This window comes from Chenopodium album, chromosome 27, assembly GCF_948465745.1.
Source record: "Chenopodium album chromosome 27, dcCheAlbu1.1, whole genome shotgun sequence".
NCBI lineage: Eukaryota > Viridiplantae > Streptophyta > Magnoliopsida > Caryophyllales > Amaranthaceae > Chenopodium > Chenopodium album.
The window spans coordinates 6,809,989-6,882,077 of NC_137860.1; the positions used below are offsets into that span (position 1 = coordinate 6,809,989).

General features: G+C 36.1%; 5 protein-coding genes and 1 non-coding gene across 8 annotated transcripts in view; 2 read left to right on the plus strand and 4 right to left on the minus strand.

The window, feature by feature from the left end:
• The first annotated feature begins 13,126 nt into the window (after positions 1-13,126).
• On the plus strand, positions 13,127-18,546 carry LOC145620535 (interactor of constitutive active ROPs 3-like). Of its 3 annotated transcripts, XM_081675223.1 has the most exons (5): positions 13,127-13,336; positions 14,510-14,639; positions 15,988-16,159; positions 16,392-18,057; positions 18,162-18,546. In XM_081675223.1, the coding sequence occupies exons 2-4, from the start codon at positions 14,620-14,622 to the stop codon at positions 18,042-18,044; spliced, it is 1,845 nt and encodes a 614-aa protein (XP_081531349.1). In that variant the 5' UTR covers positions 13,127-13,336; positions 14,510-14,619; the 3' UTR covers positions 18,045-18,057; positions 18,162-18,546. The 3 variants fall into 3 exon arrangements, with proteins under 3 accessions (XP_081531349.1, XP_081531348.1, XP_081531350.1); XM_081675222.1 differs by having other exon boundaries at positions 16,392-18,546; XM_081675224.1 differs by lacking the exon at positions 13,127-13,336 and adding an exon at positions 14,243-14,375 and having other exon boundaries at positions 16,392-18,546.
• A 653-nt stretch (positions 18,547-19,199) lies between these two features.
• Positions 19,200-26,506, minus strand: LOC145619402 (long chain base biosynthesis protein 1-like). The gene is made up of 12 exons (XM_081674087.1): positions 26,368-26,506; positions 25,201-25,347; positions 25,035-25,129; positions 24,501-24,592; positions 23,980-24,052; positions 23,737-23,869; positions 23,162-23,333; positions 22,215-22,355; positions 22,035-22,130; positions 21,412-21,553; positions 20,006-20,133; positions 19,200-19,918 (listed from the first exon to the last, which is right to left on the minus strand). The coding sequence occupies exons 6-12, from the start codon at positions 23,784-23,786 to the stop codon at positions 19,724-19,726; spliced, it is 924 nt and encodes a 307-aa protein (XP_081530213.1). The 5' UTR covers positions 23,787-23,869; positions 23,980-24,052; positions 24,501-24,592; positions 25,035-25,129; positions 25,201-25,347; positions 26,368-26,506; the 3' UTR covers positions 19,200-19,723.
• LOC145619610 (long chain base biosynthesis protein 1-like) lies at positions 23,969-25,436 on the minus strand. Its single transcript, XM_081674322.1, has 5 exons — positions 25,358-25,436; positions 25,035-25,129; positions 24,501-24,592; positions 24,183-24,222; positions 23,969-24,052 (listed from the first exon to the last, which is right to left on the minus strand). Exons 1-5 carry the CDS (start codon positions 25,434-25,436, stop codon positions 23,969-23,971), a joined length of 390 nt encoding a protein of 129 aa, XP_081530448.1.
• Positions 26,507-46,802: 20,296 nt separating the features above from the next.
• On the minus strand, positions 46,803-48,797 carry LOC145621409 (uncharacterized). Its single transcript, XM_081676144.1, has 6 exons — positions 48,732-48,797; positions 48,583-48,660; positions 47,618-48,307; positions 47,385-47,522; positions 47,211-47,291; positions 46,803-47,099 (listed from the first exon to the last, which is right to left on the minus strand). Exons 3-6 carry the CDS (start codon positions 48,221-48,223, stop codon positions 46,962-46,964), a joined length of 963 nt encoding a protein of 320 aa, XP_081532270.1. The 5' UTR covers positions 48,224-48,307; positions 48,583-48,660; positions 48,732-48,797; the 3' UTR covers positions 46,803-46,961.
• Positions 48,798-65,391: 16,594 nt separating this feature from the next.
• Positions 65,392-72,089, minus strand: part of LOC145619611 (uncharacterized) — a 255,837-nt gene continuing 249,139 nt past the window's right edge. Inside the window, exons 4-6 of the mRNA XM_081674323.1 lie at positions 67,818-68,831; positions 66,302-66,329; positions 65,392-65,404 (exon numbers count right to left, since the gene is read on the minus strand). Of these exons, the coding sequence (XP_081530449.1) occupies positions 65,392-65,404; positions 66,302-66,329; positions 67,818-68,831 (1,055 nt within the window). The remainder of the gene's footprint in view (positions 65,405-66,301; positions 66,330-67,817; positions 68,832-72,089) is intronic.
• On the plus strand, positions 71,624-71,729 carry LOC145621683 (small nucleolar RNA R71). Its single transcript, XR_014108498.1, has one exon. It is a non-coding gene; the product is annotated as a small nucleolar RNA R71 (small nucleolar RNA).

Below are 72,089 nucleotides of genomic sequence, written 5' to 3' on the forward strand. Positions count from 1 at the left end.
ATATTCGCAGGAAAACTAAGCGAGAACAAGTTCGAGTGAAGAGGAAGTCGAATCTTAATTCATTCATTTTGGAAATATTTATGTATGTACATGTATTATCCAAACGGTTATTGAGAATCTGAAAATTTATTTATTTGAGAAAACAAAAATTCAGAAAGGAAATTTTGAATACTATTTTTATTAAAAACATGTTGTTTCGATTTAGTATTCAAAATTTGAAAATGGTCCAATAGTTTGTTTTGAAAAGCAACTTTTTCAAAAATCATAATCATATTATTTTCAAAACTGGACCCAAAATGGAAAGAAAAGTCTAGCTCGTAATTGAGTATGACTTTTTTGTCCAAGATTGATGAAGGTAAGTTGTAATTTGCAACTTATTTCAACAAATATATGAAAATATGAGCAAACTTTTGTATATCCAATTTTGTCATTTCCCTTTTTAGTGTTTGTCATCATTGTCATACTTTGATAATTGAAAGTGAAGTTCTTCCAATTAAAAAATACCGTAGTTTGAAAATGAATGTTTATCAAACATAGGTTTGGTGGAGTGTTAGAATAATTTATAAAATCGTTCTAATCACTCTCCAAAATATGGTCTTATTTCAAAACGAGGATCGAGGTAAGACCTATATTTTTGTAGCCTCCAAGTGTAACCTTAGGTGGCTTTTGCAGTTCATGTATACATATGCTAGGGGATATTTCTCATGTTTTTTTTTTTTGAAGCTCCAAGGTTTGTTTTTTTTTTTTTTTAATTTGTGGAATATTGCATATGTTTATCATGAATTGTTTGATCAAGTAACATAATTAATTATCTTGGTCAAATAATAGGAAGTGGTATTCTTCCCTTTGTCATTTTAAAGTTATTAAGATGGTTCATAATAAACTTGCATGACATTGACTTCGCAGCATAAATAGCGTGTTCAAATATGTAAATAGAATGAAGTGGGGATGTCCAGGATTTTTAGCCCCCAGTTTGAGGCAAAGAGCAAAAAAATTTTCAAGCATTTTAGTTGCCAAATGGGAGGGATCATCCCGACTACTTACCCCCTAAAAAAGAAATGAACAAAAGACGGATTTGTATAAATAGGAAGGGGAATCCAACTTTCCCATGGAAGAATAAAGAAAGAGAAATTAGACATGTTTTTTCGAAAAGCAAGGATTATTGACTTAATATTTGAATCATCGTGATGACTTGGCAGTGAGGTATATGTATGATAGCGATAATGATCATTTTTTTTTCATGTAGCGATCATGTTCAATCAATGTTCCTCGTTGAGAAAAGATGGAGATATCCTACGCAGGCAGACATATAAGTCAGAAGACCAATTCTCAAGAGTTGTAAAAGACATCTAGAGTTGACGTCGAGGCTGTCGATATATCAAATCAATTTATTGTATTAACTCTTTTTTTTCTAGGCAATGTATGTAGAACTTGAATTACCTTGGTAATAAATAGCCCTATTATTAAAAGAAAATAAGATGATTGTTTTTTTTAGAGGGATAGTCATCTTATTTTTCTTGGCAAAAGATATGGAAAACATCGAATTTAATTTGATTCGATTGTTTTACTAAAATGGTGTCATCAAGGCAATGGCTATCAAATCACCCAAATCATTTGATTTTTTATATATGATTTGGTGATCATAACTCAACACTTTATGCATTTTATATATGGGCATGATTATAAAATAGTAGGTCCATATGTGCAAAGGCCTAGGATTGGCCATATTTTCATGGAATGATGATTTTGGTACATGGTTATGGTCTACCTCAAGGAGGGCCTTTCCAAGGTTGTCACGTGGCTAAGCTTGGGGTTATGAAATGGAAAGGCTCAAGTATACTCCCAAAACCCCTTACTTTTGGTGCTTCTTAGATTAAAACTTTTTCTGCTTTATGTGGCAACTTCCTACATTAGGTGCCTTTTCCTTGTCGTCTCTCTCTCTCTTTTTTTTTTCTCTTTTTTTGACGAGCTTTGTTTCGGGTTTAGAACGATTGTTTTCTTTCTTTTGCATTGGATCATTCCTTTTTGGGCTTAGACTAACTTTGTGTCCCCCTCTTATGTTTCGTTCCCCAAATTTTTCATTTATATCTCTTTGCACCATTCCCATCCCAAGGTATGGAATAATGTAGGTTGAATAACTAAGGCTCAACTGACGAGGCTCAAAAGGGCTTCCAAGAAGATGGATTTCCTCTAAGGTTAAGAACATGGGATTATCTTTGTGGAGTTTCAAGTTGCCTCCTGTGTTGGTGAAATCATCATATCCTTTCTTTATGGGCCAAATATGGGCCTCTTTTCGTTCGATAAATCTAGTAAGCCAAAGCTTATCAAGATTCTTAAAGTGTTGAGTATGTATGCCTTTTGATATTGCCTGTTTGTATGTATGTATTGTATTTAATTTGAGCCAATAACAATAAAAAGATTGAAAAGAGCACAAGATAGACGTACTTGAAAATATATTTTTTATTCATTGATTAATGAGAGTACAAAATAAGTAGATTCGACAGCATGAATCTCTTAGTCTATCATAAAAAACAAAGAAAAGAAACAAAACAAGACCTAGGGTGTTATATCTTGAATTGTTGACAACTTATTGAGATTGCGTCTTCGAGCTTTGTCCGTTTCCGATGTAGGTGACATCCTCTCTAAAAATCTAGTCCATCTATATGATTCATGGTTTCATTTATCAAGTCCCTTTCAATTATTGTTCCTACAGTATAGACCTTTTGAAATGTGTCTAAACCAAGGTATTGTAAATGGCACTTGTGTGGTGGAGACATATTGTCTATGAATTTTGGGACAAGTTCATGATCCGGAGGTCTTTTTGAAAGTAGAGCAACCTTTGATCGCCTCCTGGAAAAGAAGTCAATGAAGCCTTCTTTTTCCCCTTGCTTAAGCAATTCAAGATCGCGCAAGGTAGTCGTGAGCTCGATGTTATCTCCATATTGGGTTAAAAACGCTTTTACAACGTCACTCCAAGTGGAAATTTGTTTTGCATCGAGGTTATAAAACCATGATCTAGCAGTTGGGTCCAATGAAAGAGGAAAAGTACATGCATATAGGCTTTACTCAACCCCTTTCAATGCCATAATTCCAATAAAGCTCATTAAGTGAGTCCTAGGATTGTCTGTAACCTTAAAGGTTGGCAAATCCGTAGTCAAGAACTTTTCTGGGAGAGTCTTGCCACTAGGTTGTGGTGCAAGCTCATAATTGAAGTACTTAGTCCCTGAGCTAGCTCGAAGGACAAGTTTCTCCAAGGCCTTTAGCTTTTCGGCTCTTGCTTTTTCTTGCAGAATGTTTTCTTTTTCTTTCTCTGCTTTTATTTTAGCCTTTTATGCTTTTTTATGAGCCTTTAATTGGGCTTCTTCTTCTCGTAGGGCCTTTAGGTTTTGGAGTTCCTGTCTAAGTTTCTCCAATGCTTCTTTGTCCATGATTGGACTAGTACGCGAATGTGAAATATGACCTAGTAATGTGTGTCACGAGAAATTGAACGCGTTCACTTAAACCTTTTCTGCGAAGCATTCAAACAATGAACTAGAATCAAAATGATTGTTTTACCTTTCTTTTTTTTTTATCCTTGTAATACAAATTCACTTTAAGCAAGTTTGTTGATGAAGAATGTCAAAAAATTCACGAACAATCACTAATGGAATGTCATGATTTGTGCTGACTTCAACAAGGTAATCATCTAAGGATTTTACTTTAAATGAATTGTTTTTGAAAAAGGTAGAAGAGAAAGAGAAGAAAGTTGGATTGAAAGTGCTCATCAAATTTTTAGAAATATTAATCGACCCGAACACACTCCTTAAAATGATCGAATATACTATAGTATTTGTTGATCATTTAGATTACAATAGAGATCAATATCGTTTTTCTTAATTATGATTCTCGTATTGCTTATCTTTAAAGGATAATATGTTACTATTTGCTTAAAAAGAATGATGGCCTCAGAATGTAAAATCCAAGAAATAATTAAATCATTTTCTAGGTTTCATCATTCATTATTTTCTCTTTTTTTTTTTTTGAGTAATATTTTTTTGTGTCATACTCTCTTTCTTTTTTTAAGAACGATATTTCATTTTTTTTTCGTTCTATTTCTCTTTTTTTTTTTTTGTGTGAGGCAATCATCCCAAGTAAAGTTCTCGGGATTTTCTTTTTAAACCATATAAGAGGTAAATAAATTATACTCTTAAATCAAGGTTGACCAATTACAACTAAAAAAATAATGAACACGAAAATAGACACGTTTAAGAATAAACATATTGATGACGTCCTATTAAGGGATGCGAATTTCTAATGACGACCCTCATAAGAAGTAATGTCATTAGTTCGATTATAAAGTACGTAAACGAATCATCATAATCAAAATAGTATCGCGCGCAATTTTCCGTCTTGCGCTAAGGTGGAAAGCGCAACTTCTAGAGTAGCATTGCCACATGCGTTTTTTTTTTTTTTTTTTTTTTGCGTAATCGCAAGGAGAACGATAAAAAAAATGTTTTTGGATTTTTCAAGACAATCAAAGTAAATGTTAGACAACGTTGTTAGCCAAAGAGATATTTTTAGCACCTACTTAACGATTGACCTTGAAGCGGTAGTATCGTTTTCTCCGTATGATATTGCTCGTAACGAGTCAAAGTCAACATTGAACAGTGGGCGTGCGCAAGACACAGTGTTGCGCGGAGATGTCGCGCGCACCTTCTGAACTTGCGCGTGGAGGGTGCGCACAACTTTGACAGTTGCGCGTGCCACCTGGTAGGTTCGACCCCCTTTTTTTAAAAAAAAAAATCGATGCACAGTTTTTTTTTTTTGTTGAATCACAATTTTTTTTAATTATATCTCTAGGTAACAAGTTGGAATTAGTTAGATTAGACACGAAGCACATATTCATGTAGTCACATAAGCACATAAAAGGAACCGTCTATGCATACAATGTCATTCTAAGGTCAAAAAGGCTTGGGTGTCCAAGGTACCATATCTTAAGAAACGATGCACAAATCAATCACTCAACGAGTTGACTCATGACATCGCTCTCCCAACATTTTGTTGGCGATATGGGTGGGATGATTGTCATTGATTTCGGGATAGAAGCCTAGTGTTGGCAACCCCTAGTCAATAAGCCGATCCCCAATGTTTAAGTGTGCTATACTTATGCATGATGCAATGTTGCTTGCTTGGTTTTTACTTTTGTGCAAAAGGAAGATATTATGCGTTCAAGTCTCGCTCTCTAACTAGAGATTTTCCAAGTTAGTTCTCGTTACAACCCATAGGTAACACGAACTAATCATGTAACCTCTAAGTCCCCAGTGGATTTGCCACTGTAAGGAGGGTGTTCCCATCGTAGGGGATCCTTCTCCTTAGATGCCCACGACCCTTTAAAGCCTAGAACTTTACACTTGTTAGGGTGTATTAGGATTTGAATTCCTGACTGTTTGGGAGACCTTTAATTAGAAATGATTCTATCATACACGCTTTTTTGCAAAAAAAACAAGTAGGAGTCGCCAATGAGTTTTAGGAAAACCCATAAACCTCGTTCATGTCTTTCTCTCAAGTAGAGTTCAAGGGATATTTAGCATGAATCATAAGTTTACCCATGCCCAAATTGGTCTACATAAACCAGAAATGAGTTTGGGAGCGAGGGTACCAAGATAACGTTCCCTTTAGAGGGGAATCGCGATCCTAGCCCTAGTGCGGCCTCCACTAGCTCTTCCTTTTGCACAATTTCATCACCAAACAATATATGCAACGTGATACCTAAAACTAAGTTAGTTGATTTTATTTACACGCATTAATCATGTAGGAATTACATTGCAAAAGTCGTTATTCTTAATTAATCAAATTCGTGAAGAGAACAAGAAATAAACAATATTCGCCTTGTCTTAAGTGATAAAACAACAATTAATTATTCAAATTCTAATCTTGATTAACAAAAGAGTACTATGTGAATTAATTAATTAAAATTTGTTTAAAGTGATAAAACAACACTAATTAATCAATTAAAGTTGTTTAAACAATAAAAGAGAAGTGATTTATCTAAGTGCTCAGGAAACTAACCGTTCTTCAATGTATGCTTAGATCTCCGTCTTAGATGTTTATGGACCTTCTTTCTTCTTTGTACCTCCAAGGGCATCAATGGATGGATTAGGGTTGAAGAGTAGTTGGGAAGAAAGAGGAAAAAGTAGTATGATAGTAAGAGGGTTTGAAAGATTAGGGATTTCAGAAATTTAGGGGTTTTTAATTCTGATTTTATGTGTGTTTAGAGCTGTGCGAAGACTCCTTTTTATAGGCGTAGGAATCTCGGTTTAGGGTTTTAGAGTCGCACCGTCAGTTGGTGCGCGCAACTCTCAGATTCGCACTTTAGTGCCGCGTGCAACTCTCAGAGTCGCGCGCGCTAGGCGCGCGTAACTTATTGAGTTGCGCTGGTTTGTGGTTTGCCTTATACGAAAACGCGTTTTCAAAACTTCCATAACTTTTGAATTCAAAGTCGGATATAGGCGTGTGAGATATCATTGGAAAGCTCTAGATGTCTACTTTTCTATGTCGTTTGAATTAGGTTAAAATCTGTTATTAATTAAAAGTTATGGCCGTTGGAGTGCAAGGGTGTTGGTTTTGGGCCCGGTTTAGTGTTTTGATCATAACTTCTTCATTTTGGCTCGGAATTGGGCTTATGATATACCGTTGGAAGGCTCTTTGAAAGGGATATCCATTTGTATAGGACTTACACGGGAATTTTATGGTTGATTTATCTTTTTGTCTCGGTTTTCAACAATGTAGGTTTCATTGGATCCAATCATTGCATTTGACGCACTTGGGTCCGTTATTAATCAAGTTTAAAGATGTATGAACACGTTTTAGGCCTAATTAGTAATCGGACAAGGATATAATATAACTTGGTCTCAAATATGAGTTTTAACTTACTTCATAATACTTTTCGTAGTCCATAAACACTTCAACTTTGATCTAGTATGAAGAACGGGTTTTTGTAACATCATCGCACTTCCTTTTTGGGACAAGAGGCCAAAAGTAGGTGTCTACAGTAGGTTGTATTCATGATTCAAGTAATCCCTCTAGCTTGAGAGAGTAGTTTAGTGCCTTAGACGACTTCCCCTAATGTAGACACCCATTTGTGTCTCCCCAAAACCAAACCCAGTGATGAATACCTTTCGCGTCGAACCATAATCGAATGAGGTGAAAGTGTGAAAATTCAAGTGTTGCGGTTAGTTTTTATTAAAATCCTTCTTTCTGTTTTCGAAAACAACTCTATTTTATAAAAACGTTCAATCAAGTTTAGTTTGGTCCATTATAAGGGTCCAATAATGGTGTAGTTGGATGGGGCTTGAAAATACCTTTCCAACGATATATTATAAGCCCAATTCCGATGTATAATGAGGAAGTTATGGCCAAAATACTAAACTAGGCCCAAACCGGATTTTACCTACGACCCAATGATCATGTGGAGGGTCCAAAGGTTTTATCCTATTCCTAAAATAATTAGGATTGATTAGAATCTTCTATAAGATTCTAAAATATCTTAATTATCCTTTTTTGAAAAGATAAGATTAAGGAATTTGATTTAAATATAAAACTTTCCTTTTTTATAGAAACTTTCCTTTTTTAAAGTCCTAATTCTATTCGGATTTTAAAGATGTTCAAAGACAGTCAGATATTATTTTCTTGCCTCATCTTTTTTTATCCAAATTTTATATGGTTGGATAGATCTTGAAATTATCTTTCCAATGATATATTATAATATTAATTCCGAGCTATAACGAAAAAGATATGAAAGAAATACGAAACTCTATCCAAAACTGACACCCTTCCACTATTTCGGCCATATCTTTTTATCTACAAAAGATTTTAATCTGATTCTAATTGGGTTGGAAATTAGACTTCAAGAGCTTTCCAACGACATATTATATGACTTATTTGGACTTCTGGATCAAAAGATATGATAAAAACAAAATCCGCAAAAACTGTCTTTGTCGCCAAACGGCAAGTCTGTCGCCTGGCGACAAGATGAATTTATGGCGACAAGGTCGGTTTGTTGGCGACAGCGTGTAGTTTTATTCCTTATCAAATTCTATGATTTTCCGGACTGTTTTCTTATAAATAGGGTCCTAAACCTCCGTTTTTATTCATCAACTCTCATCAAGGCTTTCTTGATTCTCCTCTCTCTCTTTCTAAACCAACCTTTTAAACACAATACCGCATACACAAGATCTTAAAATACCTAGCCAAGTTCGAAGTTGCCTTCGCCCTAGACGTGAAAGGTTTATATTTTTCTGAGGGTTTGGTCCCAAATCCAGTCTAAACTTTTTAACTCTTTCTTTCAATTATTTAATTTAATTCTTCGATTTTATTATTTTCATTGAAGTTTACTAACGAGTGTATTTTGTTATTCGAAAGAGGTACGAGGCTTCAAAGTATGTAATCTTATTATTCTCTTTCAATGTAGAAAGCATGTTTAGATTTGATTAATTCCTATTATCATGTTAGGATGTTATTTATTGCTTTCTAGTATCATGTTTAGGGTGCCTTTTATTTATTTCTAATAGCATGCTAGGTCTAAGGCTTTGATCTTTATTGCTTAGTGACATGCTAGGGTTTGTTATTAATCTTGTTAGTATCATGCCTAGGATCTTGCTATTATTTAAGCTTTATTATTAACATGATTTTGATTATGTTATTATTATTATATTGATATTATTATTTATGCTTATTATTATGTTGCTTGATGTATATTTAATGATATTGCTTGATCACGCTTTAATGCATGTTAAAGGGAATTTGTACTTGAAATCACGCTTAATAAGATAATTAATAATTTGGTTTAGGCTAATATAATTTTAATTCAAGTGATCGCCAATAATAGTTTTGTTTGTGCATTAATATTCAACCAACATAGATTAAACAGGTTTAGGGTAGATCTAATGTTTGCATATTAGTCAAAAAGCGCACATGAATATGAGTAGAATAAAGTAGAGGCCTATTTTATAGGGCGAGCCCTTTCTTTTGTAGATTGGATTCGTACCCTCATCCCCGAACCCTATTTGGTTCAAGACCTTATGGAGTTGACGATCTCCTGGATCGTTTTGGGTTTACAAGTTCCTAAAACTTGTTGGCGACTCTTTTTTTCTCTTTTTCTTCCCTTTGGAACGCCACCATACTTTAGTGTATGATCACAGTAGGGTTCAAGCTTGGGGTTATAGTGCTTGAAATATTCCCTACACCTAATTTATCCCCTTTTTAACCTTAATTGTTCCATGCTAATAGTGATTTGTGATGAAGTTGAGTGGTATAACCCGAGCCCTAGAATCCTCTAAATACTTTGAATCTCCTCTTAGCTTTAGTTATGTTGAATTAGTAGAAGTTACTTAAAACCAACCCAATATCGACTTCATTTAGCTTATTTAAAGGGTCGGTGGTTGATTCAACGCCTCTCTTGGGTTCGACCCTTTCTTACCCTTACTATTAGTTAGTGAGACCAAGATAGGATTTATCTTTAATTTGGTAGGCTCGACGACGGCCTATCACTTGCAAAGGCTTTCTTGTTATCCGGGAGAGGCTTTAGCATAGACATATCCTGCAAGACAAGACCTACTCGGTTGGTGGCATGGAGGATGAGACCATAATGCATACGATCTTTGAATGCAGCTCAGAGAAGAAGATATGGGAGGCCAACAACTTCCGAGGTATTTTGAGCACTGCTCCAACCTTTAATTTTGCTGCTATGCTACTGTGGTTCACTAGCAATGTTGCGAAGGATGATTTGGTTGTGATTGCATCTTTGATGTTGTGGCCTGCTTGGAGCTGCGGAAACAAGTCTGTATTTGAGGATGAGCCTTTTGATTCGATCTACTTGGTATTGGTATGACTCGCATGGTTAGGGAACACAGTATGTATAATGAGAGGGTATCCTCAAGCTCTTGCAGGACGCAACTTCACAGTGCTACTTTGTGGTGTTTTCCTTTAAATGGCATGGTGAACTTTAACTATGATGCACACCTTGGTAGTGACACGAGGCTTGGGATTGTGATTAGGAATGATAGGGGGGATTTAAATACTGCTATTGTACGAAGGGAAGGTGTAGGTTGGTCAGTGGAGATGGAAAAATGTGTTGCTTGTAGCTTTGGGGCCAGGTTGGCTAGAAGGTTGGGTTTTGAGAAGCTTGAACTTCAAAGTGATGATAGTACGGTGGTTTCGGACTTCAAGTAGAGAGTGGTGGGATTCTCTCCGTATTTCCTTTTAATTGATGATATAATTAATCTTTCTTCTAGTATTGATGTTTTTTTATTTCACTCATGTAAAACGGGCGGGGAACACCTTGGCTGACCTTGTTGCGAGGTGGGATACAAGGGATTGCAATGAATATGTATGTTTGGGTCTTTTTCCTCAAAGTCTCATTTCTTTGGCGGAAATTGAACGTATTTAATAACAATTTTGATGATGTTAATATCTATCCAATTGTTGGAAAAAGAAAGAAAAAAAAAGGTAATTGGAATATTTTCTTTCATAATTAATTAATACTCCTATAATCTTATGGATTTAAGATTTTTGTTAAAAAGGTAATTATCTTCATATAAAATATCATTGTTTTGCTAATATCTTTGGATGGATAAAATCAATAATATATTTATCCAAATAAGTTAAGTGAGGATATCATAAGCAACTTTTTAGATTATGTCATTGTCAACCCATACACTGTTATTTAAAAATCATGCAATGTGTGGATCGTGGTGTTCATGTACACAAATGTATACAACGAACAATATGCATATGTTAACACTGTAAAAATTAAAGATAAACATTTATTTGGGTTGTTTTTTGTTTAAACCTTGTGTTTGAACAATATGATGTAACTAAAAGAGTTGGTGGAGGCCCGACCACCCTAACCTAACTGTACAGATCTTTCTTCATTTATTTACTTGATCACTATAGGTCTTTATATATTATCCATTTGATTGAGTTTCTTGATTGATTTCCTTGATCTCACGACATATGTTAAATCTTTATAATTTTTGGATAAAATAGTAATCTAATTTAGTGAAACCATCAAATTTGTTGAAATCACTTACATAAACCTACATAATTTGTAATTTTTTTTCAACGGCATAATTTGAAAAAATTATGCGCGCATTAGATTATTCTATAGGAATTTCAATTATATGAGTGTTGCTAATCACGTAATGTTATAATTTGCAAAAATTCTTGAAACTACTCTGAAATATGCTAACGCAAAAGTTTATAATTAAAGAGTATATATTACAAGAGGAATTGATGTTAAAACAATGAGTAAGTACACAAATTAACATTTGAAAAGATTATTTCATTGTTGTTTTGAAATCTGACCAAATACAATGTAGGAGAGATTAGAGAAAAAATGATAATACAAATTGACGATTGTAAAAATTGATGATAAACCAACCAAAAAAAACTTGAAGTTAAACGAGATTACCGAAATGTAGTTATTCGAAATAAGATAATAACAAAGGAATTGAAACAAATCTTTTGCTAGAATTTAAGTAAAGATTATCTATATATTAAATGATTTATTATCAAATTTTGACAAATGTTATAATCCAAACCTTTAACAATCAAGTATGTTTAAGTGAATTGAGGAGGTTGTGGTATCCACTTAAAAAGACCAAAACACCCCCTTTCCTTTTAACTTAAGATAATTATAAAAAAAATATCAATCAATTAGCAAAGACAATAATGAAAGATTATTCAATCAGCAAAGAAAAATGAAAGATTAATCAATTACCATTTTTAGCAAAGAACTACATAGAATAAGAATCAATTACTTGAATTATGTCCAAAAATAAATATATTATATTATTTATTTTATGTCCATAAAATCAACTTAATACATAATTCTAAATTTTCAATCAATCAATAACTTTATACAATCAAAAATATCTTTGTTACATTATTAACTTTATATATTGCCAATCAAACTCATAACATCTACAATGTTAGTCGAGGTGCCAACCTAATTGTCAGCCTTCATACTTTCATATTCGTGAATTAATAAATGAAGTATTTATTTTTATATAATATACTATTACTAGCATTTGCTTTCATTATATATGTGTGACAAAATCGTAATAAATATTTAAAATAAATGATTTTTTTAGACTATTGCATGCACAAATTGCGTGCATATAGGGCTAGTATTAATATAGGCTAAGGATAAAATATATCTAATTGAATTTGATAATTACTATTCTTAACTAATTTAAGCATATGTGAACAATTTAACATATAGTATGCTTGTTATAAGTTTGCTTGTACTATTATACATTGTAATTTTAATATATCAAATACTTTGGCAAAGTATCTTTGATTCATACGACATCTATAAAGAGATTTAAATCTAATAAATACATGACTATTGAATCAAATAAAAACATCATTTCAGCAGAACTACGATCATTGTTGCAAATCAAACATTCTTCATACCCTATTTCATATTGCTACGATTTACATCATTTTTCGACGCAAAGGTATATCGATCTATTGTAGTTGTGAATAAGTTTTTTGTTTGATTCATTTGATTGTAATTGAAGGATTAACCTCGTTTTCAATCCCGCATATATTTTTACCAATGAAACAACTTGTACCATATTAAACACAAAAACAAAAATAAAACTGGAACAAAGCCCACCATAAGTGCACTTACTACACTCAAACCACTATAGGGGTACTTACAAGCTTTAATGAGTGTAGTTTTATTGAATTCAATAACAAAAACATAAAGAAATTAAAGAAAAAGATCTGAAATAGCCAAATTTCCTGAAAATTTTGGCTAATTTTAGCTGACAATACACTAATTTCGAAGAACAAAAAATAGAGAGGAGATGGTTAAGAATTTTTTATAGTAGTATATGAACTTTGGCAAAGTACCTAGTACTCCATTACTCCCCCGTTTTGTTTTGTTTTTCTTATAGTAGTAATTCTCATTGAAAATTTTCAAAATATGATGCCCTTATTATTTAATTAAATCCCTTTCAAGTTTTCAAAAAAAAAAAAAAAAAAAATTAAATCCCTTTCAAATACATATCCTCATAGGCTCTAAGGTGGTTTAAAATGTTGACATTGGAATGTAGGAAAAGGAAAGAGGGTTTGCGGACGTGAAAGAGTAGTTAGAAATGACATAATTTTTGAAAAACAAGCTTTGGGAAACGACAATTTTAACTCCGCGCCCCTTCTACTGTCTCCCCCTACTCACTTCTTTTACTACTTCTCACAAACTTCAGTCCTTATCTCACTTACTCTCTCTCTTCTTCACTCTTTCTCACTTTTTCTCTGCATTTTTATGAACTCCTGCATTTTTCTGAAGGTAACTAATTTATTTTCACTTTAGCATTACATTTATTCTTCTTCTTCTTTATTATTTTTTCTGTGGATTTTCCTTTTGTTTTTCCTGTTTTTGAGCTTAAAAACAGAGAAAAAAAAAACCGGATTTTTAGCTTTTTAAGTGAAGTAGATTAAATGGGTGTTTAGGATTTTTCTGCTTTTTTAATGGGTTTTGTTTATTTAATGTTTTTTTTGTTTTTGCTTTCTTAGAAAAAAATGTATTTTTGGAATATTTTAGGGTTTGTATAAAGTGTAATGATGATACCCTTTCAACCGTTAAAGGTTAATTTTTTTCATCATGTAACTGTTTAAGTAAAAGGTTAATAATTAGGGTCATAATGTGGGTTATTATGTTGGATGGTTTTAAAATTGTTGGATGGTTACTAGTTTAGATGGTTAGAGTATTAATTATGTGTGTCTCGGGTCAAATCTCGTCCACATTATTGTTGTTAATATCGACCTCTTAATTTTTGAAGTTAATTTATGTGGTGTAAGCTTATCTCTAAAATCTGCTAAGAAAAGGAACTAAACTACAATAAAAATCTGAACAAAGTTCAACTTCCTTTTTGTTCATAAATGATTTGTTTTTTTCCTAAATATTGAAGCAAAATAGAATTTTATATAATATTTTAATATAGATAGAGCTGTAGGCCATGAATGAAAATAAAAATCTGATGTTACAGTATGGTTACATTGACATGTGCCATTGTGCCTTAATTCTCGGCCATAATTCTACCAAATATTGAACTTTATTCCAAATTTACCCTTTTGGTGGGTCCTTTGTTGGCCAATTCATCAAGGGTATTTTTGGAAAAAAATACCTGAGCAGTTACTGTCACACTTGCACATTACTATACCTACTCCCTCGTGCTTACAATAATGGTTGCTTTTATAGAACCGTTGGAATACATTCAATATTTTTGAAAAAAGCAAAATTTTTTTTTTTTTTTTTTTTTTTACTAAGTTCACATTATAATGAATTTATGATAATATTATCAGTTACTCAATTTGTATGTTTCTTGGTGAGTCCATATTAAATTTCATCATTCATTTGCATATGCATTGGATTCTTTTTTTTTTTTTTTTTTTTTTTGTTGGGTTATTATTGATTGATGTTGTCTGTGTTTTGTGATTTCTGTGCTTCTGTTTGTGGCAGAATTTGTGGGTCCAAAACAGTATTAATTGTGTGAAGATCTAACACTACTACTACCTTCATTTGCCAATTTACACCTTGTGTTGTGTTAAAGGGGGAAGTTGAGCTTCATTATGCAGACTGCCAAGGCAAGGTATGGTATCATAATCCCTTGAGTGTTTTCTTGTGCTTAACATATTTTTCGAGTTTCGGGTTTTCGAGTTTAAGTTCGTTGTATGTATGACTGAATGTGAAGGTAGTTTAGAGGTTAGAAATGTATAAAATGTGAAGGTATGGTATCATAATTCCTGGAGTTTTTTTCTTGTGCTTAACTTATCGTTTTCAAGTTTAAGTTAGTTGTATGTATGGCTGAATGTGAAGTTGGTTTAGAGGTTAGAAATGTATAAAATGGTTTACTGGTTGCGCATTGAAACAAGTTTGTAACGTTTTTTGATTTTTGGTCGCGAATTTCAAGCTTTTAGAGTATAAATTCACTGTATGTATGAGTATCACTGAATGTGAGGCTGGTTTAGAGGTTAGCAGTGTATAAATCGGTTTACTGACTGCACATTGATACAAATTGTTTGTAAATTGTTCTGATCTTTGGTCTTGAGGGAATATCTTAGGTTTTTTTCCAAGTGGGTTAGAGTTGAGATTTGAATAGCTATCTTGTTCTCATGCTTGAAAATCTTGCTGATACGTTGTTTTCTCTTGAAAATCACTTTTGCGAATTGCTTATTGCTGCTTTATGGTTGTATCGGCTTTTGGTTTTGATTAGAGTAAGACGGGGATGGAAACATTTAGTTTAAGGTTATGGTTAACCATGAAGGTTAATTGGTAGGGGAACAGTACTCGGGCTTAACTATATATCTGTGGCAACCTGAAAAAAAGGGATACTTTTTAGAGCCTGTATAATTGTTTTCATACAGTTAAACATTCACAAGGGCTGGATGTTTTATTCACAAAATTTAACAAATGAATTAGCTTATCGATATCTTTGAATCAGAGTGAGATGGCTATAAGTCTAGTCCAGGGGACAAATCAATAGAAAATGGTCTGAAACGCTGGTTTAATGTGCTATGTTTATCCTTCAGACTAGTATTATTTATGACTAGTTGAATGCACTATTTTTGAGATTAAGTTGATAAAACATTTTGAACCTTAGTGTCAATTTCACCCTTTATCTAGCGTTCAAATAATTTTACTTGCACTCTCTAATCCGTATTTGTGCATTTTTGGTATTCGCTTTAGAGTTGTTTTGCTAATTTTCTGTGTTTGTCGTTGTCAAAATTTCAGTTTTTTCTGTTCCTAATAGAAACTCATAGCCAAGATTGGGATATTTTTTTTCTACTATTTTTGTATATTTGGCTACTAATGTTGAGTCAAACTTACATTTTTTACATCTTTATTATCATATCACAATGGGTTCTATAACTTGTCTATTCTGTGCTGTACAATTTTACTTACTATCAATCTTTCTTCTCCTCTCCCCTTCGAAACAGAGGAAGCCCCAAGGAGTCTCCTCAAAAAGTCTCTCCACGACCGGCCAGACAGCTAAAAATAAATTCTGTTGAACCAACTTCCTCATCCCCGTCAAGTAATGCAACTGCAAAGACTCCTAATAGGAGCCCAAAAGTAATTGAGCGTAGATCACCAAGGAGCCCAATTTCTGAGGTACTCTTACTAATTATTCCTCCACTTTAGGTAAAGAAATCACGGTTCTTTTTATTTATTCATTCATTTATATCCATGCTGCTTCTTTATCATGGTGCAACTCCTTTTTATTTCCTGATTTTTTCTGTTCAAAAACTACCTTTTCCCCCCAACTTACATGGACACACAAGTTGAGTTTTAGCATTTTTTTGAATTATTTCTTAACTTTTTCTATGTTGCATTCGACGTGTAGAAGAAACGCCCAAGCAAATTGTCAGAATTAGAGTCCCAGATTTCCAAACTCCATGATGATCTGAAAAAGGTAAAAGACCAACTGGTTGCTTCTGAATCGGTGAAAAAGGAGGCTCAGGAAGATGCAGAGGAATCAAAAAGGCAGCTAGCTGATGTTTCTTCGAAACTGGAAGAAAATCAGAAGCAACTAAGTCAATTTCTTGCTTCTAAGGAAGAAAATATTGTAGATCTGCAAAACATTTCAGAGGAAAAGGAGCATGAATGGAAATCTCAGATTGAGTCTGTTCGTCAGCAGCACTCTGCTGATTCAGCTGCATTAGCCTCAGCCTTAGAGGAGATTGAGAGGCTCAAGCTGCATCTCGAGAAGGTCACTGAATCTGGTGATGTACAGGTTGAACAAAGTGAAACAGCTGCTGAGCTCCAAAGCTTGAAAGATAACTTGACTGAAACTGTCTCGGTTCTTGAAATCATGAAACAAGAGCTGAAAGACTCTCGAGTATCTGAAGCTCAAGCACAGGATCTAGTCAGGGAAACCTTACTGCAACTAGAAGCAGCTAAGGAGACTGTCAATGCCCTCAGATCAGATGTCAACAGATCCATGGAGGCTTACCATGCAGTTGTTTCTGAATTAGAACAGTCAAAGGCTCGTGTATTCTTTCTTGAAGGTGTTGTCAAGGGTCTTAATGCAGATCTCATGAATCTCAGCAGTGTAAATCCTCTTGAATCCGTTGGTGATCAGATATTGCCAGAGGATGTCAATCAGCTTCAAATAGAACTACAAGCTGCAAAGTCCGATGTGAGGCAGCTCAAATCTGCATTAGAAGCTGCTGAGATAAGATACAATGATGAGCGTTCTCACAGCAGCACACAGATTGGAAATGCTTCTGAACTCTTAGAGCAGATGAAGATGCAATCTAAGTTAAGAGAGGCTGAGCTGGAAGTGGAGCTGAAAAATGCTAGTGCAAGTATCGAAGAGCTGAAGGCAAACCTAATGGACAAGGAAACTGAATTGCAAGGCATTTCAGACGAGAATGATAGCTTGAATCTGAAACTCGAGAAATCTTTGGCATGCCAAAGAGAACAGGAAGTGGAGAATGAGCTGAAAAGACTGAGGGAAGACGTAGCTGATTTAAGGTCAAATTTGATGGATAAGGAGACAGAACTACAGAGCATTTCAGAGGAGAACGAAATACTGAAGTTAGAGATCAGTAAGCATGAAATGGACAAGAGTGTTGAAAACCAAGTTGCGGCTGAGGTGGATGCCTCTCGAGCTGCTGAACAAGATGCTGTGACAAAGCTTGGGTACATGATGGAAGAAGTAGATAAGAGTAACAGGAAAGCAGCAAGGGTTGTTGAGCAACTAGAGGCAGCTCAGGCCGCAAATTCAGAGATGGAGGCAGAGCTAAGAAGACTTAAAGTGCAGTCTGATCAGTGGAGAAAGGCAGCAGAAGCTGCTGCTTCTATGCTGTCTCCTGGGAGCAATGGGAAATATGTGGAGAGAACCGGATCATTGCCTTTAGATAACAAGTATAGTCCCGTCGGGGGAAGACATAGCTCACCATACATGGATGATTATGATGACGATTCCTTCAAGAAGAAAAATGGCAACGTCCTGAAAAAGATCGGAGTTTTGTGGAAGAAGCCACAGAAATGACATGCTGATACAGGCAATCTTTGCTTGTTTCTTTTTCTTTGATTTTTCGACTTAATATGCTTTGTTTCTATTTACTTGATATCCATAGAGTTGATTGTTTTCGATGTTCTGCAACAGATATGAAGGTGCCTCTTGTTGGAGCAGCCTGATGGGTCTGCAATCTTGTACTTGGTGATCGAAGAGATTTTTGCAGCATTCTGTTATCAGTATATTATGGCCATTTGGTGCCTGATGAAAAACTAGTAATGCCATCCAAGAATCCTTTTGTCAATGTATATGTATTAGGACTAGTTGGAAGAAGCAGGTTTTTCTTTTTTCGTTTGTTATGCAATGAACTGTATTTTTGGTAAACCAAATTTGTATATCTGGTTTACTAATGATCGACTCCGTTAGCTATTATGACTTATGTAGTAATGTGCATGTTAGACCAGATTTTGGAGAATTGGAGATTCAATTGCATATGCAGTTCCTGGAAAGAAAATTTACAACGTCTTCAGTTTAAGCTTCTTGCTTTTATAATTTTAAACTAAAAATAATTTTAAATTTACATTTGATTTTTGAAGAGACTAATTTGATTAAAATTCTTCTGGTTTAGTTACAAATGCTTTCGAATAATAATATTTCTTTAATTATATTTTCTATATCTTAACCTAATGAAATTCAAAAATATACTTCCTCTATTTCTATTTAGGTGACGTATTCAAATTAGGTAAATATATTAAGGAGAGGAGAGAAAATGATAAAGCAATTGGGGTAAAAGTGGAAAATAAGTAAATGCAAAGCGTAAAACTTATTTAAAAAGGAAACGTGTCAACTAAATATAATACTTGTATTTAAGTTTATGTAGTAAATTTATCAATGCTCAAGTGTAAAAATTACAACACATATTCAAGCTACAAGTAATCACTGCAAGTCCAAAACAATACTTGTGTTATTCCAATCTGCATTATCTCTTGGTACTCTAGATGAATTAAATAATTTTTCATCTCAGAAAGTCAGAAAATAGCCTACTGCTTGACAATATATTTTCTGAAATTGTGTTGCCTGAGTAACAAGAAGTTAAGATACTCTTGCCGTTAAATGTCAGATTTCACCGCTAACGGTACTAACGAGCCAGTAACAGAATAGATTATGTAGTAAACAAATCACTTGAGCTATAATGAACTAAGGTTTATACATTAACGACACAACGTGAAAAGATATAATATTGGTCAAGAACATAAAGGCTAAATAAGATGTTTTTAAAATCACATTCACTAATTTACCAAAAAAAAATAAAAAAAAATAAAAAAAAAATAAAATCACATTCACTATACTTACATCGAGTACTTTCTTGGACTCTAGGAAGAAAAATCAATCTACAAAACATGCCAGACCTGAAAGAGCCCAACCCGAGAGTATGACAAGTTATGGCAACATTGTACTTGAAACTACTTCCCTCAATCAAGGTGCAGTAGCAGAACATTTCAGATTTACAAAACTGCGAGTTTCCCTAAACTTTCCACATCGCGATGCCAACCCCATGTTTCGGTACTTCAAGAGGACATATTGTTAAATGGCAAGTACTACGTATGTATTCTTCAGCAACCTCAGATAAAATTTATTGCAGGAGTCTCTAATAGGGGGTCTTGTTTACTATATCTCAAGCTTTTAATCCACAAGCAGAAATCAATCCGACTTCAATTTTTAGAAGCCAAACTTTCAGTAGGATTTAGCACTGATGGCACAACCATCCTCAATGCTTCACAAACTTTGATAATATCAGATTCACAATGGCCAGCAGAAACAAATAGTTTTATACCAACAGGTATAGGACATTTATCAAGTGTCGACCGCTTGGAAGTTACAACGAATATCTTGTGCTTCTCCAAAAGCTGCATGAAGTATAATTAGCTCAGAAATCTCAAATCTATGCAACAAAAAAAAAAAAAAAAAAAAAGAAAGTTCGGTGGCATGTATACCTCATCAACGATATCTTCAAGCAACTGCATGTCCTTTTCTGAAGAGCCTGTGGATTTTGATAGTTGTAGAAAAACGATGGGAGAAATAGGGTCACTTGCAACTACTAATCTTTCAGAATTCGACAAACCTGAAACAAAAAGAACTATCATATTAGCACAGCCACGTAGCCCATGAAGCCTAGATGGCTAGAAGAATTACAAAGATGGAAGACCGAGAAGATAGGGGTGTGGCTATCCTAGTAAATTAGGTCAAACTCATATCCAAATCCAAACACAACTTCAAATTCTGCCTTATGATTCCACATTCATATCTAGACTTCCCAAACTGCATAATATAGGCTAATTTAGAACAGATTTTGCAGCTAAGTTAACCCCATTAGTAAGAAGCTTTAGTTATACTACGTATATAAAATCATCCAAAGCACAGAATCAAGTCACAAAGACATCAAAATATCAACGAACAACAAAATTGAAACACTGAAATCTAACCAAAAGGACCAAGCAAAATATTTTCTACTAAATTATATATTGATCAGTTCATCTACTAATGTCCTATTATCTTGTTCTTGGCCCTAACTAGTCCAAAATACAGTGCCTTTACTTCATTAAAAAAAAAATAAAAATTTATTGCCTTGTTTAGACACTATCCAGATAGAGATGCTAAAATTCCAAACCTGAAGACGCTTCAAGAATTAAGTCAAATCGCTTGCACCCTAATCCAACATAAATACATATATAGTGCAGGTTGGTGCTATCCAAACAGAGTAAACATGGAAGAAACAAATAAACCCACGGAACTAAGAAGGTTGTCAACGGCTCAATGCACTTCAACAAGACTAAGGTATACTTCCTCTGGTTTTTTTTTTTTTTTTTTTATAATTTTTTTTTTAATTTTTTAATTATTTTATTATTATTCCTTTTTTTTTTTACTCACAACCTTTGTTAAAATTAAAAAAAAAAATTAATTTAATCTGTTCAATTGCTTATATCTTTAATATACATTTGTAAAAATTAAAAATAAAAATTAAAAAATACGAGTAGCTTTTACTTAATCTAACAAGATTCCACATGAGTATATTTTTCATTAAGTATAAATCACAATTATAGTTGAGTATGTGAATAATAAACACCATTGAAATGTTGTGAGTAAATAAAAACAAGTACGATCTTTTTTTTTTTTTTTTTTTTTTTTTTTTTTTTTTTGAGGAAAGAGGAAGTACTACTTAGTATGCATGCCTCTAGCCGAAAAAAAAGGTCAATAGATACGTATCATGAATCCTAAAATATAGTATGGTGAACAGTAATTGACCAAATCACAATGTCAACAATATCTACAGGACCAATTCACAGTAGTAAGAGCAGAGCTCATGCACTCAACTTTTGCAACAGAAAATTCGAAAACATACCAGTCCTTAATTGTGCAACATTTTCTTTCAACTTGCTAATCAGATTAGGATTTTCTTCGAGGACATCTATAGCAGAGATTGCCGTACTAGCTAGGTATGGAGGCAAAGAAGCAGAAAAAACATAACCAGAGCTGCTTAGGCGCTGCAAGTAAACACCAAACCCAACAAATTGCATGTCATCAACCAAATCGTATGTTAGCCTTTTGTAATGTATTTTGGAAAAGAGACTAGGATAATAATCAGCAGCAATAAGATGTTGGATAAATTAGGTGGGGGCATATAAATAACAAGATTGTATCTGATGAGTCATTCTGACTAACTTTCTACCTAAAGATATGTGAGTCTCAGAATAAATTCAATATGAGGATATGGAATACAAATTTTGTAAAGAGCACAAGCTCAGGTTTGATTCAGAATTTTAATACTATAGCTTTTTATCTAAGTATTAGTCTTAAAAGTACTAGCCCAGTATATTTTCACTAACTTTCTATATAAAAGAAATTATTGAGTGTTGTCAAGCCATATTAATCACACTTGACAAATGCACAAGTATGCAATAAAGCACAGCTGCAAGATACACATATATGCCATCCACACAATAAATTATGATGCATCTATGATACCTGGTGATCAATGACTCTTGCATTTCCAGTACAGAATCCTCCTTCTGCAGCTAATGCATGACCCATCGCAGCTGTTATGATATCGACTTTCTCAACCTGCAAACCATGTCACAATGGGTATTATACTATAATATATGGAGATAAGAGAAACGATTATAACCTCAATAACGTTGAACGTACAGGAACATTGAAGTGCTCAGTGAGGCATTTTCCAGAACTTCCTAGCACACCAAAAGAGTTGCTCTCATCCATCATAAGGCGGAAACAGTATTTCTCCTTCAATTTAACAATCTCATCTAGAGGAGCAACTTGACCAGAGTTCTATGGGAAGAAAAAAAAAAAGTGTCAAAAAAAGAAAAAAGAGAGAGACCAAATTAATAAATTACATCAGTATTCAGTAAGATCAGTTTCCTACAATATCCGTAATGGTACCTTTTGTGGAGAACCTTTCATAGTCAAAGAGCAAGCTAAATATTGTATGATGTATATACCATCTCCACTAACAAGATTTAAAACTAAAAAAAAAAGAATCAAATCTAAATAATATTGAGGTAAAGAACATAATGTTCCTGCTGGTATTTTGTTGTAACAAAATCTCCAAAACCTGATTGAATGTGCCTACCCCCCCCCCCCCCCCCCCCCCCCTCTTCAGTCTTAGTGGTTCTAGTCTCAGAACACAAAAGTTTCTAGCATGTGATCACTTAAATCTGGCAGACAAGATTAATACAATATATTCAAATCCTAGATCTTAGAATACAGAAAGCACCAAGCTTTGCAAGTCAATAACGCCATACTCAAGGTCAAGCATCTATGTCTTTAGGTGTTTTACACTCCTGTCCTAAATTAGTTTTCTTACTTTCCTTTATAATCCGTCATAAATTCATTCGCCCAATTCTAAAAATGAAAATGGCCCACTAGTTCATTTATTAATCCTTCCGTTCTTTTTGTTCTACCAACTGTACACTTCTGTCTGTGTTTATATGTTCTACACTTTATTCTATTTTTAAGCATATCCCTTTACCATCTTACCCCACAATAATTACAGCTTCTAAGAGGTGGGCAAGACATTAGTGACACAATTCCAGGGATTCACATTTTGCATTTAAGTGACCAATAATAACACATACCTGATAAACTGCTTCGATTACAATGTATCGTCGAGTTTTCTTGCGCTTGTTTTCAGTAGTTATTGTCTCTAATGTTCTTTTCAGGGATTCCATATTGTTGTGCTTGAAATGCACAATTTTGCTTCTTGACAAATGGAGTCCGTTTTGAATACCCCAATGAACACCTTCATCCCTGGAAGAGCAACCATCAGATAGAATGAAAACAGAAAGGCCTATCCACCAGACAGAGGGAGGGGGAACACACATAGCGATAATTCATTTAATCGACGCCAGGACAAGGTAAAAAAGATCATTTTAAGAACATTTCAAAATGTTAGAGCCAACAATATGAATAATTAGGCAGCATAGTCAGATTGTGAGTGAAACTTATAATCTTCATAAAAAACTGGTTATTGTCAAAAATATATTTGCAGTGGCTACTTCATTACTTTTCAGAAGGGAGAGCTATTATTTAACTAAAAACAGGGTGGACTGTGTTCACATAACTAATTTTTAAAAAGACTACAAGCCTTTGGTATGCATTTAGTTATTCTAGAATAACAGCCAAACAAACAGGGCAGGATTCTTATACTTACACAACAATAATATCGCCTTTTTTACAGAAAGCTGGGATTGTGCTAAACATGGTGGAAAGTCCATATGAGTAAAGTATTGAATCTGGGGTTCCCAAAAACTTTGCAATTCTGGATTCACAGTCCAGGTGCACATCTACAATAACAGAGAGAATTAGAAATGATTACATACAAAGAACCAGTTATGAATTTCCAACTCATACTTAGCACAGGTCAATTCAATCAAGAGCAATAACTATTTCTCACCAATAGTTCCATAGAAACCACGAGGACCACAAGAACCAACACCATATATCTCTACTACGGATGTACAAGAATCCTGTCAAACAAAACAAGTCAGATTGGCCAATACAACAAGCAAGTAGAATATAAATAATATGCATAATATTTTCTCACAAGTAATTTTCATGTCCAATTAATCCCAGATAATTAGCTGATGCAAAATTTACAACTTCTTTGTCATTTATTATTGTGTGTGGCCTGGCAGCACTGCATTAAAATGTCCATTTATCAATTAAACACATAGGCATCAAACATGATAAAGCTCTCAAACATCTTCATAGTGTTTGATTCAAAAGACAAACTAAACTCAAACCAACAGATCCACCAAGAACACCGAAGTAAATCATTTGCTATGGATACATTGAAGATTCTAAAACTTTATTTTCCATCTCAAACTTTCGCAACAGACATCATCTAATAGCTTCCAACCAGACAATGGATAGTATTATTGCAGAACCAAATCTCGAAAAAATCATTAACTTTACCTCTCTAGTTTTGGAGGTTCACGGCGCATTTCTTTTGTCATAGCTGGAATAAGGGGTTCAGGAGTCCAGTCAACACACAATCCATCTATTTCCTGCCAACATAAATGAATCATCATGTATGCTGAAATTACAATGCTACATGCTCAGCTCACTTAGGTTGTATTACAGCTCATACTAAGCAAGAACAGCATAATTATCAAAGTATCTAACAACCGCAGGTAGTAGTAGATGAGCATCAAGTTTTTTAAAATGAGAAGACCAATTTTCCCTCACAAAAAACACTTAATAGTGTGAAATGTCTAGCACATGCCTACAAAAGAACCTTTAATCCCAAAACAACACTCAAGATACTAAACAATATAATGATATAGTCGTGGACCTTGTGGTCCTTGTGGATCCAAAACATATCCTTTAATGAAGTCTCTCACATAAATTCTCCAGCATTCATGAATAGAATTGTGAAGATAACATAATCAAGGGGCTGGTAATAAAACCTTGCAGGAAAATAACAAATGGTAATTATTAGTAACCTACCTCCTCTGTCAATGGTTTCTTTGGAGGCGCATAACTCTTTTGAGACAGAAGATAGAGGATGACTACAAAGAGAAGACCTTCAACAAACAGATGACCTTCAAACAAAAGCAACGAAAAAATGTTATAGAAATTTACAGATGAAATTTGCATATATTAATTTCAGTACCTAGTTTCAATAAAGTAATGGTATGGATATAAGGATCCCCCCAATTTGTACTCCAAAGACAACAGCCCGAGCAAAGGGAGCTTCAAAAGCCATTGTCACCCAATCCACTGAAGTTTGCAGCATGCTTATAATAGTTGATTCCATCTCCTGTAAATACAACCAATTGACAACCATACACCGCTTAACTGCTTTTTCCAAACAAATGCTAAAAGTCGAAGTGCATTTAATTTAGCCATTTCACCCCCAATTCTAATGCACAATAGCTTAAATTCAGTTTCCCTTGTTTGGAAATTCTCGGACGTCTCTACTTTTTATCAACTCTACTCTTTCAATTCTCTCTTAAAGTATACATTCAAGTCCCATACCCAAATGCTGGATACTACTCAACAACAGATTTGACAAGCTTTGACCTAAAAGTTGCAATGAAATTCAATTTTTACAAAAATAACTCCTTTTCGACTAGCCTATAACCACACATGAACACAAATCAAAATTTTTTGCAATTCCAATCAACTAGGCATATTGTCGAGATACTTTCAAGTAATTATATCCCAAGACGCCCCTTGATCCCTAATTAACACTCTTTCAGATGGTTTCAAACCATCAAACAAGCAATAAACCAAATTGACAACATAATCAACCATCCATAATCTCATTAGAACATACAAATTGCGGAAAATTCGACTTATACCACCCAAAAAACCCAAATTGCCTTTTACCACCCAAACTTCCTAAAGTTTTATTTTAACACCATATAAAAAAAAAAAAAAAAAAATAAAATTCACCACCAAAATCTACTTTAGTGAGTTGTGAGATCTTGAATTTAAACACATTACATATTAAAAAATTGAACTTTAGTTGATCTTGATTTCATTTGGTAAATAAAAATTGGATTCATCAAAACACAATATTGGGTAATGAATTAAACCCCTTTTATAACAATTCATACCCACAAACCCAAATCAATTCTACATACTTTGTATTCTCACGCAAACAATTCGAATTCCAAGTTCACCTAATTTTAAATCGCAAGCACAAATCAGCTAGTTAGATTTGTTCAACGTCGATATATCAAATCAAAGCAATTAGAAAGTTAGAAATTACAGCAGTTCAATTACAAAATTTCAGTATTTATCCTAGTTCTAATTAACAAATCAATAAATTTACCTGAATGTATGAAATTATACCATTGTCGTCTACTTCCTCAGATTTCTCAGAATTTTTGTTTGATTTCTTCTCTTTTCTGTCAAAAATGGAGGATTCGGCAAATTAGGAATATGTGAAAATGGGCAAATAAGGGTTTTAGTATTTGGGGGAAAAAAAATTGGAGGGAAGTGATGAAATTTTGCGCGTCTTATACTTTTTCATTCAATACCGTTACATCTGTTAGGGGTCCAGCCCAAGTTGTGGTAAAATGTTCATTATTTTGGTCTTCATGAATGGCCCAAATTTTATTACATTTTACTTGTTATTATGAGTCCATCTTGGGGCTTATTTTTTGTGGCTTGTTTAGCAAGCTTGTCAAGGGTAATTCTTGCTAAGAGAGGGCAGCAAGTGCAGTAAGAGCAGTAGAACAAAACACACACAAAAGTGAGAGTTTTGAGTGAAGGTGGTCTTCGGATTTTTAGGGACAGCTTTCAGAGATTTGTCTGTGCACCGTCGGATCATCCCCAAATTCTGACAGCTTACTCCTGACATCAAGGGCTTCATTTTGGACGGTTGGATCGTCGTTTTGAGGTCTGGTTTGGTCAAAATCTGCTTCGGACGAAACCACTGTTTTTGGGTGAATTCTACTCTTTTGCTCTCTAATTTTGATCTCTTGTTGTTTGTTGTTGTTGGTGGGTTGTTAAACCTTTTGTAGACTGATTTGGGTTTATTTTACCCTCAATTATCAATAAGAGAAGCTAGGGTGGACTCCTTAAACGGTTCCGTGGTTTTTATCCTTCACATCGAAGGGGTTTTCCACGTATAATCCGTGTGTGTTGATTATTGTTGTTTCTTCCGATTATTGTTGGTATTGTTGTGCATTTTCTACTGCCCTATTGCTGTCTTGGTTGTGCAATATTGGTTGTGTGATAACTTTGGTTTCATTAGATTGAATTTGGGTTGATTGTCTTGTAAGTGTGACATAATGGGTGTCGTAGTGACCCCTTCCGATCCCTACAACATTAACTTCTCTGGGGTTCTGTTAAAAAGGCTAATGCAACGACTCTTTAACTCTTCTTTAGGATCCTGCCTCGGTTAAATTTTTTTTGCAACAAAGGAATTATTTATGTCTTATTACAAATAATACCCCATTGTTATAACTAAAATTTAACAAAGATGGTATCAAAGTTGAATCCGTTGTATTAGCCTATGTTGTTGCGGCGGTAATAAAAATACTATTGTATTAGTCTTTACGTATCCGTTGCATTTGGAAAGGTAGTAGTTAGGGGTGTAAATGAGCCAATACGTTCGTGAACTACTCGCGAACAAGCTCGGTCAAAACTCGTTTGTTAAGCTAACAAACAAGCTTGAACAAAAATCTTAAGCTCGTCAAATAGATGAACAAAGCTCAAACAACATCATGTTTGACTCGGTAATGTTCATGAACGGCTCGTTTAAGTCAATATATATTATATATCTTTTATTTATACATATTTGTAAAAAGTACTAATTATTTCACCATGTAAAACCATGAAAAATCTGTCATTAACTTTTTCTATAGAAAAGAATATAAACATCTTATATAAAATTAAATGGATGTGTTAAAATTTGAAAGAAACCATTTTTTTAATGATAAATTAAGGCTCGTTTATTTAATCAAGCACGATTTAGACTTGTTCAAGCTCGAACTTAAATTCAAAATGCAAAACGAGTATGTTCGTGAACAAAGCTCGAACAAGCTGAATTCTTAACGAACCCATATCGAACAAAATTGTTAAAAGCTCGTTCAAGCTCGAGATAGTTCGAACACGAATAGTTCTTATCAAGCTTAGCTAGAACAGACTAAAACTCAGATCGGGCCGGATCGTTTACAGCCCTAGTAGTAGTGCCCTTATCAAGATGTTCAGAAATTTCTGAAGGTAGTACAAAAGTTTGAGGTGGCTTCTCTTTCTCATGAATCTTTTCTGTTTCAGTGGGCATCTTTGGTTCAGAAGTTTTTGGATGTTGTTCAGAAGGTTCTGAAGTGGGTTTAGTGTTTTCTGGTTGTTTTTCTATTGCAGGGGGTTCTTCTGTTTCAGGGAGAATCTGTTGTTTAGAAGTTTTTGGAGGTTGTGCAGAAGGTTTTGAAGAGGGTTCAGAAATTTCTGGTTGTTCACAAGTTTTTGGTGGTTTAGAAGTTTTAGGGGTGTGTGAGGGTTGATCAGATTTTTCAGGGTGCTGTTCAGATGTAAGTGGGGGCAGTTCAGATGTAAGTGGGTGCATTCCAGTAGTTGGACTGTTAATAAAAAAAATAACAATATAATTAACATTTGAAACAAATATATGAATGTAAAGAAAATTTAATATCATAGTAAACAGAACATATATAAACATAAATTGAAGTGGAGTCTGTTTAGTTTTTTGTGTGATGTTCAGTTGTAGTTTTTTTTTTGTTCAAAAGTTTCATAATGGTATTCAGCACAATATTAAAAAGAACATATACCAACATAAATTGAATTGGGGGATTTCAATGGGTTTTTTTTAAATGTTCACAAGTTACTTAATGGTTGTTCAAATTAAACAAAAATACAAACATAATTAAAATCAATGAACATGCAAACAAATATACAAACATAAACATGGGATTGTGGGCTATTCAATTGTTTATAAGCGATGTTCATTGGTTTATTTTGTGTTGTTCAAACATAAATTATATTTCAAACCAAACAACGTACATGAACATTAATCAAGAAATATATGAACCAAAATATACTTTTAGGTGCACTTTCTAAAATTTCTTTTCTAATTCTTCCAATATTTTTTTTATCAACAATTCGACTTGACTTAGATATATCTTCTAATTTCTTCTTTTTTGGTGTTTTGACTTTGAATATTTTGCTTAATGTCATGTTCAAAAAAATAGGGTTCAAATTAGTATTCAATTTTAAAATTTTCAAATTGTGAATTTAAATAATAAATTACTTACAGATTATCTTCATCCTCTTCAATAGGAGTAGATACTTCTGATTTTCTGGAAAAAATTGAAAGAAAAAATCAAAACGACAATAATATAGTAGAATCAAAACGACAATTATTTTAACAAATTTAACAAAATCGTATTAAAATCAAAGTAATTTAAGTGATGTTCACCTTTTTGAAGGTGTTTTCGTTTGTTCTTCATCGTTCGCCATGGAAGAGTAGTAGTTTTTAGAGAGAGAAAATTGAAGAGATGAGCGAGAAAATTGAAAAGAGAAGAGAGAAATGCAAATGAATTAATTGAAAGAAGTTTATAATTTATGAGAGGAGAGAGAATATTTTTTAAATGATTAAAAAAATAAAAGGGGCCGCCCCCATTCATCTACTAGATAAACGGGTAATGTTCATCTTATGGCAAAACCGTAATTTATAGGAACAGTGTAAGCTCCAAGTCACATGCCAGGTAGATAAATAGTAATGCACGCTGGCACGATGGGATGACTGTATAACACTTTTCACTATACCGTAATTGCACCGTTTTGTATACTCCGTTACATTGCCCAACTGTATGCCGTTAAATTTTAATGTAATGTTGTTTGTATCCCTCTTATAAGGTACCCTTGTCGAGGTTCGTTCTGTCTTAAAAGCTTAAGAGCAAGGGGATGGTGCTACAGGAAGTACAAAATTCCAGATGTGTGTAACAATGGCGATTTATGCAACACGTTAGTACAAGGTGTCCGTTGATTTTGCTGATCTAGGTATGATCTTGGCCCTTCTTCTAAAAATCATTTTATGTTAAATTAGTGCAATGTAGTCGATCGTAGTTCGTGTGTATATTAGTTTTTTTATAGAGTAATGTGCCATGTAATCTACTTTTGATAAATGTATGAAATACCTAAATTAATCTATCGGTACTGTGTTAAGATCTGATTTTAGTTAGGTGGAGGAATGTGTGTGCTTATTTGTAAAAGGATTACGTAAAAACAATTAAAAATAAAAAAATAAAAAAAATTACTCGATCAACTGCACAATTAAATTGAGTAGAGGATTTTTGTATGTTATGTGAAAGAATTGATTTATGTTATATGCTTATGTCTAGTGTTATCATTTAGTATGTTTGCTGTTTCATTTCGTGCAATGTGTGAACAGAGGTAAATCCCCTGCTATTTGTCAATGGATAATGTTGAACAATCTCCGGTTGGTGGTGCTGAGAAAGCGATAAGGTTGCAGGATAAGGGGAGTGGTGTTAGGGGTAAGGATATGATAGTTGATAACGAGATGGAGTTGACTGATAATTTTTCATCCGAGAGTCATGATTTCACAATGTCATATGTAGATGGTGAGACCAGCCAACATAATGAGGAAGGGATGCAAAACGTTTCCCCAGTAGGAACAGTTGATAGTGTAGAAGCTGTCGCCAGTAACCAAGGTTTAGACAGCTACGTTGAAGAGCCAAAGGTTGGTATGATTTTTAGGACATGGCAAGAGGTGGAAGAATATTACAAAGATTACGCTGAGCAGAAGGGGTTTGGAGTGAGTAGAGTTCAGGGTGTGTATTCCAAGGGTGAAGTAAGAGATAGAATTACTACGACATGGAGGTGTGAGTGCTATGGTAGACCTGATATGAGAGCGCAAAGGGAGGCAAAGAAGAGGGCAAAGGCGATGAACTTGTGTGGGTCAGGTGGAGTAGTTGGAGGACTGGTCGGGGAGGATGAGTTGAGCCGCAGTAAACGGCGCTCAAAGAAATGCGAATGCAAAGCTATGATTTATGCTCGATTGAACCGAGAGGGTCAGTGGGTAATCAAGAAAGCGGAGTTGGAACATTCAAACCACACCCCTAATCCTGCTGATGCGAAGCTTGTGAAAGAGTATCGAATGAAACACTTAACTCGGAAAGTTAGGAGGAAGTTGTTTCATTTTTTTGATGAAGGGGTGCCGGTGTCTCAAATATATGGTTGCTTGAGGTCTGAATTAGGTGGGTCCGAAGCATTGGCTTATACTGTGAAAGATCTTCAGCATGAGATTTACAAATGTAGAAGGTTGAAAATGGAGGGTGGTGATTCGAATGCAATGATGAAGTACTTCCAAAAAATGCAGGCTGGTAGCCAAAATTTCTATCACTCTCAACGAGTGGATGATCAAGGACGCTTGAAAGACGTTTTATGGGTGGATGCCCGTAGTTGGGCTGCATATGAAGAATTTGGGGATGTGGTTTGTTTTGATGCAACTTACCTTACTAATGAATATGATCTTCCCTTCGTTAATTTCGTAGGTGTTAATCACCATGGACAATCGATTTTGTTTGGTTGTGCATTGGTATCCCATGAAGATTGTGACACTTATGAATGGGTTTTCAAGCAATGGTTGGAGTGCATGAATAATAAGGCTCCAATGTCAATACTTACTGATCAGGCGGCGGCAATGAGAAGACCAATTGAGGAGGTGATGCCTAACACCCGCCACCGTTGGTGCATTTGGCACATAATGAGAAAGATTCCCGAAAAACTTGGAAAATGCGAAAGGTTAGTTGTTATCCATTTTAATTTGAAAACCTACATGTATTATAACTAAATTAGTTATGTATTGGTGTCCACATTTGAGTGTGTTAATGCTTCATTTGTTGTAGGTATAGACAACTGAAAGTGGAACTCAAGGCCACTGTGTATGATAGCATCACTGTCATGGAGTTTGAAACTCGATGGAATGAGTTTATTGCAAAGTATAAACTGGAAAGCAATGCGTGGCTGCACAGTTTGTATGTTGAACGTCATATGTGGGTCCCTGCCTTCATGCGAGAGTACTTCTGGGCTGGAATGAAAACTACACAAAGGGTTGAGAGTATAAACAGTTTTTTCGATGGGTTTGTGAACCGGCGCACAAAGCTGCATGAGTTCCCGCAAAAGTACGCCAAAGCAATGGACAAGCGTGTTCGAGATGAGAATGACGCTGATGCTAGGTGTGCAAAATATATTCGAAGGCTTGTTAGTGGTTTCACGGTTGAAAAGTTGTTTCAGAAATTGTACACCGACACCAAGTTTCAGGAGGTTCAAAAGGAATGCTCTAGGCTCATGTATTGCTTCCCTCGTGAGCAAAGACCAATCACAGACAATTTAATTCAATATGTGATTGAAGATCGTGTGTGGGTTTTTCCCGAAGGAAGGAGTGAAGAAGTTGTGACTGATAGGCGCCGATATGTATATGCAACATATGACAAAGAAACAAAGGTGGTTTGTTGTGATTGTCGTAAATTTGAGACAAATGGTATCATGTGTAAGCACATAATTAGGATCCTTGACTTGAATCAAGTTGTTGACATTCCACAACGATATATTGTGAGTAGATGGCGCAAAGACATTCTAAGGAAACACACCCGCGTGAAGGTTTCCTACCACGATCCAAACAAGACTGCGGAGGTGAGAAGGTACAACTCATTGATGAATGCATTTGAGCCGATTTGTGAGGAAGCAGCAATGGTAAACGATGAGACTGTGAGTATGGTTGTTCAAAGTTTGGAAAGCCTCAAGTCGGAATTTAGTCAGTGCAGAAAGAGAAAGTTTGAACAAACAGTCCCCATATATTGTTCTGAAGATGGAGCTGATACGGTACAAAATATCTCAGAGAACAATGGGACTTCACGTTTTGCACAAACTTCTACTGATCCTACTACTGAATCCCCACATAGTCCTCGGGTGGGTGGATTGGAAGATGTTGTATTTAAAGACCCGGTGACTAAGAAGAGAGGAAGAGGGAGGCCTAAAGGTTCAAGAAACAAGGGTCTAGCAGAGATAGGGTATAAAAAGCCTAGAGGCAAACATCAAAACTCAGAAAACAGTGGACAACATCCTTGTTCCCCCCTGATTGAACCTCCAAAGATGCCTAGGAAGAGAGGGAGGCCAAAAGGTTCCAGGAACAAGGTACATTTACAATGGTGTTCTTTTCTATTTCTATCTAGATCTACAGCTTATGTTGATGACATTCCCACTAACTGATTAACATTTCTCAAAAATCAGGTGAATACCACCAACACTCCTACCTCAAATGCTAGTTCGCGACCACTAAGACCGAGGATAATAACAGTAAATCCATGTCTTCACAGTAACTGAAATGGTTTACAAACGCTGTATGTAACAATGGACCTGAACATGATTATCTACACTACCATCATTTTTCAGGTGAGGAGGCGTAATCTTTGTGACATATACTCAGGCGTTGGTGCATCGCAGACAGAGATTATGGAGGATGATGATATCCTTGTCATGGACACATCCAACGGTGTTTCCGACAGTTTTTAAGTCATGATCTACTTAATATGCATGCTAAGAAATTGTTGTTTGTTCAAAGACATTGCACTAATTATCCTTACATTTGCATGATTTGTTTACAAGATTCGTACACATGTAACATTATTTGACTTGATGCATGCCGTGTTTGTATCTACGCCCGATGTCTTCTTCTTTGACGGACTTTGATCACACAAGCGAGTGATATGTGGTTAATTCAAATCTACATAATTTAAAGGGATTGTTTACCCTTTTTATAAACATGTACGTATCTGTTAAACGGGGTTGTCTATCCTTAAATGATAATGTAGGGCAGTCTTATCCATTTATATTCGTATCAACCCCGTTTAATATCCACTTATGACTCGATACGTAACTTCGAGCGGTTGTGTTACAAACGTGGGTAAGACTTAACATGCCATTCTTGAACCACTTGAGCTTGGTTTGAGTCTCGAAATTGGGACACCAACCAGGTTTTGGATTTTTAAAATATTAGGCCCAGCCCATCAGACTTCAGCGTTACTGTATGGGCCACTATTACACTTTTATTTGGGCAGTCCATTAGCAGTTAGGTGTTAATGTATATAATATGGAGGACAATACCATTTCTGGGGTGGGCTTATTAATTTGTTTTATCTTTGTTTATTATTTTTGTTAGATGGGATAATAACTTATGTACACTCTCCGTTTTATATTACTAGTCCTACTTGAAATCTTTAACAGGAATCTAAAAAATAATCTACTGAAATCTATGTTTTTTCCGTCTCTATTAGTACTTTATTAATATCTCTAATATTTATGTGTTTTTCTATTGTGAGATCTAAGACATTTGCGATTTATTGCTTATCATCCGTATACAAACATCGAACTATTATTACGAAACGGTCTGTGCACATTAATTTTTTTTCCATGCATTTAACTTCGAAGTTTGAACATGGGACTGCTATTTCGTTTTTGGACGCGTTAGGTGGGTTGGCCCATACAACCCCAAATTTCTTCTTGGCTGGAATTTTAATTGGTCAGACACATAGAATAAAACACGACGGCCAAAACACAAAGTAAACAATTAAACATACTAGTATGTTGAATGGTTATATAATATGAAGCTATTACATAGATGCAAATTTTTCCATAAACTAAAATTTTTTTAGATATATAAAACACGTAACTAGACTTCCACCTAAACATAATTGGGCCCTCAAAAGTGCACAGTCGACCCACTTAAACAAACATTCAAGTACACATAAAACAAGTTGAAACTTAGCCGTACTAACTGCCTTAGCTTTGCGACTTCAAATCCCTTTTCTCATTCTACTTTGCCACTCCTCAGAGTAGCCTCCCTTCTGATTGCAATCTCTCTGAACCACGGATTGGACTTCAGAGACCATGTCCCTGATCTTAAGCTCTTAATCTTATTTTTTGCTTTTTTACACACCTTGCTATAAGCAAAGAAATATTTCCTTGCCCGTAGTGTCTCGGGTGACTGTGGTAAGCTGTTCAAGTCCAAGATTTGTTCTTGGTCACTAGTACCTGCTACATGATGAGTAGTTGGCGACAAAATAGACTTAATTATCATAAGATTTCTTACCGAAATATCAGTTGACATTGGAAGCTCTTCCCCCCAATAGCTGTCCAAATACTCAATGTGCTCACGTAGCAACTCATCTAAATCAACTGAGTTCTGCCTTGAACCCCAACTCGGACCAAAATCACACCTTGGTAATAATGGATCCACATCCTGTAGCCATGCTGTAGTCATCCGATCCCTAGGACCAACGAAAATGCTTGACTTAACATAAGTAACTCGAGAGATTTTGTTGTTTGGAGTCCTTCCCTCCATAGTAATATTTTTCAAATTTAGGGTTTATGTGTTGTGAGAAAAAAAAATGTATCAGTATCCTTTATATACAAGGCTTGTTGTGGTACAGTTAGTTGCGAGAATTAAATACTTTCACTAACTTGGGCAAATGCACTTCCTGTTTCAATGAATGAACATACTTAAAAAATGACACTTCAGTCAAAACCCTTTAGACAAATCTAGGTTATCTTGGTCAACTCCAACACAGACCCCACCTCCTTCATATTTAGGAATATTTATCCATGTATTTTTTTTTAAAAAGGGGTACACAATTTGTACTTGGCACTGTTGGCAAATTGCCTTCCTCATTAGATTGAAGGTATTGGAACATTTTTTAAAAATAATATATAAACCAGGGTTACATATTTTAAAACACTTTAAAACACTCTTGAACACACAATTTACCAATTACTTGCCTAATTAAAATATAATAACACACACATATTTATACTACCATAAAACCAAATTACGATAAGTCCATGATTACAAACTCCTTACTTAAGTACTAGATTATTAGGCTAGATAGGGATAGGCCCATTACCATACACATCAACCTAAACATTAAAATAAGCTAATTTGAGTACCCACGGCATGCATTAGATTTTAATACAAAAGGGCATGTCAGTGGACTACCTACTTAACATCCGATACTAATACGATAGGTAATTATTTCAGGCATAATTGAAACACACAACAACACTACTACAATAACAAGGACATAGCACATTCTTAGCAGTCACGCTCCACCAGCACTGAGCAAGACCCTTCACCCCCATCACACTAGGGGTTCCTCCGGTTGTTCGGGAGGATGTAGAGGGTGTAGCCATTCTGGATACCAACCTCTCGGACGGTGTGGAGGGAAGTGATGACTTGGTTTTCATAGATCCCAATCATGTTTTTGGGGTGCATGTTGTTGTTATGTTCACCCCAGTAATTGTAGACTGCATAAATGGTTTCATTTGGGAGAGCAGTTACCCTAATTTGCCGCGGAAATGAGACAAGGTCTTGCACCTTAAACACCTTCACTCGAGTATCAACATTGTGATCAGGATCCTACAACAATAAGAAACAATAATTTAATTAAAATCTCTCCATTTTGTTTCATAACATTACGCTACTGCATACGTTTGCCACGTCATCAAGTGTTGAATAATGAAGATGTTGATTAGTAAAGTGCATTTAAAACTTAATAAATGTAAGTATAAATTAGTAATTGATTCAATAAATTCTAAACAAAGCCACGTGTACTTTCTTTAGTACTATTATTATAGGGTTTATAGTAACATGTAATTTTTTTTCCTATTTTTTTTGGTCATTAGATACAAGTATGGGAACTTCCTTAGTCAAATTGGTTACACAAACATATTTCTTGTAAAATAGGGAAGTAGCGCCAAATCATGCTTCCACGAATGTTCTTATCACAGGTTTCTTGCAATTAAATTAAGTACATAAATAAATCTAAAACAAATGTGACATAACAAGGTTTATACTAGGCAAAATCAGATTTAAACACAAAATTTCAATTAATACCACCCATATATATAACTAGAAACAATTGTGTAACTTATTTGTAAATCACATACGTGCAACATAGTCTTTTTCATATTGGAAACTAAAGCAACATCATATTATTTGAAAACCATAAATAGCAATACATTAATGAAGTCTTATAGCAAGGTATAAATGCATAAAGAGTATGAAAATTATTAAAACCATACCACAGGGTCGACAGTTAGCACATCACCATGCTGAATCCCAGCAGCTTCAGCAGTTTGGTGACCAGAGACAACAATCTCATGCCTTCGCACCACAATCTCAGAGGTGTTGCGGTCAACTTTTGCAGCGTAGTCTTGGATGACATTCTCCATAAAGGCAGTTGCAGGTACAGTGTATGGAACTCCGATGTCAGTAATGTTGCGGCTTCGAAGCCTTATCTGCAGCACAGGGACCCCCCCGTTATAGTTGAAGGGGATGCCATTTCTACCAACAGCTTGTTGCAGAGCAAAATAGAATGGAACTCCACCCTGAGGAGCAGGAATTGGGGCAACTGGCTGCAGCACGTGCTCTTCCTGAACCGGCCCCTCGTTCACCGCTGCAACCGCAAGAGGATTCTCACCCACCTCCTGGACAGGGTCGTTTAGATCAGGATTCATGAACTGATTAGCAGTACCGGCCTCTTCTTGAACACCAAGCACACCGTTAATGGCGTCTGGTTGTTCAGAATTAGCAGCGGCACTAGCTGCATGAGCGAGTATTGCAAGAGCTCTCATGCTGAAACGCCCAGAGGAACTTGCACCTTTTTTGGGGGGGCGAGACGTGCGAGGACGTCCCCTACCCCTTGTTCCTGAAGAGGAACCAGCACCAGAAAAGGCATTGGGGGAAGACTTCTTAGGAGGCATAATGGAGGAGTTAGTTTTGTATGGATGAATTATGGTGGTTTGGGTTTTTTTTTTTGGTGAAGAAAGCGTGAAGTTTAATACCCTATTTATAGCAAGCAAGAGCCATAGTACGCTTGACTTGACAAATTTTGAGTGTGCATAATCTTCGCTTGGACACTGTTTATTAACTTGATTGTTTACCGCGCTTAATTTCACCCTCATACTTAGCCAAATAAGAAAAACTTCCAATGTACACAATTTACTAACAATTGAGCGGCGTTCTTAGTGACCCAAACTAGAATAAATTATAATGAATAGATTAATTTGCTTGCTAATCATTTTACAACAATAAGTGTTGCGAGGGAAATGTTACTTTGTTTGTAGTATTAGTATATTCCCGTTCTTTACGTAACACTTAAAATTTATCATTAGTTTGCAATAATATATAGAGCATAGAATCCAATAGTCCATTCAAAATTTGCTGGCGGAATGTTATGTTTTCAGATATGAAGCCATCCCGAAATTACTTCCAAATTAGAATAATCGATATATTAATATATCAACTGGAACCGATATAAGTGGGATGTCGTTGATTAAGTCACGCGTACGTAGTGTTTCTCTAATTTGATCTACATGTTTCTTGTAGCCCATGCATACGGGTAACAAATAAACAGCGAACGGTAAGGAGTCATAACAGTTGACATTAGGCTTTTCACTCACTTCAATATAATAATATTATGTCGTCAATTCATATGAATTCTCTTATTGCCTTATGTTAGCCGTAGAGGACATAACTTGTACAAGTTTGTTCCACGAACTATAATTACCGGATATGGAGTCAGATTTTGGTGTAGCACATAGAGGACATAACGTGTTATATACATTGTACGATTTACATAACGTGTTATATACATTGTATGATTTATATAACACGACGTGCCTTATAACTTGGGCATATGTGACACACGTAAATGTAGATCTTCGCAAATTATATGTCTTAAAAAATTACGCGGTTCACTAATTACAATAATCATACGGAGTTTAATGTTATTGTTTATCATTACGAAAAAAGGTTATGAAATTAACACTTGTATGCCTCCAATTGGTCATTACACAATTAGTTTCGATACGCAGTTCAAATTGGTGTAACTGTAACAATAAATCTTACTCACTTACCAAATTTACTACATGCAATGGGGTTGATGCACGTGGTCCAATGGAGTACTTTTACTCTTACAGTGGTTGGCAATCTTTAATGGTTTACAAATTTTTTAGTTAAGCAATTTATCTAAGTGGTTGGAGAATTTGTACTAACAAAGTAAAGGAAGGGCAATTTTGGTATTTACATGAGTTCCTCTTAAGGTTTTAAACTCTGAGAACTCTGCCTTAAACTTAAAGTAGAAACACTCTGAATATTCTGACTTTGCATAAAGTTTAAACTACTACTCTCTACACTGTACAACCGCGGCGCATTTGCTTTTTACATGCTGTCAATCAGTACTTCCATTGCAATATCCAGCTTCAATATCTTACATACCCTTTATTTTTGGGTGCCGCTCTTTATGTTGGGTTAATTGTTTACTATATTAAATAGGGGCAATTAAACCCAAGCAAATTCAATAGTTCAAAGTTCAAACGGAGCAATACTCCTTCATTTTTATGTAGTCGAAACAAACCCAGATAAACTGTTTTTAATGGGAGGCCTTTAGTAAATTTAAAATTTTGGTGCTTTACATTTGGTAATTTAATTTCATTTCCCACTATAAAGGAATGGGACATAATCAAGGGTAATTTAATTTAATTTTGGTACTTTAGTAAATGACCATCAGTATTATAAGTTGTTTAAAAAATGGAAGTCATTCAAAATCGTCAAAATAATTGAAAAACCAAGGGTAGCTCGGGCAGTACCTACTAGGGTAATCTAATGAGGATCGTGAGTTACTAAACAAAATTATACCAAAGTTTAGTGTCCGACTACATAATCAATTCTTTGGGAAATATCTCGTCATGTAAAGCCCGTAAAACAGAGTCATAATATTTATCTAAGTACGTTTCTCTTAAATAAGTAATTGTGTTAATAAGTGAAAAAATATCTGCCCGTTACGTGAGATTATTTTTGATGTGATTGTTACCAAGACCTTTAATATTTCCAAGCACTCCCTACTTAGTTTTAGAAGCAACTTAGTTCTCCACATTGAAGTGTATTTAATTAACTACGATTTGATAAGGAACCACTTTCTGCACTACAACTCCCCTGAAACAAGTAGCTACAGTGGGATGAAAACTGGTTGTGTAAAACTTAAATTTCACTTTTTGAAGATCAAAGTGCAAAATTCATATGCTTTTAAGTAGAGGGTGTTACACCTCTATTGTAATCATGCAATTTTATCACAAGGTAATATCACATTCACATCTCTAAATAAATCTGAATACAACTCAACTACCAACATACTTTGCATTAAATTGGAAGAGCAAAGAGTAGTTCATTGTATTACTTCCCCAATAAGATAACAGTAACAAAATCAAAAACAAAATCTAGTTGTAAATTATAACCTTATGCACCAAATTTATGGAAAAATATGTACTGTTAATGATGAGATCACTCCTATCGTCATAGTAGCCAAAAAAATATGTATTGTTTGGAGCCCAAAATTCGAATTCCCGGGCAAATTCAAAAGAGGAAATTGGAAAAGGGATATTGGTATTTGGAGGAAAATATAAGCATGTAGCCAATCTTCTAAATGGATTACAAGTTACTCGAGTTCTTAATTAGAGAGTCATTTTCGAATTCAGATTCTACAAGTAACATATAGTTGAAATATAATAGTTGTATAATGTAACGCCGAAGGATTTTGTAATTGCTTTTATAATTTAAAAATAGGTGCATCGGACGGTTTTGCTTTCTTAATTAAAATATAATATTTACTTTTCATATTCGAACGCTTAGCTAAACTAACTACACGATTTGGCAACTTTAATTTATCAAAAGTTTTAATCACAACATTTTAACAATAGGTGCATCGGACGGTTTTGCTCTCGTGTCTTAAAAAATTTGGAACCTCAGTCGGGTCTAGACGTTGAATACAACTAGTAATATATGTGTAACACATGTTGCCACTAGCATGGGTCACAACGGCCCCCCCCCTGTACCCCCACCCCCACACAAACACGTGTTCATAAGGCCTATTCTAAGTTCCTAGTTATTTCCGAGATTGATTTCATCCTGCTAGTGATACCCTTATTAAAATTTCCTCGACAGCAACACCATGAAAAGTGGCGGACCCACCCTTGGGCATGGTGGATCACGTGCCCTATATCAAAAAAACCAAAACAGTTGTAAATATTATACATTGCAAAGAATAAACATATGTGCTTGGTAGCATAGTGGTCGAGGCATATTAGTTCTGTTCAATGAACATCGTTTCGAGACCCACGAGCAGCATTTCCTCTGTTATTTTTTTTATTTACTATTACATTTATTAATTAACTTCATCATACAAAGGCTCAAATAATCCGCTATCCTTTTTTACCTTCGTAGTTCTTACGAGAACTTGTAAAAATTTATTTTTTATTTATTAACTTAATCCCTCAACTCTTACCTTAATGGTTCTCACAAGGTAACTTGTTACACAACATCGTTCTAAATATTTTCGGTAATTTCATTGTTTATTTGTCATTATCCGTTACAATCCCTCATTTGTCCGTATTGTCCTTGTTAAATTAAGTGTATGTCATTCAACACCTAAACATATTCAAATAAGCATGTCGTTACAATGTACTCAGTAATATTGTTCAAAGTCTTGCGGAATAAGCTAGCTGAGAACGTGGCTCGTACAGCTTATTCAGTCACTCCACATCCTGTCCAGGATTACTTATTTTTTTGTTTATTCTCTTACAAAATAAAAAAGAAAAAAAAAGGATTTATAAAATAATTAGTTTGTTTTACAAAAAAAGGACAAAAACATAAAAAAAAAAAAAAAAAATCTGCTACAGGACTAAATAAAAGTATGTACAAAACATATCATAGGTTAAGATTTAAGAGTAGTTGAGCATTGTGCATTAAATTCCAAATAACCATTTTTTAGGTAAGCTATTTTTTTAGAAATAGCTCTTGTTTTTGTAACTTTCAAAATAAAAAGGCTTCTAAAAATTGCTGGAGTTACTGTATGTGGTTATCGTTTTTTACAAGCCAACGAACTACAGTCACTATCAAATTTCTATTTTATTTCGCTAGGGATAGATCTTGTACTAAACAATATAAAGTGTGACTTCCCCCTGTTTACACTTTACCAGAGAACAATTGATATTAGTTTGTGAACATTATACCTCATCCCTACACTTATCTCATGCCATGGCATCTCAATCTTGGTCTACGGGATCTAGCGCAAAACAGTTGAATGTCGACACGGTATTCCAGCCAAGATGTCAATCGTAAGAAAAGGTGTCAACACAGGTCGAGCCTTCCTTGGGTGTCCATATTGGCAGGTAAGGCATGCAGAATTGTTGGATATTGTACTGAAATTATGGAATCATACTAATGTATTTGGTAATATTTGTTACAGGATAGAAACAGAGATTGTGGGTTTTTCAAGTGGGAAACTGGGGTTGATGGCATATGCAACAACATTGCAGAAGGTGTACAAGGTAATCTACAAATCATTCTTGCTAAGAATGATGAGTTAATGGAGGAGAATATGAGATTAAAGGATGAAATTGTCAAATGCTCTTCTCTCAACACCAAGTTATGTGAAGAAAACATGTCACTAAACAAGCGCAACACCATATTAACCTTTGTGCTATTGTTATCTTTTGTTGTAGCATTTTTTAAGGGGTTAATTGTGTGAAAGAAACGGTCTCTTGGGGTTCAGACAGCCCCAAGCATCTATTAATCCAATAAGCTAGTAGGAATCGTACTGCTGTATCAATGTCGTGGTAATTTACACGTTCTAATGTTGCAAATTTATGTGTTTGGTTAACAATGTTTTATTTGTGTAGTATCGTGCTCAATTAGTTTAAAATACAATGAAATGGTTAATTTCTAAATTGTTAAGCAAAATAATATAACACACCAATTGCAATAATGGAATTCATTTAACGCTAACACCACGTTTATTGTTATAATATCAGATGACACATAGATAATAAACTAATGTTGCAACCACATCATTTCCACATGAAATTAAAACAACCGACAATGGGTACGAAAATAGCATGAAATTGAATTTCCCAGCAACATGAGAAGCCCTTCAGTCAAACAAACAATGCCTAGACCTTGGATGTCCCTGTAATGACATAAAAAAATAATAATAACTAGTTAATTGTGTATATTTTTATGAGAAATGGGTTGTGATTCGAGTAATAAAAATGTTATACCTTAAAGTAGACGTCGGCTTTAACAGAAGTTGAGTACACCCGTTTGGTCACCGGAACTACCACTTCTGGCCTCCAAAGATAAACGACACCGCCGCAAACACCAATTTCGGTCTCAGAATGCCTGAATGAATATTCACCTACTAGCTCTCTGACTATCATCTTGACAGTTTCATAACCTTGCCTAATTTCAAGCATGATAACAATGGCGGGCTTATGAATCTTGTACAAAGTGTTAAAGTTCTCAATTAGGGTGGGCCTTCCCATTCCTCTAACATTCCAACAGCATACAATAGAATCTGGAGGAATATTTCCATAAGGACCTGAGATGACTTCCTTTGCAACTGCACCTTCAAAGGGGGTTAGATCAACCTTATGATAACCCATACCAGACTTACCAAGGGTCCCAGATGCAATTCGCACGTGGAGGATGTGTGGAAAAGGAGGTACCTTACAGATCTGGAAGGTGTCAGTGTAAGAACCGACACACAAGCGTATCGAGGCGTAATCTAGCTCCCAGACTGGAGCATCAAAGTTCAATTCTTGCTTAGGGTCTAGCAAGTGGAAGGCTGGTCTTAAATGTTCAGGGTTATATGAGGATGGTGGAAGTGTACCAAGACACCATTGCATGAAAGTTTGGAATTCACACCTAACAGGGTAGGTATCAAGCATGTTTGGGATATGGGCGGGTCTAGGAGGGTCATTGGTGCCAGAACGTCGCATTAGGGTTGTGGTAAATATATCGTGGTCTGAGGTGTTTGGACGGAGTATTATTTCAGAAATTGTTTGTAGGGACAGTGTTGCCAAGATTTCCCCGTCCTCAGTACCAACGAGATACTCATATTGCGTAAATTCAAACTCCGGAACTAGTCCAGTAGGAGGATCAAAACACAAAAGAGCAGGGGTGTGACATTTGGTCATTGCCCTTCGAGGCATCTTGGAAAAAGGGTAAAAAGGGAAAGATTAGGAGCTGGGATACTGGGATTGGGTGCTGCTGAGTTTTGTGAATGGTACTAAGAGTGCAGTATATATAGAGTGCATGCAACAACTAAACACATGCAACTTTTTAATGAGGTGGTTGTGAATTGTAAATCTAATGTTATAAGGAATGGCGGTGAAAGTAATTCGGATTAAAATCGAACGGAAATAAAAACCAAACTGAATAATTTTTTTATATTCTAATTTGAATAACCGAATAATTTTAATCGGTTAGGATTGGATTCGATCGAATATTAATCCTGTGTGGATTCGGATTGAGATTTCAAAAACCGAAGTAAATCGAATTGGTGTGGGGGGCTTTGTCTGTAATCCAAACTGCAAACAGAACAATCACCCCTACTAATTAGTCGTTGCATAAACTGTATTTTTTTTTAAAACGCCCGTATAAGGTAATGAGTGTACAACAGCTAGTATTGTACACCCTCCGTTTCAAAATAATTACTCCATTCCCCCATGTGCGGAGTTGTACGAGAAATTAGAGAAATTAATAAAATAAGGTGATAGGACGGATGGTGGAAGAATTAAGTTTTAATATAATGCAAAAGTGGTGGAGAGAACTGAAGGAGAGAGAATATATGTTACGACCACTAGGTGAGAAAATTTGATTAAGTATTGTAACAGCTTTCCCAATACGAAAGTAGAGCAGATATTTGAGTGCATTTTTTAAATTTTGTTGTATGAGGTAGTGAATACGGCAAAGCTAGTATTGCACAATCCATTCCGTTTATAAATACTTGCTACGTTTCTCCATGCGCTAAGTTTTACGAGAAATCGGAGATTGATAATATACTATGGAGATATTTAGGTGTATTATTGTAATTTCCCTTATAAGGTAATGACTTTGTCAAAGCTACTTTCCTCCAAGCATGTATTGTTATGAGAAATTGGAGATAGAGTGTTGGTAAGAAAAGAAATATATTTGAAATTAATGTTAGTCCCATGTGGAATCAATCACATAAAAGAAGAAAAGAAATATATTTGAAATCTAACAATAACGTGCAACATAATTCATAATTAGTTTATCTTATTTAACTTTTTAAATTTTTTATTAGGAAATCACAAGTCACAATTGCATAATCTAAGGTCATTGTTTCCTTACTTAGAGTCATGTCATCAATCCACAACTTATTAATTCCAAAAATAAATCAAATTGTAAATGAAATATATTCAATTTTGGGTATATCTTTTTGAAACGCCCAAAATAGTATATGGGATTAACATTATGACACGGAGGGACTGTAATGGACCAAATATATAAGTAAAGGAAAAAGGAAATTGGAGCAAGTGTTTAATGCATCGTTTGCCATGTTTGTAGTCCTAAGTTTGAGAATTAGCAAGTTGTGTGATTGTCTTAGCCTTTAACTTCTTAATTCAATCCTCATTTATTCTCAAACTATGCCAATGTGAGCACGATGATTTGCGTAATTACTTTAATAAATTTTCAAGACTTTGTTAAGTGTGTTGAAGATCATGGAGTTTAATAAACAATTTAACTTTCTATGAGATGGATGAAAAATAATGTCATGTAATCAAGTTTAGAGTATAGAGATTTTCTAATGACTTTCATATATTCAATACGTCATGATTTACTAAGTCCAATCATTCATTATTCATACCGAAGTTTAATCAGCTATGTAACTCTATATGAAATTAGCCAAACAATAATGTCATTTGCACAACTATTGACCTTAGAGTATTTCCAAAATTAATGTCATATACTCATCTTTAGATCAAATACAATTTCAAATCACTTTCGCGTATTCTGTTTTCCATGATGTTACTAAGTCCAATTAATCATTGTTCATAACTTTGTCATTCAAATAACGCCAAAATAATGTTATTTGACCAACTCTTGGTATTAATCACTTTCTTATATTCAATCATCTAAAATATATGATATGTTATTGGGCTTATGTCACTAATGGCCCAACCCATGGGCCTCGGCCAAGAATCAACCGGATTCCCCATAACAATGACTCAATTAGCGCGTATTCGTAGGTGCACACTCATGCACCTTAAAATAGGAGTAACAACAACACAAAATGAACATTATCTTTGGAGAAAATGAACATAAGAATACAAAATATGATCATTAGTTTCGCAAAGGCAACATATGTATAAACTGATTTGAATAAAATTTCACGAACAACACACATTTAAATTATAAATATTTCAAATTATATATGCTCATTTAAAATATAATTAATATAATTATATACAACATAAAAATTTGAAGAAATATAATTATATATGCTCACGGTTATTTACTAAATGTTCATTTTGTAGATTGTAGGGTTGAGTATGGCGGATCGCGGATATGTCGTATGGTTTATTAAATTGGGCCATGCCTTTTGGGCCTTCCCCTTCCCCTTGCTGCACCTATCTTAGCTTAGGTGCATAAGACCAATTCAGCAATTACAGTGTATTATGAATTCCGACACCGAAATCTAAGTAAAAGGTATACCATATATGAAGTTCGATAAACAAAAGGGAACATAGTAGATTAACAATTAGGCCCATTAAGTATCAGCCCACTCCACCTAGTAAAACAATTAAACAATGATGCCGTAGGCCGTTCAATATATGAGCAATTAAACAAATATGTACCAACGCGTATTCCATTGATAATGATTGTAATCATTGGTTGTGTATGAGACTATGAATAATGTTACAAAGGCAATAGTACACATATTATTACTCTCTTACATATAAAAAAACTGATTACCACAAATCCACAACATCAACCATACAACATCCTTCGACGTCCTACAAGTGTTACTCCTCAATTTTAGCAATGGCATATGAATTCTCAGGATTAACACTGTGACCACAGCTAGTTCTACGCTTCGCTCTTGCATTCACCATTGCGCATCTCCTACGTTCAGTATTTGAGACAATTAAACCTGCTACATCCTACACAAAACCAAGATATATATACTGAGTAACCTCATAAGGCCAGAAAAGTAATTGAAATTACTATTCCATTGTGTTAAAATAATCACAGAAAATAGTAAAGAAACACACATTATACACCACAATTCCATTAGGAGCTTCATTATCCCTTGCTATCCTACAGTGGGTTTCTCCGTAGGCAACATCTAGCACCTGCACCCAGGTAAGTTCCTTGTAAATCAGACCAAAATTATTACCAACAGCACATGCGCCTAACATGACAACTAAACCAGGTTTTGTTCTCACCCCTAGCCTCCCGTAGTCTCCAGAATGTTTGCGATCAGCCTTTGCAGCTAATCCAATTTGCTTCATGTTCCACACCTTGATCCTCGGGAAGACATCCCACTGAACGGGCTGCCTATCAAGACGATCTAGGTAAAATATCTGCAAACGCAAAACACAATCATTAATTTACCCAGCTGTTATGTGTGCTTAATGAAATTCATCTTAATCAAGTTTTAGTATAAAGACTTACTTACCACAACAAATATTGCACAACCACCACATCCACCTGCAAATCCATTTGCATAAAAACGACGGGAAAAGCTAGATACACTATCCATTAATTTCTTTAACACCAAATCACACCAATCATACTCTACACAGTCCATGACACAACTCAAGGCTGATAATAAATCACTGGCGAGTCGGGGTGATTGTGTAGGACACAACATCATGTGCAACGCAAAAATTAGAAATAATGTCTTGAACTCTTCTTCTTCTTCATCAGCAAATTCACCCTCAAGTCTATCCATCATTTGAGTTGTTACTGGAATACTAATCGATGTGTAAACCCACCCACACCCTCTACTTGACTTAGTCTTCCATGAACTACCATATTTTAGTACCACATTCTGCACTTTTTGGCGAACTTCTTTAGTTAACAGTTTACAAGTTGGCACCACCTTACATCCATTTGGGATTCCTAGTATCCAACGAATCTGGTTCTTAGAAAAGGAAAACACACGGCCATCGGGAGCAATCAAGCTCTTATTGAATGGATCTATTCTACTCATTACCCAATATGCTAGCTTTCTCGGTAAATGCATGTCTGAAACAAAATGAAGAAGTCCCCCAAAACCCATCTCCGACACCCATCTACTCCGTTTGACATCAAATTTCTTACATATACGACCAAATGACTGAATGCGACAGCTTATATTCGGAGGCTGAAAACAGAATACAGATAGGTCTAAGAACATTGAAATATCATGGCCTACTAACAATTACATGCCTGCTGACATAATTAAAAAATTAATTGCACTAGTTCGAAGAACTATATAAACTCGATATGACTAATCTGCTATAAAAGAACATGGACAATGGACACTAATTAAATTAAGTATTGATCTGGTACTTTAAGTTCGTCCTATAAACTGCTCCATATTCCTTATGCAAAGTGTCTAATGCTAACTGCATATTTGAATAAATTAAACCGACGTACCCTACAAATTGAAAGCGATTGTTCCTTCAGAACTTGCCCTTTAGCCTTCACAACCCCTCCCCTGCTCAAATTATCGTCCTGCAAGATGAAATTACCCATCAATTGCGCATTATAGCTTATTGAACAACACCAATTCGTTTACTCTTTACCTTGAATAACCCAGGATGTAACTCTATCAACTTATTTGAACATCGCACAGTTACTTTTTATTATTGATCCTCAGTCCTACGATATAAGTACAAATTCGACCAACGATCAACTACTAAATCCATACCTCTATTGCTAAGTCTTTCTCCACATCTCCTCGCACCCTCTTCCCCATTATTCCTAATACAGTTAAATCGACAGATATGCCATCAATTAATATCCCTTTCCAAACATTTCAATTCCAATAAATAATCAATTTTGACAGATTGCGAACATAAAATTATTTTCCACATTTCAATTGCAATACCAATCAATAACGACGAAATTCGACTTACCTAGCTTTCTCCACCTGATTACAAAGCTCGAGAAGCTGTCTGGCGGGTGTGTATGTATTTTTGGATTAACTGGCTCCAGCAGATCTAGTTGATTGATCCTATACGATATACCCTAACGGTGATTTGTGTATTTGACAATGAATACTCTCCGTTACTTCTATATTTCAAACGGCGTAACTGCCAAGTCAATGACTGTGCTAAATCTACTTGGCACAAAAAAGCTTTGTCATCCTGTACGAACTTACCTGTAGGACCTCAATGGTTTGTGTATTTACGGAAAATACCCTTAAGATGAACAATTCACGTTTATCTAGTAGATGAACATGAATTTGGCGAAAATAAAATGGCGGTTTATAATTTAGAATGGTTATTTAAAAAAAACCGAATCACGTGTGTTGGGTGTGGATCGGTGTCTGGGTTTCTTTAGTTGGGCGTGGATTGTTTGTCTGCGCTCCGTTTGTTGGGCGCATGCTGGGCCTGGTGCACCATGGTGTATGTAATACCAATTGGTGGAAACCGAAATTAATTAGGCAAGTACTTTATGTTGATTAATTTGATAATCTTGTAATATTTGCATATATTTTGATTCTAAGTGCAGTTCGTGTAAATGAATTCTAACATATGTACCGACCCATGTACCCTACATTTAGATTGACGTTTTCTCATATCTGATCTATTTCGTACCCGTATCCGTGTAAATACATGTTATCGTGCAACCTATATTATTAGCTAAAAATTTGTGTTTTTATCTACTACTATTTAGTTGAATTGAAGAGTAATATTTAAGACTGCTTGTCAATTTTTTTTTATTTGATTTCTTTTTTTTTAAGGGATTTTGATTTAAAATTAATCGTAATTTGTTTTATTTTAAGGAGTAAGATACATAGGATATGCTGATTAGGAATGTCTTCTCGCAAGACTGTGCCCTAATCTATCTAAAAATAAAAAAAATTAAGAAAACTTGCTATCCATAAAAGGGTTTATATCTTGGTGTGTCGGAGTGGAATATCCAAGAGAGGCAACATAATTTGTTGCTCGATTTCCTTCACAGTAGATATGCTGGGACTTGAAGAAGAAGAATCCAAATTGTTCTTGACATCATCCATCAACAGCTGAAGCTTCCACGGGCAATTATAAAGAGCCTGTAAAATATTAATAACAGTTAGATTATCACCTTCAACAAAAATATGGGAGATATTATGCTCTTTAGTGTAACACCCTAGAAATTCCTTTCCTTTAAAATACCCGTTTTGCTCTTTTAAAAACTCAAAATAGGAAAATCTAAGACATTACCGCCACCGTGAAAACAGCTAAGGCAATTATCAAAGACACACAGCGGAAGACTATCTTTAAAAACATTCAAAACAAGTCAACTATATAGTCAACCAAAATGAAAGTTAAGTCAAACGAAGTTAACCTACAACTAGGAACCATTGTAGGCCCTTATTAAAACCAAAGAAACTTAAAAACCTTTGCGTTAGTCTCACAAGCATAATATAAAATAACTAAAGCAATAAATCACATCGTAATCTTATGGAAACTAAGCATGATTCGCTCTTTACTCATGCCCCATCATGAATATGCCTCATCACCTGAAAAGCTCCTCTCTACTTGTCCCTACTACTCGCCATTAGAAATGGGTCGTCGTAGGGCCAAAGTAAAGATAAGGCCAAACAAATATACAAACACACAATCAACAATGTTGAGTACGTAAGCGTAAACAAAACACACCAACATGCTTTCACCCTATCATCACACAACTTACCGTGTTGCACCTGTTTACAAACACACAACATACAACATGACCATCCAATAAATAACTAATTTATTTATTTAGCTTGATTACGCATTGAACGGGTTTCCCCCCTAAGCTGCCCCAATAAAGGGGTACTAACATGGGAGCTAACCGTGCCAGTATAAAAGAACCACTAGTAAGGGGCGGAATTCCTGCACATAATAATAAAAAGGAACATGCAGCGTCCTGTACTCCCAATAGAAATTATGGTTAAATATAAAACCCCATAAATCCCCCCATGTGTTCATACTCAAGGTATATACGTTCCAAGAGTTTTAGTGCGTAATCTCTTTCACTTTACGTTGTTTTACATATTATTAGACTTGGTGATGACTCTCAAACAATAACACATTCAATCATTATAATTATTCAAACAATTAAACATGCCAATTTAATTCTTAAATAATTAGTGACCACATAATAATTAATGTTGAATCCTTTTTAATCTACCTCGGTGTCAAAGACATCTTAAACGCATAATGCGCCAAAATTCCTATCCCTCGGTGTTAGGAACACCTTAAGTGCACTAAGGCACCAAAAATATAATTTATTCCTCATGTACAAAGACACTTAAATAGCTCTTTCCTCATGCTTATAGCATCAATAAAAATTATATGAACCATAATAAAATTCCTTTTCAATATTCCAAACCAAATGAAACATTTTAGTTTAATTAAATAAACCTTCAAATGAGCCAATAGTAAAATTATGGATATTCCAATATTTCCAATTCCAATAAATAATTTATTTCAACCAATCATGCTTCACAAATAATCCATCAAAAGCATTCTCAATTCAATCATTCCAATTCAAATCACCAATCTCATTTCAATTCAACCATTCCAACCAATTCCTAACATGACACTAACTTGGAATTAATTAAGTAAATCCTAGCATGTTTCTACACGCTTAATAAATTTCCGAGTACGCGTACATACCTCAAATAAGCTCTTAAAATAGCTGAGTACATTACAACAATTCCCGAACCATGTTTCCTACATAAAGGACAATAATACTATATTAATTACCTTTGTATATATACAATTTCCAGCAACTTACACTCACTTTAAACAACTTAAAATAATCTGAAAATGATCTTAAAACCCTTAATTACACTCTTCTTTAATGGGTAATTATACCCTTTTTATAAAACACCAAAAATAATACTTTAGGCAAAATTCCAGCATTTTAGATTTATTATAAACCCTTAGCTTCAAAACTTCACTAAAACATCACTTTTATGCTTAATTAATCCATAGAATCACTAGATATATAAAAGTCCCAAATCAATTTATATAAGAACCCTTAAAAATCCCATCTTTCATAAATTAAAACCCTAGGTTTATAAATTATAAAATCTGAAAATTTAAAACACAATTTTAAACTGAAACTATAAAGTATAAACCATCAAAATCATAAATTTGATACTATTATTATAATATTCATACTATAAAATCAAAACATAAAAAAAATTAATAAATTTAAGCAAAATAAAAAAAAAACAAAGGGAAGAGAGAGATGAGCAGCCACGGTGGGTCTCTACTAGGGGTGGGTCACTGGTGGTCGCCGAAGACTGGGCGGCGGTGGCGTGAAGCTGGGCGGTCGTGATGGCAGCAACAACAGTGAGCAATGCTCACGTATGGAGGAAGGGGAAAGAAAGAAAAAGAAAGGAAAAAAAAGAAAAGGAAAAGAAAAATAAAAGGAATAAAACAAAGGAGAAAGAAAATAAGACTAACCTTTTGTGTGGGAAAATATTGGAGATTGAATGAGTAAATATAGTGTAGGGTTGTTTAGGGTAGGTTTGGGCTTTATAAAATTTGTGGACTTGAATAATAGAATAGGTAGCCCAAATATGAAAATAGAATGATTGGGTTTATTATGAAGATGGCTAAATTTGGATTGAATACTTTTTAACCCAAAATATTGATACTTATTTTATTTATAAACCAATAATTAAAATAGTTGACCCCAAAATATATTTTATAATTAAATAAATAATATATAAAATACATTAAAAATACGGGGTATTACATTTAGCTAGGAGAAGACCATTACGAAGGGCAATGGCTTCAGCAAGAAAAGCTGGGCAATAACCTAAATTATAGGAAAGACTAGCAATATGATTCCCTAAATGGTCCCTAATAACAACATCAGCAGAGGCTGAATTTTGAAGGGCGGAACCACCAAAATTAAGTTTACAATAGCCCACTGGGGGAGGGGACCTAGAGAAAAAAGTGGGCGAGGATTGAACGTTAGAGTTGCTAGGAAGGTGGATATCATCCAAGATAGAACGAGCCTTCCATTCCTGAAACAAAAAAACTGCACGAATATAAGTGTTATTAGTATTAAATGCATAGTTTTTAAAAACAATTGCATTACAACATTTCCATATGCTCCGTGGAGATTAAATCATAAGAGACCAAAATAAATCTGGGATCGCAGCAGAGGAGGGGATTATACCAACCTAAGCACGAACAGAATCAAAAGACCAAAGATTTATAGAAAAGGGGTTGTAGACACCCAAATGTGTCTCCCCAAAACCAAACCCAGTAATGAATACTTTTCACGTCATTTGATTATCGAACGAAGTGAAATTGTGAAAAGTCTAATGATGCGGTTGTTTTTATTAAACTCCTTCTTTCCGTTTTTGAAAATCTACTCTATTTATGAAAATAGCCAGTCCAATTTACTTTGGTCCATGATAAGGGTTCAATAATAGTGTAGTTGGATTGGGCTCGAAAAGACCTTTCCAACGATATATTATAAGCCCAATTTCGATGAATAATGAGGAACGAAGTTATGGTCAAAAATACTAAATTGGGCCCGAAATGATTTTTATATGCAGCCCAATGATCTACAGGAGGGCCTATTATTAATTATCATTCCTAAATTTATTAGGATTGATTTTAGTCTTCTAGAATACTCTAGAAGGTTCTTTAAAATCCTAATAGAATTAGGATTGATAATTAGATTTTAAAGAGTTTTATTTGCAGTAAAATAAGTATTTTATGATAAATTTGATTTTTAATTAAAAAACGCAGAGTTTACTACTTAATCGTATTAAGAAGGGGATTCCGCGTGGAAAGTGCGTTTTGGCTATTAATCAGCGCCAAACGACAGACCGTGTCGCCATGTGACAATCCTGTCGTTTAGCGCTAGACCCTGTCGTTCGCGATAGGAGCCAGTTTTATTCAGTATCGAACTCGATCTATTTTCTATCGTTTTCGGACTAATTTTCTATAAATAGGATCCTTGACCTCTGTTTTCAAATCAACCAAAATCATCAATAATCACTCAGAATTCTCTAATAAAATTCTCTCTCTCTCTCTTAAGCATTAGTTTATTCTTTCTCCCTTTTGCTTTCTAGCTAGCCTTTTCCAAAACACATACCGAACTCATTACTTCTAGACACACGTAGCCAAGCTCGAAGTTGCCTTCGCCCTAGACGTGAAAGGTAGATAATTTCTGAGGGTTTGGTCCCAAATCCTATTTCAATTCTTTGATTAGATTTGTTGTTTAATATTTTATTGAAGTTAACTAACGCGTGTATTTTGTTATTAGAAAGAATTGAAGTATGAGGCATCAAAGTGAGTAATTTTATTAATCTATTCTTGTAGAAAGCATGCTTAAATTCTATTAATTTCTAGTATCATGTTAGGATGCTTTTATTGCTTCCTAATATCATGTTAGGATGCTTTTATTGCTTTCTAGCATCATGTTTAGGGTGTTTCTTATTACTTCTAATATCATGTTAGGGCTAAAGCTTTGATCTATATTGTTTAGTGACATGCTAGGATTTGTTATTAATCTTGTTAGTGTCATGCCTAGGATCTTGCTAAAATTATTAAGCTTTATTGAGATAATGATGATTATCGGATTTATTATCATGTTGCTTGATATATATTATTGGTATTGCTTGATCACGCCTTTTCTACAAGTTAAAAGGGAATTTGTGCTTGAAATCACGCCTAATAAGATAATTAATAATTTGGTTTAGGATAATATGATTTCAATTCAAGTGATCGCCAATAATAGAATTATTTGTGCGTTAATATTCAACCATCATAGATAAAACAGGTTTAGGGTTAATCAAATGATTGTATGTTAGTCCGAAAGCACACATGAATATGAGAAGGATAAATTAGTGGCCTATTTTATAGGGCAGGTTCTTTCTCTTTTAGATTGGATTCGTACCTCCATCCCCGGATATCCAGTCATGGTTCCAGACGACTATGGAGTTAGCGATCTCTAGGATCGTGAAGGGGTGTAACCTTCACCCTGTGAACGGTTTACAAGTTCCAAAAACTTGTTGGCGACTCTTTTACTCTCGTTTCCTTCCCTTTGGACGCCACTATACATAAGTGTATGATCACAGTGGGGTTCAAAGTTTGGGATGCTTGAAATATTCCCTACAGTTTTTGCGACTCCATTGGGGAGGATTTCTATTTTAATTCCTGAAATTTATTTTGGCAATGATTTAGAATGAGCGGATGAGATTTGAAAAGTTCTAAGTATTTCATGTGCGTAATTTTGATTATTATTGTGGTATATGCATAAAAAGGTCCACATTGGAAAGACCATCTGTAATGCGTCAAAAACATAGGATTTTTGCACGTAGAAAATTTGGGAAATATCTTTCATAACTAGAATTTAAATAACGTTGCGAAAAACTAAAAAATTATAAGAACAGAAAGCTGCTGAGGCATGTAGGAACTGGGCTGAGAAAACAGTGCCATCGCAGTGCGATGGCTCTGTCGCCTTGCGACAGCAATGTCGTTTGGCGACAGGGTCATCGTCTGGCGACATGCACTATTGTCTCGAGCTAAGTTCTTCCAATACCGAGCCATTAATCTACCTTCTTGTTTCGACCAGTTCTAGTACTGTTTGCTCGGTTCCACTTCCTGATTGAGTTTTTCCCTCTTTTCTGAACCCATATGTGTTCTACATATGGTTGTAACCCTATTGGGATTCACGCTCCATCTACCCAATCGAACGCTCCTGGCAACGACGGGTACATCTGATTTTGTGAATTCACTAAACCGTGGAAGCAAGTTTAACTTGCAAGGTCCCATCCATACGCGCCAACCCTTCCAAAGGTAAGGCTTCCGCGTGATGCATCCAGACTCATAACCATGGACCCTCTTTGACTAACATTTTTCCTTGAACTTTAGAGAACTAGAGTCATGGTTAGGTTGCAAACTCATTGCATCATATCGTGACTATTTGCCTACTTGTGCATTCTTTTCTTGTGCATAACCTATGTGTGTTTACACTAACCGTTTGTTTGACTTGTGAATAAGTCTAAATAAACTAATCAATGGCTAAAGGTCTTTGATTAATTAATTGGTCTTTGATTAATTAATTAATTAATTAATTAATTAATTAATATGAATAGTTAAAGTCTAATAAATTGATCAAACATGACTAAGTATGACTATAGGCTTGTCCCTTTAGGATAAAACACTGGAAACAGACCCAGACTAATGTTCCAGCAATGGCGCAAAGGTTTAGTCTGTGGCGCGACACACTAGTGTCTGGCGCGATGTGACAGCAATGTCGTTTCGCGCTGGTCTCTGGCTAGCGTGTTGTGACAGTCCTCCAGTTTTCTGCTCGAGTCTTCACGCCGAGTCTAATTAATCAATTTAGTAACCATTTTAATCAATTTATTAAGGACAGAAGTCATATGTAGTCTTTAATTGAGTTTAAGCACATAGTTACATGGTCATGATACGAGTCAAACATGTCACCTACACTCACTAGTCTTAGCACACACCATGACCATGTCTTAGGTTCATGCATGAGTTGTTCTTTTCGTCATTTGAATTGGGGGCCCATCCACTCTATTCCTAAATTTCCATATCTTTCTATCTACATCATCTTTCCTTCCTTCTTATAATGCTTTCCACATTCTCTCATCTTACATACTTTCTCCATGCATATCATTCACCTCATACACTATGATCTCTTCTCATATATGCATGTTGAATCGCGTTCGAGTCATGTGATTGACAGAAGAAAAAAATTAAATAAAAAAAAAAGAATAATGATGAGACAAAATACAAGGCAAGCTTCTCACCAAGATTTCATGTTTTCTTCTTCTTTTTTCAAACCCTTCCCCAATAAGTCTAACATAGGCACCATTTGTCTTCCTTAGATATATTTTGTAGGTTTTATTCTTTTCCCTTTAATAAAATGAGCATTTATTTTCTTGCATATGATCATTGCATTGCATTGAAAAAAAATAATAAAAAAAAATCCACGTTGGACTAAGCACAAGGTATACCCATGATTAAAGGCACCCCTTGTAGCCATATCATATTATCTTCACCCTTTCAAATATATTTTTGATAAACCACTTTGAGTCTCGTCTAACGATAGACCTTTCTTTCTTCAACCTATATCTACCTAACCTTGGGATGGGATGGTCTGTAACATATGCAATTACAAAAGCTTAAGTGATTTCAAAATATTAAAAATAGAAAAAAAAAAAAGCAAATAGCAATAAAAGTGTGCAAAAGGGCAAGTGATCCAATGTCATTGACATGAACATGTCTCTGAAATTATTGCGTCTCTTATCGAGTGCTCGGTACCGTGCCTGAGAAACATGAATGCCAAGTGAGTGATAGATCGCATGATCGAGATTTCCTACACTTATTGAAAAAGATTCTAATAAGAAAAATGCAAAAGCAAAAAAAGAGAGCAAAAATATAAAAGAAAAAGAGTTCAAAAGTGAGGAAAACTCAAGCATAAAAATACAAAAATTCAAAAGCAAGGTTGCACACCTTGGGGGCTTATCTAGGGTCTTGAGTCTTTATCCCCTTCTTCTTCAACCTTTAGCCTAACCACGTTACAACCCTTAAAAGATCTTTTTGAGGTATACACACACTTGTGCGAGGTTCGGCTAGAGCTACGTTCAGCCTGATTCCTAACGGATACGTAGGCAACCTCACATAGGGGTGCGGCCATAATGCATTCATATTCACATTTACCCACTTACACCATGATCATATCAAGGGATTTCCAATGCTCATACCTATCCCCTTAGAGTTAGACTCGGGGGCTTGATCCCTACATCGTTAGCCTACCCAGCCTAGGGGTCACCATCTTTTGATTCTTTTCAAAATATATTTTTTCACACCGTTAGCCTTTGCAGCCTAACCTTAGTATCACTTTCACACGCATCACAGATACATGACCAATAGTACTTCCCTTAGGAACCATTTGTCATGAAATTTTAGCATAACGTTGAAGCATGCCTTGTCATATCAACATCAATCATTATCATAATCATCATTATATCATAAAGTATGAAGTGCTTAGCCTCCGTGCCTAAGTTACTTAAATACTTTCATCTAGAATCAACAATAGAGATAGCCTCGAATGTCACAATCTTCACACCCTAAGATACGACATCGACGCATACAGTTGTTTAAGCTCATTCGACATGCATCGTAACACTTTATTCTTGTATTTTCGCGTCTTTCTTTTTCAGGAGAAAGTCGGTACCCTCCACAAAAATGACGGAAATTTTTGTTTTTTCAAGTGCACACAAAAGTCATGTACACATTATATTGAGTCATGAGTCAACACTCTACACATACAAGTCACAAGTAGTGAGTCATCTTTGAGTCTAGTTTACACTTTGAGTCATGTCAAGTCATATGTGTCAAATGCTTTGAGTCGAGTCATGACAAGTCATATGTGGCAAAGACACATTAAGTCTTACACATTGAGTTAAGCAACACCAAGCCTTAGGTAGGTCAACCCTTAGAAAACATGAGCAAAATCCTATAGTCTAAGAATATAGATGCAGGTACACTAAGAGGTAATTTGATTAAGCGCAAATGAACGAGCAGAAAAAGCTCCGGCTTAGGTTCAAGCAAACGCAACACGATGAACCTGTCGCTACGTAATGACTCTGATTCGCTCGTGTTAGCCTTCAATGGTCTCACAACTTTGAAAGGATTCCTAGGATAGAGATTTCTACAAAAATTGACTTGAAGATCGAAGAATCTTAAGATGAGATTCTTCCCAAAGCTAAAAAGGTCAATTACTCCTAAGGGTAAGGACAAGGAGATTTAAAGATTCAAGATGAAGCAACCTTCGATAGCTTTCACTATGATTGGGGAGCTTATCATTTTATTTAAGAGAAGAACGATTCATGATGAAGTGGTCTTTGATACCTTTCGCTATGATAGAGGAAGTTATCACTTGGTTTGAGAAGATAGCACAAGATGGGCGATCTTTGATGGCTTTCGCTAAGATTGTGGAGGTTGTCATTTGATTTGAGAAGATAGCACGAGATGCGATCTTTGATGGCTTTCCCAAAGATTGTGGAGGTTGTCATTTGATTTGACGGGATAGCACGAGATGGGCAGTCTTCGACGACGTTCTCTATGATTATGGAAGTTGTCACCTAGATTTGAGAAGAACGGTTTGAGATTAGGCGGTCTTTGACGACATTCGCTATGATTGTGAAGGTTGTCACATGATTTAAGAAAATATCTCATGATGTAGCAGTAATAATCGACGATGTCCCAAGGTAGAGAGGAAATTGTCTACAACAGCGAGGTACTGCCGTGGCGAGGTACTGCCACAACCCTGAAGATGGCTACAAGCAGTCACCTTCGACAATGTTCCTGAGGCACTGTGGAGGATTGTCACAAGCAGTTAAAGATGATTACAAGCAACGGTCTTCGACGATGGCGTTCACGAGGCATTGTGGAAGTCGTCACAACAAAATGCAGCAACAAATCGGTTACTCCAGTGACGTGTGCTCGACGGTGCAAGATACGCGTTTCTTAACTCTTTTATTTATATAACTAATGCTAGTTTTCAGGTATCGGCATTACAAGAATGATTTAGGGTTGCAAAACGCTTTGAATCATTCTCCGTCCCTATCGCTACTTTGACTTTTGTTTTCGAAACATGCGTTTTTCCAAAATCAGTCAAAGTGGGGGCTTCTGTAGACACCCAAATATGTCTCCCCAAAATCAAACCCAGTGATGAATACTTTTCACGTCATTTGATTATCGAACGAAGTGAAAGTGTGAAAAGTCTAATGATGCGGTTGTTTTTATTAAACTCCATCTTTCTGTTTTTGAAAATCTACTTTATTTAAGAAAATAGCCAATCCAATTTAGTTTGGCCCATGATAAGGGTGCATAAATAATGTAGTTATATTGGGCTCGAAAAGACATTTCCAACGATATATTATATGCCCAATTTCGATGAATAATGACGAAGTTATGGCCAAAATACTAAATTGGGCCCAAATTGATTTTTATATGCGGGCCAATGATCTAAAGGAGGGCCTATTATTAATTATCATTCTTAAAGTTATTAGAATTGACTTTAGTCTTCTAGAATACTCTAGAAGGTTCTTTTAAATCCTAATGGAATTAGGATTGATAATTAGATTTTAAAGAGTTTTATTTGGAATAAAAATAAGTATTTTATGATAAATATGATTTTTAATTAATAAACGCGGAGTTTACTTCTTAATCGTATTAAGAAGGGGATTCCGAGTGCAAAGCGCGTTTTGGATATTAATCAGCACCAAACAAAAAGGCTGTCGCCAAACGACAGACCTTGTAGCCATGCGACAAGCTTGTCGTTTAGCGCTGGACCCTATCGTTCACGACAGGAGCCAGTTTAATTCCATATCGAACTCGATCTATTTTCTATCGTTTTCAGACTAATTTTCTATAAATAGGGTCCTTGACCTCCGTTTTCAAACTATCCAGAATCATCAATAATCACCCAGAATTCTCTAATTCTCTCACTCTCTTAAGCATTAGCTTATTTTTTTTTCACCCTCTTGCTTTCTAGCTAGCCTTTTCAAAAAACACCATACCGCACTCATTAGTTCTAGCCACACCTAGCCAAGCTAGAAGTTGTCTTCGCCCTAGACGTGAAAGGTTGATAATTTCTGAGGGTTTGGTCCCATATCCTATTTCAATTCTTTGATTAGATTTATTGTTTAATATTTTATTGAAGTTTACTTACGCGTGTGATGGGTGTTAGAACGGTCGCTCATTCCACACTCAATCAAACACATTTATTAACAAACACCTTACAAACCAAGCATAATGACAAGTAAGAGTTCGGTCAACAAGGAACGGGATATGGTTGCTAAAGATCTTAACACTTAAGTTAATTCGAAGTCAATGGTGAATTGGGTTTCGTCAAGTAGACAAACAAACTATGGTTCTAAATCAATGGATTAAAGACACTAGGGAATGGGATCCACTCAACCAAGGCAATTAGGCAAACGGGGAGTAAAATAGACAAGATATAGCAAGGACTATATGTAAAATCGACCTCATGCAATAAGAAAACAACTCACACTACTAAACTTAGATTCCTCATTAGTCTAGCAATAGATGATACATAATCAAATTGCAATAAGTAATGACATACTCAATTTACACTTCCATGTCAAATTAGGCATATCATGCTATCAAGCTCCTAAGTCAAGGGTAGCTAATCCTATCATGAAGAACTAACAAGCAATCTCATATAATCAATTTAATTGCAATACAAACATCAATGTTTTTCCCATATTTGCATAACTAACCCAAAAGGTTGAGCTTCACCCAACCCCTAGCAAGAAGACTACTCACAACTCATATTTATCAACATGCAATCAACAATTAGGGTTCTAACTACTTCAATAATTGGGGGAAAGTGGTTAACGATTGAAATAACTATCATCAAATAACAAATTACCAAGAACCTAAGAAGATTTAAATGACATGCAAAAGCAAATGAAATCAGAAATTAAGTAGAAAAAGGTTGGAGAAATTACTAATTGAAGCTTGAAATTGAATAACAATGGAGGAACTTGTCTTCTACAATGATTGAGATTGAGAATTCCAAACTAATAATTGAAATCTAACTAATGATTTTAGAGTATTTATGTTTCTACAACTACAAACTAAGAGGAAGCTCTGAAAACTTTGATTGCTGCACAATTGAGCAAAAGGGGGTATTTATATGACCCTCAAATAAAAAAAGACGGAGAAAACAAGAGTCGGGTACGGCTACAAGGACACACGGACGTGCCAGGAGTGGCACGGACGTGCAGCCTTAGTGGCACGGACGTGCCACCATAAGCACGGCCGTGCAGAATCGGGCAGTAGCTCCAACTTAGGCCAAGTGAGATGCACGGCCGTGCATCTTCTGGCACGGACGTGCTGGCTGACTTGCACGGACGTGCTTAAGCCTTGCACATCCGTGCCAAATCAGGCAGTGGCTTGACTTGGCTGGGACACTCCTGCACGGTCGTGCAGGGTCTTCTAAGCCCTTTTCTTCACATTCTCTTCAGTTTTGCTCCTTTGCCACGGCTTCTAAACTCGGTTTGTTATCCATATGCTTCAAATCATCGGTTTATGGACCTGAAAACTCAACAAAAACACTAAAAACCCGTGAAGCAAGGGATACACAAAAATTGAATGAAAATAGGATAGAAAGTGAACCAAAATGCTAATATTTCAAGTAAACAAGGTTCAAAAATCACCCTAAAATCGTATCAAATAACAAGTTATCAAATCCCCCCAAGCTAAGTTTTTTCTAGTCCTCGAGCAAAACAAACATGTCAAATCAAGAAGGAAGATTACTTGCTAATGATCAAACCAAGGAGAGAAAACACAAACACAAATCCGCATGGCAAGAACCATAAACACTTTTAGCACAAGTGAAAGCAATTTAAACCCCTAAGTCGCCTAAGAGGACGAGTTTTTATCTCGTGAGGGTTTCCCTTGAGCTTAACCCACAACTCACACAAACCACACCAACTAACATAGTACATTATTGCTCTCAAAGTGGTCAAAACACACAAAACCAAAATTTTTATTGCCCAAGTCAACTCATCGGGATACAAAATACAAGCAAGACAAGTGAGCAACTTTCAAGAATTACCATTCATACAAATGTGCACCTAAGTTGGGGGTAGAGAGGCGAACTAAACAAGGTTGCACTAGGATACTTCGTTATACCTTTTACTAGTTCATTAGAGCACGTCTAGATATTCCAAAGTTGCAAAGCCTTTTTTCGGTTATAAAATCTCAAAATGCAAGTCCACCTCCCAAAATGCACTCCCAAGCCCTTTCAACTACGCTCTAATTCGGGAATTTACACAAGAAACTTCAAAATAGAAAGCGTGTGGAAGGCATCCACAAATTGACCTCTCGAATAGAAAAAGTGAAAATTTTGAGGATTTTGGAGGAGTTTTATTTATTTTTTTCACTTCTCCACTCTTTTCCTTTTTTTTTTCATTCATTGCCCTCGCCTCTTTTAACTTTGAGCGGCTCTTTCTTTTATTCGAAACATGTGGCTTATTATGCCACTTATTACACAAGATATACATAGAACTAATTCCCTAGCAGAGTTTCGTTTCGGGGAGGAAGGGAGACACACCAAGGGCACAAGGGACCGCAATTTGATTCAAACATATCCTACTTTGGGCAAATTAGACAATATCCTATGCTAGACGTGCAATTGAGCATTCATCGGTTTTCATTTCATATACACTAGTGCAATCGAGATTAATAAGCCTCTAAATGACCCCAACTCTTGCACACACCCTTCTAAAAGAACTTTACTCATCACTCAAGAGTCAAGCAAGCAAATCGTATAAGCATCATCATTTGAGTCTCATCCAAGGGCTATTTTTCGGTTTTTTTTTTTTTTTTTTTTTTTTTTTTTAGATAGCGAGTTAGGAGAACTAAGCTAAGCATAAAAAAAAAAAATAAGAACACAACTATACAACTAAATGAAGAGAGGAGAGAAGAAAAGTATTCACACATTAAGAGATTTGGATTTAGGGCGTTGGATTTCAAAGGGAGCAAATTTGGATGTTAAGGGGTTTTGATGTTAGGGGAAGGAACAAACAACATGCAAGGAAATCACCAATCAAGCACAAACAAGAACCAATCAACAAAACCAAAGAGAAAGACTCCCCCCCAAGCTATCATAAACATTGTCCCCAATGTTAAAACAATAAAAGCACAAGAAAGGGGAAAAAGAGACTAACTCATTGGTTTGGTCCTCCTTGGGAGCTTGAGCCCCCGGGGTACCAATGTCGGTAGGCATTTCGGAACTCACCCAATTCCGACCGAAGTCCTTCGAAGCTTGTCCTCATGTTGTCGTAGGAGGACCTCATATCTTCGTGAGACTTTCTCATAGTCTCGAATTCGGTGGTCATCCGGTTGAACCCTTGGTTCATCATATGCATTTGCTGCTCGAAGGTGAGGGGTGGGTTGCCCTCACCCATGCCTTGACCTTGGTACCCTTGTTGGTACCCTTGTTGGTGATCGTGTTGTTGTTGTTGGAATTGTTGTTGTGGAGGTTGCTGTGGAGGTTGCTGCTGCTCTCCTTGCTCTTGCTCCTCTTCATCGTCTTCATCGCCGGGAGCCCAATCGTGGTCTCTCTCGAAGATCCAGTTGGTCTCGTCGTAGATGAAGGTCCGCTCCGGGTCGGGGAGGTAGGCGTAGGACCGGCCAGTGACGTGCCACAGGTAGGGGTGTGGCCCCTCGACGTCCTCCACCCACCTCATTGTCCTAAGCGACTGCATATCGATCCGCGTCGCTCCCGGGCAAACCTGCTGATCTGCAAAATCAAGATTAAGAGCAGCAGCAATAATAGTGATCATACCACCTATGGTGATGTTACCGGACCCGGTGGCAACATCCTCTAGGTGGTCTACAAACCAGGACCCTACATCTAGGGCCGAACTACCCATACTCAAGTTCCATAGGAAGTGAAGCTCCCTAGTGGACACTACCCCCGAACTGTCACCTCTAGCGAACGTCGTGTTCGCTATGGTGCGCTGTGACAACCTAAATGCGGGGTGGATAATGGTCGTGGCCTTATCGGTCCTGGGGTTGTAGTTAAAGAGGCCGGTGATCTTCCTCCAAAACTCACCTGCGTTATAGCTACGGGGTGGCCTATCTTTTGCCCCAATGGTTCCGTTCGTAGGCCACCCGAACGCTTGGTTCACCCTATTGATGGTCATGGTATGGGTGGTGTTCATGAGTTGGAAAGTGATACGGCGGGGGTTCTTAGTTGTGTCCCGTTGGACTTGGAGGGTGGAGAGGAATTCAAGAGTTAATCTCTTGTAGGTCAAGGCATGTAAGTCTAGCCAACTACCTAGGCCACATCCCTCGAATAACATTCTAATGTCCTCCCCCACCCCTAGGGACTCGGCTACCTCCTCACTGTAGAATTTGGTCGGTCTAATTCTCCTCCTACTATTTCTTAGAAAATTGTTTGCGAAGGTTTCGTCATTGAAAATTATGCCCATTGTATCCACTTGTGGTGGACCAACGGGAGGATGAGGAGAAGGGTTGCGGTACCTAGAGTCCGTATTTCTAGGTCGATTTCTTCTAGACATGGTCGGATTTATGCAATGCAATCAAACAAACCGCAACCAAATAATCAACACAATAAACACACAATAGGCACTAAGTCCACTTATACACAACCAAAGTTCAAATAAGGCCAACAAATATTACACAATCAAGCCAAGCTCTAAGTCTCCCACCTAAAACAAGCAAATCACCAAGCCACTAAGACTTAATCCAATCACAACCACAACAATTCTAATATCAAAATTATGCACTAGAATCAACAAGTCCAACACAACAATTTACTCAAACAAGCATGCTTTGTCATGTATGAAAATCAATTACTCAACCTCACTTACAAAAATTCAATTTTTCAAAACACACCTAAATTCATTCAAACTCTATAATACTTGGCAATTATCAATTATCAATCACTCATAACCAATTTCAACAAACTTTCCTAAGCAATTTCATGCAAAAATCCAAGAATTCAAGCATAAAAATAGTTGAAGGGAGGAACGATTATACCGAGCTTATCGTGGGTGTAAAACTCGCAAATGAACCTTTCTAACCTTCCCTTTGCTTCCTTGAACTTACTCCTTCAACCAATTGCTCCAAATTTATCTCCCAAAGAAAACCCCCAAATCAATTTCCAAGGTTAGGGTTTGAGTAGTTTGGGTGATTTTTGGGGTTAATTTTTTTTTTTTTTTAAGTAAAACCCGTGGCTATTACAGCCAAAATCGACGCTGCACGGACGTGCCAAATTTGGCACGGACGTGCAGTTTCGATCAGTTTTAAATTCACCTTCTGCCTGATTTGGCACGGACGTGCTGAATTTGGCACGTCCGTGCCAAATTTCGAAGCACTTTGGGTACTTACTGCCTGATTCTGCACGGACGTGCGATGTTCTGCACGTCCGTGCAGACCTGATGCTGCATTTTTTTCTTTTTTTCTTCCCCCCTTTTTTTTATTTTTATTTTTTTCTTTTTTTTTTTTTTTATTCTAGTAACTGATAATAATAATAATAAAATTATTAATTTCACCATTATTATTATTATTAATAAAATTGTCTACTACTTCACTTTCATAAATACCTTTTCTTACTTTTCTTTTCATCAACACCTACAAAAGACATTGAGAGAAAAGTTAGTAATAGTAAGAGTGATGGAAATTAAGTAATAGCTTATTGAGAGAGAGAGTTGAGAAACTCGGGTTTCCTCCCGGAAGCGCTCTTTTAACGTCACTAGCTTGACGACCTCCACACTTAGGAGATAAGATTACATTGAGTTGATTCTAAAACACCCACATGAGCACCCTCGTAGTAAAGCTTGAGGCGATGCCCATTCACCTTGAAAGATCTCTTGCCGTCCATATCCCAAACTTCCACGGCTCCATGAGGAAACACTTCCTTGACGACAAAAGGTCCACTCCACCTTGATAAAAGTTTCCCGGGAAACAATTTCATCCTAGAGTTGTAGAGGAGTACCTTATCGCCCTTTTGAAATGCTTTCTTTTCAATGTTCCGGTCGTGGCAATCCTTAGTGCGATTCTTATAGTTGCTAGCACACTCATAGGCTTCCAACCTTAGCTCTTCAAAGCTCATGCAAATCAAGCCATCTTTGCTCTCCCGCGCTAGCCAAGTCGAAATTAATCTTCTTGATCGCCCATTGGGTTCGGTGCTCAAGCTCCACCGGTAGATGACAAGATTTTCCATACACTAGCCGGTATGGAGTTGTGCATATTGGGGTCTTGTACGCCGTCCTATATGCCCATAGAGCGTCGTCAAGCTTTTCCGACCAATCCTTCCTATTCTTAGCAACCGTCTTCTCGAGGATTAGCTTTATTTGACGATTAGACACTTCCGCTTGTCCACTTGTTTGTGGATGATAGGTAAGGCCGAATCTTTGGTGGACCCCGTGATTTCTTAGCATCTTTTGAAAAGCACTATAAACAAAATGTGAACCATTGTCACTCACCATCGCCCTTGGAATACCGAATCTTGGAAATATGACTTTTTTGAACATCTTCATGACAACCTTGTGGTCATTGGTTGGGGAAGCAATGGCTTCAACCCATTTTGATACATAGTCGACCGCCACAAGGATGTATTGATTTCCATGAGAATTTGGGAATGGCCCCATGAAATCCATACCCCAAACATCAAATACCTCAAGCTCAAGAATCGGTTGTTGGGGCATCTCATTGCGCTTGGATATGTTGCCGGTTCGTTGACACCGGTCATAAGTCTTCACAAATTAAATCCCCAAGCGTCCTTGAAAATGTGAGGCCACCACAACCCGCTATGCAAGATTTTCAATGCAGTTTTGTTGGCTCCCATATGCCCTCCACATGGATCGGAATGGCACATCTTGAGCACTTCTTGCACTTGTTCATCCGGGACACACCTACGGAGCAAACCATCTACTCCTCGTTTGTAGAGAATGGGATCATCCCATACATAATGTCTTGCTTCTCTTTTTAGCTTCTTCCTTTGATTCTTGGAGAAATCGGGTGGGCATTCTCCACAAGCCAAGTAGTTCACCAAGTCGGCGAACCAAGGAAGCTCCTTTTCATTCAAAATGTAAAGCACATCATCTCTCAATTCATCACATATAGGGATTTCATCATCGCTAGCTTGCACATTCTCTAGTCGGGAAAGATGGTCCGCAACCACATTCTCGGCCCCCTTTTTATCACGGATTTCAACATCAATTTGTTGGAGAGATAAGACCCACCGAAGAAGACGTGGCTTGGATTCTTTCTTTGCAATAAGGTACCTAATGGCTGCGTGATCGGTATAAACAATAGTTTTGGAACCAATGAGGTAGTTCCAAAACTTCTCAAAAGCATGAACCACGGCAAGAAACTCTTTCTCCGTTGTGGTGTAGTTCCGTTGAGCTTCATTCAAGGTCTTAGACATGTAGTAAATCACGTGAAGCTTCTTCTCTACCCTTTGCCCCAATACTCCTCCAATCGCAACATCACTTGCATAGCACATAAGTTCAAATGGCAAATCCCATCTTGGCCCTTGCACAATTGGAGTTGAGATTAAAGCCTCCTTTAATTTGTTGAAAGCTTGGAGACACTTTTCATCAAAAATAAAGATGGCATCCTTTTGAAGAAGAGCATTTAGGGGTCTAGCAATTTGTGAGAAATCCTTGATGAATCTTCTATAGAACCCGGCATGCCCCAAAAATGACCTTACTCCTCTCACATTGATTGGTGGCGGTAGCTTCTCTATCACTTCAACTTTGGCCTTGTCGACCTCAATCCCCTTGCTTGAAATCTTGTGACCAAGGACAATTCCCTCTTCCACCATAAAGTGGCATGTTTCCCAATTCAAAACCAAATTGACCTTCTCACATCTTGCCAAGCACTTGCCCAAGTTAGACAAACAATCCTCGAATGAAAGGCCCCCTACCGAGAAGTCATCCATGAAAACTTCCATTTCGGCTTCAAGCATGTCCCCAAAAATACTCATCATGCATCTTTGGAAGGTTGCCGGTGCGTTGCAAAGCCCGAAGGGCATCCTCCTATATGCAAAAGTTCCATAGGGACAAGTAAAAGTTGTTTTCTCTTGGTCATCTGGGTTTATAGGGATTTGAAAGAAACCCGAATAACCATCAAGAAAGCAATAATACTTGTGCTTGGTTAGTCTTTCAAGAATTTGGTCGATAAAAGGGAGACGAAAATGATCCTTGTTGGTGGATGCATTTAGACGTCTATAGTCTATGCACATCCTCCAACCGGTCACCGTTCTAGTTGAAATGAGATCACCATTCTCATTTTCAACTACGGTCATTCCTCCCTTTTTAGGGACCACATGAACGGGGGAAACCCATCTAGAACTCGAAATGGGGAAGATGATGCCGGCATCAAGGAGTTTGGTGATTTCTTTCTTCACCACCTCCCCCATTTGAGGATTGAGTTTCCTTTGCCTCTCAATGGAAGGCTTAGCATCCTCCTCAAGTGTTATGTGGTGCATACATAAAGCGGGACTAATACCTTTGAGGTTACCTATGGTATAGCCTAAAGCACCTTGGTGGTCTCTCAAAACACCACATAACATTTGAGTTTGGCACTCATTCAAAGAAGAATTCACAATAACCGGAAAAGTTGAATTGGGGCCCAAAAACTCATACCTTAGGTGTGATGGTAGAGGTTTCAACTCTACCATTGGAACACCCTTACCTTCTCTTGAGGTAGCTACTTCTAATGCATCATGTGTTGTGATTCCCATGCACACTTGCTCATCGCTTGATTCCGTACTTCCTTCAAGCATCTCCTCATACAATGCCATCTCTTTGCTTTGGTCACCTATCTTTTCCTTGTTCAAAAGGACATTCTCAAGGGCATCATTAGTAGTGAGCAAGTGCTCATGCATGGAAGTTACAATAGAATCAATAGTATCAATCATCATGCAATTATCAAGATTAGAGCTTGGATATTTCATGCTCTCATTCAAGTCAAATTCTATTACCTCATCTCCTACTTTTAGTGAAATTTTAGCACTTTTAACATCTATTAAAGCACCCGAAGTAGCAAGAAAAGGTCTTCCTAGAATTATTGGAATGTTAACATCTTCGTCCATCTCTAACACAACAAAATCCACCGGGATTACAAACTTTCCTACCCTTAGAGGAACATCCTCTACCTTACCCTTTGGGAATTTAATAGAGCGATCGGCCAATTGTAGGGTGATGTTGGTGGGTAGAAGTTCCCCTATCCCAAGTCTTTGGTATACCGAGTATGGCATTAGGCTAACACTAGCCCCTAGGTTACACAAAGCATTATCAATTTGCATCTTGTATATTGCACATGGGATAGAAAAGTTACCGGGGTCTTTCAACTTGGGTGGCATCTTGTTCATGATAATAGCACTACAATTCTCGGTGAGATTCACCGTTTCAACCAATTCACACTTTCTCCTTCCACTCAAAATGTCTTTTAAAAACCTAGAATAATTAGGCATTTGCTTGATAGCATCGGTAAAAGGAATTGAAAGATGAATTTGCTTCAATGTCTCAAGAAACTTTCCAAATTGCACATCTAATTTGTTTCTAACAAATTTATGAGGATATGGTAGCTTTTGCAATTGTTTTGTTTCCCTCTTTTTTTCTCTTTTCTCTTGACTCTCTTTTTCAAAATCATTCTCTCCTTCACATTCTTTTTCTTTCTCACATTCTTTTTCTCTTTCACTCTCTTGATTCTTCTCTTTTTCTTGCTCACAATCACTCTCAAGGGGAGGCTCACTCATGTTCACTCTCTCATTGCTTTTCTTAGGAACACTCTCTTCCAACACCTTCCCACTCCTAGTAGATATGGCATTAACGGGCCTCTTAGGATCTAGTCCTTGGGGTGGAAGTTTGGAAGTGCTAGCCCCTTCCTTCAAAGCATTGGCCAATTGTGAAATTTGAGTTTCAAGCATTTTATTATGAGTCATTACTTCATTAAACTTCTTGTCACTCGTGGCCATGAAAGTGTTGAACATTTTGGTTTGACTTTCCATCATTTCCTCTAGATTAGACTTACTAGGTGGTGCTTGGGCATAATAGTTATCTTGGGGAGCTTTATTACCTCTCACATTTGAATTGAAAGCATTTTGATTAGAAAAACCTCTATTGTTATTGTTGTTCCAATTATTCCTATTATTAGAGTTCCCCCCTTGGTGATATTGGCCTTGATTCCCATAATTCCCTTGATTATCATGGTTATGGTTACCATAACCACCTTGTTAGTTGTAGTTACCTTGGGGATTTTGGTCCCTTTGGTTCCTATTACCCCATTGGTTTTGGTTATGGTAATCATAATCATTTCCTCTATGGTTATAAGCATTTCCCCCTTGTTCCCTTCGATTAGGTGGTAAATATCTTTGATTGTCATTCCTAGGTCTATTATCATAAGACAAGGCATTGACTTGTTCATTTTCATTATCATTACCCTCTTCATAATGGGATTGGGGTTGGGAATCATAATTACAAGAAGAGGTATCATGGTCATATGACCCACAATTTTCACAAAACAAACACCCATGTGGCATGTTATTAGATGTAGAAGGAGAAGAGTTAGAATTCATACCTCTCCCCTTAGATTGGGAGGGATGCTCTTGTTGTGAAGTGGAAGTCTCTAGCTTTGCCTTGATAGATGTCATTTCCTTGCCAAGATTGGTTATTTGAGATGTCAAATTATTGATGGCGTTGAGGTGATCGACGGAGTAGACCGCATTCCCTCCTTTGCTTAAAGACTCCCTCTCTCCTTCTTGCCAATCCATGTGGTGTCTCACCACATCCTCAATTATCTCGATGACTTGCTCCTCCGTTTTGTTCATAATCGGGCCACCCGCTCCCGCATCCAAGCTAGTCTTTCCTTGTGGGCTCAAGCCCCCATAGAAAATTTGAAGAACTTGATATGATGGAATGCCATGATGAGGGCACTCCCTTTGATATTCTTTGTATCGTTCCCATGCCTCATATATGGTTTTACTAGCCCTTTGACGGAAGCCTTGGATCAAAGCCCTTGCTTCGGCCGTCTTCTTTTGAGAATAGAATCTCCCTAAGAAAGCCGTGGTGACCTCGTCCCAAGTTCTCAAGGAGTTAGGCCTCACCTCCTTCTCAAGCCATTCAAGAGCCCTTCCTATCAAAGAAAAAGGAAATAGCTTTAGTCTCACAAACTCTTGAGTTACCCCATTTACCTTGATTGTGTTGCAATATTTCTCGAACTCGTTCAAGTGTGCAAGAGGGCTCTCATGTTTTGCTCCACTATATTGCCTCCTTTCAATCAAATTTATCATCGCGGGCCAAATCTCGAAGTCATTGGCTTGAGTGACGGGTGGAGCAATGCCGCTTGAAGCTCTATAAGCTCCCGGAGTTCCCAACTCCTTTA

Excerpts from the sequence above, each read along its gene's own strand:
- LOC145619610 (XM_081674322.1), bottom strand. The coding sequence starts at position 25,436 with ATGGCTAAATTAAATGCACTTCGACTTTTAGCATTTGTTTGGAAAAAG. Across the intron at positions 24,223-24,500 it reads GAACCTCCAAAACTAGAGAG|TGCTGCCAGGCCACACACAA; the intron begins GTAAAGTTAATG and ends ATTTTAATGCAG. Across the intron at positions 24,053-24,182 it reads TAATAAATGACAAAGAAGTT|GATTCTTGTACATCCGTAGT; the intron begins GTAAATTTTGCA and ends TTTGTTTGACAG.
- LOC145619402 (XM_081674087.1), bottom strand. The coding sequence starts at position 23,786 with ATGTTTAGCACAATCCCAGCTTTCTGTAAAAAAGGCGATATTATTGTT. Across the intron at positions 21,554-22,034 it reads CAAGAGTCATTGATCACCAG|CGCCTAAGCAGCTCTGGTTA; the intron begins GTATCATAGATG and ends GTTTACTTGCAG. Across the intron at positions 20,134-21,411 it reads TGTTGCACAATTAAGGACTG|GTTTGTCGAATTCTGAAAGA; the intron begins GTATGTTTTCGA and ends TTTTTGTTTCAG.
- LOC145620535 (XM_081675222.1), top strand. The coding sequence starts at position 14,620 with ATGCAGACTGCCAAGGCAAG. Across the intron at positions 14,640-15,987 it reads ATGCAGACTGCCAAGGCAAG|AGGAAGCCCCAAGGAGTCTC; the intron begins GTATGGTATCAT and ends CCTTCGAAACAG. Across the intron at positions 16,160-16,391 it reads CAAGGAGCCCAATTTCTGAG|AAGAAACGCCCAAGCAAATT; the intron begins GTACTCTTACTA and ends TTCGACGTGTAG.
- LOC145621409 (XM_081676144.1), bottom strand. The coding sequence starts at position 48,223 with ATGGGTTTTGGGGGACTTCTTCATTTTGTTTCAGACATGCATTTACCG. Across the intron at positions 47,523-47,617 it reads GTTGTGCAATATTTGTTGTG|ATATTTTACCTAGATCGTCT; the intron begins GTAAGTAAGTCT and ends TTGCGTTTGCAG. Across the intron at positions 47,100-47,210 it reads ATGGAATTGTGGTGTATAAT|GATGTAGCAGGTTTAATTGT; the intron begins GTGTGTTTCTTT and ends GGTTTTGTGTAG.